Source organism: Camelus ferus, chromosome 3, assembly GCF_009834535.1.
Source record: "Camelus ferus isolate YT-003-E chromosome 3, BCGSAC_Cfer_1.0, whole genome shotgun sequence".
NCBI classification, from domain to species: domain Eukaryota; kingdom Metazoa; phylum Chordata; class Mammalia; order Artiodactyla; family Camelidae; genus Camelus; species Camelus ferus.
Genome location: NC_045698.1, coordinates 80,859,221 through 80,931,309, shown reverse-complemented (window position 1 = coordinate 80,931,309; position 72,089 = coordinate 80,859,221). Strand labels below are relative to the sequence as shown.

General features: G+C 35.0%; 1 long non-coding RNA gene across 1 annotated transcript; it reads left to right on the top strand.

The window, feature by feature from the left end:
* Nucleotides 1-27,944: 27,944 nt before the first annotated feature.
* On the top strand, nt 27,945-53,996 carry LOC116662673. The gene is made up of 4 exons (XR_004318657.1): nt 27,945-27,957; nt 39,414-39,477; nt 46,674-46,679; nt 53,985-53,996. It is a non-coding gene; the product is annotated as an uncharacterized LOC116662673 (long non-coding RNA).
* Nucleotides 53,997-72,089: the final 18,093 nt, after the last annotated feature.

The window sequence follows — 72,089 nt, the reverse complement described above, 5'->3', positions numbered from 1 at the left end:
TCCATGCTTTTTGCCATTTCTGTGCTAGTATTAAAAAGCACAGTTAGAACCAAAAGCCTCCAGGTCATTAAAGACAGTCACCAATATTGACAACACTTTGTCCTCATATTCAAAGAGCACCCATGACAAGACTTGAAGTCGGGAAGAGTGAAGTTTGTCATTTCTTTAAACCCACTACTTATATTCAATATCCTCACTTCTTTCCCTATGCATATGCCACTTTACCCTGCCCTGCCACCCATGAGTAACAATGCACACAATTCTTTTTTGGGGAGCTGAGGTAAGGGGAAAAAATGGAGAGATAGGAGTGGACAATCTGTGAGACACACTGTAGAATAGTTTCAAAACTTAAAACACATCATGGGACAAAAATGGTCTAGAAATACAAGATAATGTCAGTTTATCCCTAACCCTACTACAGATGAATAGAAAATGTTCTTGAAAACAACAGTAAATGAATAAAACACTGTTTTTCAATACCCTGCAAGGGATTCAACACTCTTGGAAAAGTAGACAAGCTGCAAGGAATAATGGCAACAGTAAAACTTACAGGTGAAGAACATGGTCTTCTGCCCTGGGTTTGAAAACTGACTCATCGTGTTGCTGGCTGTTTCCTTGGACAAGTCACTTACAATCTCTATGTTATCATTACCATTCTTACCTCAAAGATGAAGAAACCGAAGCTTACAAAGTTTAAGTCCAGGCTAGCAAGAGATATAACCAAGACTTTAACTCAGGTACATCACAGTACAGTCCTCATGCTCTTTTTCATTATTATGACATGACCACTTCTCCACGATTATACAGAATATTCTTTGTGCATGTAAAGCCCTCCGTCTAGGGTCACAGGCATGTCAAACACTGAGTAAATGTTGTCTCTTAAGACAATGGTCAACGAACTTGGCTGAACAAGGCAGTTTGTTTTGAGGTGTGAAACAGTTGGAGATGAGAAGAAAAGGTTGGCACTGGTTAACATGGACAGACCTCCTTGTGCAAAATTTGAAAGATTAATTCGCTGGATGTAATAATTTTTGAAAACTTTTAGTCAAGCTGCCATAAGTATGTCCAAGATTGTGCCTCCTCTGTATGTTTATATAATTTTACCCGAAAGATGAGCAATCATTATTCATGTATGTAGACTGTATTGAGGTGCAAATGAGGTTTCCATGATTTCATAAGTGTCCAAGATAATCATTGTTTTGGTGAACACAGGCCTGAGAGGCAGAGTCTTGGCAGCTGCATCTGAAGTGAAGGAGGTAATTTCAATCTCCCACGGTGACTTGTCCCAGCAGGCGCTGGCCCCAGGACAATAAAAGAGAAATGCACAAAGCACTCCGTGGACCAGGATTCAAATCACATTATGTTAAATTAGAGGCTTCATGTAAATAAGCAGGCTTTCTCTTGAGAAGGACATAATCTTTAAATGAGGCTGAAATTTCTTTCTTTATCACTCTGTTACAAAGTCTTTTGTCAGTGACATCCCTAACTTCATCTTGGTGTATCTGCTACAACCTATGACAACTTCCACTTTTCACAGTTTATTTTCTTATTTTGTAGCTCTTAAATGGTATCAATCACTTTAATATTGTTGCCAGAAGGATAACAAATCATGATGAGTATATCAATATTTTTAAAACCATAATTTATAATCCATTTCACAATGAATAATTACATGGGAGACAATCTGGTTAAACAGAAAAGGATAAAGTAACTCAAGGGGTCAATTAGGAATTGTATGCAACTGGATCATTTAAATGTTATGTATTTTGCCTTGCTTTTTCCAAGTAGAAAAATGGCCTGATTCTTTTTTATTCCCATTACCTCCACTATTTAAATTGAGAGAATTCATACACAATTTCCATGGAGTAAAGAAAAATGGCAAACCTGTAATTTTTGTCCATTTATTGTGACTACAACTGCATCCTCAAATAAATGTTTGTTGACTGGTAAATAGCTTCTGAAAAAGTTGAACACATTGCGAAATTTGTGCAGAATGCAACCCCTCACCATCTTGACACAAAGAGCACAGATGAAATGATGACTTTTAAGTAACTCTAGATTACCATGAATGATTTCAGATATCTAAGTTTAAAGTTGTGGGCATTTTTAGTTAATTGAATGAGTAAGTCAACCAGAGCAGGATAAAATAAAGTAGTAGACTGCACCACTATTATTTATGATAGTTTTGTGATAAGACTCTCTTTTTCTAGGAACATATATAAAATGCAGACAAATGTTGACATTGGGAATCTGCTTGTATTTTATTTTGACAGCATTTTGTCACCTCTAGTTTAATAGATGTAGGAAATCTCCTGAGACTTATTGATTCTGAATGCACTAGTAGGAAAAAATTCATTTGCAAGGGAAATGCTTGACACAGTGAATAAGGTAGCATTTATGCAAAATTCAGAAAAACTAAATTGTGTCGACTGTAGTCGTTTATAAATATTTATGATACTAATTACAGAAAAATTTGTCCTAGTTTGCTAGCGAATGGGCTAACCAAATCTCATTAGAAAAACAAAAAATTCAGTATGCAGAATCTTATTACATCTAAAAACTAAAACTGGGATAACGTTCGGATGTCTTACCATAAACATCCTTATATACATTATCTGAGAGTATTAGCTGAAAAGAAACAAAAATCCTAATGCATAAAAGCAGATACAAACCTCATTCAGAATATTTTAGAATACCAAGCCATTCATTTCAATGGTCCTTGACCAAGCCATAGCCGTCAAATTCTATGTTCTCTACCCACTTCTGATTTACAATAAATAATCCTAGGATTAGTATCACTATTTCTTCCTCAGTTAATTAACTACTTAATTTAATTTTGAGTCATGTCAGTATTTAAAGAAATTGATGGATTTTTAAAAAATCAGAAATATATCCTTAGTTTTGAACATCATCAAAAAAGTAAAACGAATACCCACAAAATGGGAGAAAATGTGCAAATCATGTCTGATAAAGGACTTGTATTCAGAACACACATGGAACTCTTACAACTCAGTAATAAAAAAGGCAATTCACACAATTTAAAAATGTAAAAGGATTTGAGTACATATTTCTTACAAGAAACAGTTTTGCGGTTTCACAACATGTCAAACATAGATGACCCATAATTCCACTCCTAGGTATATACGCTAAATAAAATTAAAAGACACATTCACACAAAAACGTATGCATGAATATTCAGAGAAGCATTATTCAGAGTAGCCCTGAAGTGGAAATACACCAAATGCTTATCAACCGTTGAACAGATATCAACATACAGTATATCAAGAAAATGGAAAATTACCCTCAATTAAAAGGAATGCAGTGCGAGATATGCTAGAACATGGATAAACCTACTACACTAATTGAAAGAAGCCACTCACAAAAGGCCATGCACTATTTAACTCTACTAATGTAAAATATCCAGAATGGACAAACATAGACAAAGAAAGTAGATGAGTACTTCATGCTAGGCAGAGAGGTGAATGGGGAGGGCTGCTAATGGGTTCATAATTTCTTTCTGAGGTGATGAATATGTTATAAAACTAGATTATGTTAATGGTTACATAACTCTAAATATATTGAAAACCAAAGAATTATATACTTTCAACAGGTGAAATTTTATGATACGTAAATTATTATCCCAAAGCTGTTAAAAAGCTGTGTCCTTTTCTTTCTGCATTTGCATAACCATATCCTAGGTTGCTTAACTACATTTATTTTGTGTTTATCACTTTGTCTTACTTTTTTAAATACAATTTTATTTTTCATGTGGAAATAATCCTTCCAATAACTGTTGATGAAAATTAATTTGTATTAGGAAAATTTAATAGAATCATATCTACAGGAAAAACTCCAACTTTATAAGGAATATCAGTTTGAGGATTCCATGTCATGCTAGAAAATAGTAAATTTAAATAATAAAATTCATATTAAATGCCAATTCTTTTGCATCTCTTATGTCTAAAGATTTTAAATATGTGTGATTTAGGAAAGAATATTAAATTAAGATTATAGGCTTCAGGTATTTAGAAAGGGTAGCAATTGTAAGGTTGAAAATCTGCTGGTTTATATTTAGGAATCCTAGTGAAGGTAAAGAGAGGATCCCAGAGTATTTGAAAAACCTTGTCACTAAAACCTACCTGATGAAGTCCCAGACAGAAAGAGAGAAGAAATGGTAGATAATAAATGGGAACAAATCATACACAGCAATACATTTCAGGTATTTTTCTTGGGATAGAAAGAATAGAATTAGAAGGGAAAAAAAAGAAATGGAACTAAAGAAACAAAGCATTTGATGATTGATTTCCATAACTACCATGTGGTAAAAGTAATTTGGGATGATTTTTCCATGATAAATACAAGACTCCTGGAAAAAACATTACTTTACCATTAGTCACAAGATGCCTATTCTAGTCTGAGGTAGGTAGCAGAACACAGAGATTAAAAACGTGGTATCTGAAATCAGGCCACCGGCATTGAATTCTCTCTCTCTTACTAACGGGAACCTGAGGAACTTATTTCACTTCTCTTTTCCTTGGTTTCCACATGTAAATATCATAAAGTTGTGTTCTTAAATCTCACATATGATACGATATAATATGATAAGGCCATGAGATATGACTCTTACTACTAGCTAGCACTTTGACAATGGAAAAAGCACTTAAGCTCACTGATGATGTATGAGGAAGTACAGTGATATCTAAGATTCTTTTCAGCTCAAATTTTACACCATCCTTTTTTATTTCTTTTTAAGAGTCTAGTTTTCACAGCTGGATCTACAGGCTAGCCTGCAAGTGGTCACGATCAGACCTCTGATTTCTGTTTTCACAACTGCAGTAGCCAGAGCAACCTGAGGACCCTGAAGGAGGAAGACGTCCGGTGGAAAAATCCAGAAAGACACAGATCTGTCTGTGATGGCTTTTTTGATGCGTCCAATTGATTACTACAAGGATGGAAGGGGGCATAGCAGCCATTTTGTAACATACAAAATAGAAAACATACGTTTTCTTCTAGTTGTTCAAAGAAACTCTAACACGGGTACTGCTGTGAGGGGAATACGCAGAAGTGATTATAGTTTGAAGCAGTCGTTGGCTGTAAGACTATAGTGGTGCACCAGACTTAGTCAGTGGAAGCCCTTTAGAAGAAGGCTCAGGCTTCCCCCCAAAACTGTTGTATCACGATTTGTTTTCCCTTTACAGAGTCTTCCTTTCCTGATGACTTACGAAAAAGGCTTCATCCAGCGCTCATGAGGGTTTAAGTCTGTTCATAACTCTCTCCTCCCGACTTTCTGCCCTCTGGATTTCAGACTTCACTAGTCCTCACAACCAACCATTCCTTTTCATCTCTCTCTCTTTCTCCATAGACAGATATACTGACAATTTTTTCATCAGACAAGGCACTTCTCAGAGGTCTAGAAAATGCTTCTCTCTCTCTTCTCTACCCAGTTTCTTAACACATCTGTTCACATCAAGTGTTTCCTTCATAGCAATACAAAAGTCTAGCTAATGAGATTCTGAGACAATAAGAGAAAATATACTATATACTGATAAAAAAAAAAGACCAAAGAACAGACATTACTTTAAAGCCAACACATACAAATTCAAATCTCCTTATAAATCTAAATTTTCACCCTTAGCTACATACCCTTGACCTCTGCACATATTATCACTGCTCTTGGAGAAGCCGTGAACAGTGGGAAAAGGAGGCCTTCTATTTTCCATGCAATTTGGAGTACACCATTAAAGAAGGAGCTACTTCTTAGGATACCAGTGTTCTGTCAAGAATAAAGGAAGAATATAAAAAATCCAAGCAGCTGCCACCTCGGGAACACTGCGATTTCTAAAACATCACTGTTATTCCAACACCTCTTGAGTGATAGTGAACTGGGATGAGTGTCTACCACTTATCCGCCTTTGAAGATCTCCAGCAGAGTGTGTAGAAAGAAAAAGTTAAAACTGAAATGATCACACTTTTGTATCTAAAGGGGGATTTCTAAGGGTTATGATCCCCAGTCCTATTGGAGGCCCTGAAACTTCCTTCCATGTGGATAGTTACAATCTCTTCGTGGCCAAAGATCACAATGGAGCCACAGCTGTCTGCTTATAGATGTCTGGTTACCAGGCACAGCTGATGAGAAAACAGGATTAATGTGTTTGTATCCACATTATTCCACCACCTTTCTTAATGTAGTGATCTATTCAAGGCCAGTTTGTACTCTTTTTACACCAAGTTTCTATGGATTTGTAAATTTAAGTTGATTACAGAACCAACTTGAACTGTTTAAATTCCATTTAAACTCAGTAGATCTAGACTTTAATTATTTGCGGTTGTTGGAGTTGGCACAGTGATCCATTTACAAAAAGTTCCTTCAAGTAAAATTAATTAACTACATTTACACCCTCAAAATTATTACAAAAGTATCCATAGGATATGCTCTCATACACTTTTGTAATTTAGTAAGACAATTTAACAGGAAATAAATCTACCTAACACATTTTTACATATTCAAAACAGTATTGTTAACCACAGGCACAACATTATACATCAGAGCTCTAAAGCTTGCTTCTGCATAACTAAAATTTTGTATCTGTTGAATAGTAACTCCTCATTTCCCCACCTTCAGCCCCTGAAAACCACCATTCTACTCTCTGCTTCTACGAGCTTGACTATTTTTGATATCTCATATAAGCTACTTTCTGTGACTGGCTTATTTCACTTAGCATGATGTCCTCAAGTCTCCTCCATGTTGGCTCAGATGGTAGGATTTCCTTCCTTTTTAAGGCTGAATAGTATTTCATTATATGTAAGTGTTTAAGTATGTATGTGTGTGTGTATTTATCTCTTTATCTGTCAGTCGACATTTAGGTTGTTTCCCAGTCTTGGTTACTACGAATGCTGCTGTAGTGAAGATAAGGATACTAATAGCTCTTTCACATCCTGATTTTAGTTATTTCAGATAAATATCTAGGAGACTGTTAGATCATACATCAATTCTTCTTTAAATTTTTTGAGGAAACTTCATACTGTTTTCCATAGCATCTGCACGATTTTATATTCCTGCCAACTATATACAGGGGTTCCAATTTCTGTACATACTTGCCAACACTTGGTACCCTTTTTTTAAAAAATAATGACCATCCTAACAGGTAAGAGGTGATATTTCATTGTGGTTCTGATTTGTATTTCCCTAATAATTAGTCATACTGAGCATCTTTTCACATACCAGTTAGCCATTTGTATTGCTTCTTTGGAGAATTATCTATTCAAACACTTTGCTCATGTTTAATCAGTTATTTGAGGGGGTTTTTTTGTTTTTGTTTTATTTTTTGCTACTGAAGGGCATGAGTTCCTCACACATTTTAGATACTAACTTTTTATCATATATTTAGTTTGCTAATATTTCCTCTCTTTCTACAGGTTGCCTTTTCACACTGTTGCTTCCTTTGCTATGCAGCTTTTTAGTTTGGTGTAGTGCCACTTGTCTATTTTTGCTTTTGATGCTTCTGCTTCTAACATCATATCCAAGAAATCACTGCTGAAATCAATGCAATAAAACTTTTCCCCTGTGTTTTCTTCTAGGACTTTTACAGTTTCAGATCTTCCATTTAAGTCTTTACTCCATTTTGAGTTGATTTTTTGCCTATGATATAAGAAAAGGGTTCAATTACTTTTTTTTTTTTCTTTTGGACGTGGATATCCAGTTTTCCCAGCACCATTTATCCTTTCCCTATTGTGTATTCTTGGCACCCTTTTCAAAGATTAGTTGAATATATATGCCTATGCTTATTTCTGGGTTCTTTATTCTGTTTCATTTGTCTGTCTTTTTAGGCCAGTACCATACTGTTTTACCATATGGTATTTCTCAAAATTGCTTTGGCTATTTGAGGTCCTTTGTATTTCCATACGAATTTTAGAATTATTTTTACTCTTTTTGTAAAAAAAATGACAATGGGATTTTGATGAGAAATGCAATGAATCTGTAGATTGGATAATATGGGTTTTTTTCAAAATAATATTAAGTCTTCTAATCTATAAAAATGGAATGCCTTTCCATTATTTGTGTCTTCCTTAATTCTTCCTCAATGTTTTACAGTTCTGTCTATAGATATTTTATGCTCTTACTCTTTTTTATTGTTTTATAAATGGGAAAAAGAAAAAAGTCATCCAAATCAGAGAGGAAGAAATAAAATTATCTCTGTTTGCATATGACATATCATAAGTACAAAATCCTCAAGATTCCACATACCAAAAAAAAAAAAAAGTTAGAATAAACAAACTCAGTAAAATTGCAGGATAAAAATCTACATGTAAAAACAGTTGCATTTCTCTGCACTAGCAAGGGACTACCAAAAAAGGAAATAAAACAACCTCTTTCACTTTTAATTATTTACATTAATCACCTTTGAGGCACATGGAAGAGTTTTTAGTGAAAAGTGTTCTGCAACATATGTGATTCTAAAGTGCTACTACATTGCCCATAGAAAAATGCAGTTTTGTTTGTAAGCATTCCAAAAGAAGTACTGAATTACCTAGAAATGTATTATGAAATCCACAAGTTACTGCAGTCAGGATAGTGTTGAGAGATGAGCTACATAGATGTTTAACAGTTGGAATATAGGAGCTATTGCAGAGGCTAAAGAAACAGAGATTGTTAAGTCTGGAGATTGTTAAGGAGAGAATGGTCACTTCCTGTTCTCCATCTTTTCTGAGAATAGGACCAAAGAAAATCAACTTACACTGAAACGGTTATATTAAAAATATACAAAGGTATCTGGGTAGTGAGCATTGTTCAACAGTGAAATGATTCAGGGTACAGACTTCTTATTTGCAAGCTTATATAAAGTAAATGGTTTTGGTTCAACGTGGAGAAGTGGTGATGAAAGTTGATCTCTGATGGTTCATTAAAAGAAGACAACAGCTTACATCAGCTTTTGAAGAAATTATGTATCTCTTCAAAATAATTTGCAAATTGAATCTGAGTGATAACAAGAGACTGACAGGTATCTCAGACTGACAGGTATCTCAAGACTACAAAGGGATATTTTTTGTCCAACATACTTTAATGAATAAAGGTGAAATTTATGAACTCATGATTTGCTAAGTGTGAATTTTGGAAAGCTCTAAAAATGTACTCTAAATTAAAAGATACATTTAAGGGAGTAAATTTGCAAATGTCACATTACATATTATGGAAAGCATCTATATTTCATATAATATTTGAAGTACTTTCAAAGTTTGAGTGTGGCAGACTGTTACAAATAGAATAAATGCTATTAAAAAATATATTCAGTAATTAGAAGGATTTAAAAAAGAGAAATGATTCTTGTCCTCGAGAATTCAAAACCCAACAGTGAATCAGATTAGCAAATACCTAATTGCTGCCTAATGTACAAAAATGTGATGCTAGAAATACAAAGAGCTGTAGGTGCATAGAAGATCAGATTTATAGACTCAGAAATAGAATATTTGAAATGGGTTTTAGAGAATGAACATGAGTTTTTCAAACACAGAAGCCGATGAGCAGGCTAGGCAGAGAAAACCACATAGGCATGGAGGAAACAAAGAGGATGGCATTTCAAAGAATGTGCAAAGTTTAGTGAGTCTGGAAGGTAAAGTAATCCAACAGGAGCAATAGAGTATCAGTTAGAACCAGACTGTAAAGATGTCAGGTAAGGTGTTTGGACTTTAAACTGCCAATGAAAATTGATGCGCCAAATAGTTTCCTTGGCCTCAACCCCAGAATTCTAATTGGGAGGATGATTCTGCTGCAGCTTTTCAAGGATCAGAGTTTGAAAACCAAGAGTACAAGGCAATGGGGAGCCAACAAAGTTCTCTGTGTATTTGTGTGTTCCTGAACAATCTAACAAACCCTTCCAAAATTTTTGTAAAAAAATAGCCAATTACAGCACTTTTCTCTATCCATAGACGGCTCCACAAAGTGCTCAACAAGACAATAATATCAACTGTCCTGTTAGACTGGAGAAAACAGACAAATCTACAAAAGTCTCCCAGGTCTAAATTCACCGCACAGTGCACTGGAAAATGGCTGGATTTTTTTCAGTCCCAACGAAACAGAAGATGTTCTTGGGCAGATAAAGTAAGGTTGGTTAATTTACATGCACAGCTGCCTTCCGGGCTAACTGTCATCTACTTGACAGGATGAAGCAGCCTGACATTCCAAACATGAATATTTCATAGCAAAACCGTGACTCTTACCAATAAATGGGGTAGGGAGTTGGCAAGGAGGGCAGTGAGAGATGTATACAGTCATGTTGCTACTGGATAAATACCCCCACACCTAAAGCCAGCTTTGGGTGACAATGCTTTTCAGAGGAAATATAGGAGATTTAAGGTTTTCAACAAGTCAAAGATATTTAAGCCCTTGATTTTCAAGTAGTCAAGTGTTCTTTTTAACTTTTAAAAAGTGATGTGAAAAACTGTTAGAGATAATGTGAATGATCTTCTAATGCTTAACGTGAAAAAAGAAGTAAAGATCGCCCATTTTAGGAGGTAATTCGATTTTACGCATTTGGGAAACAATGAACCTCAGGATTGGAGATCACTGATTTGCTATACTTGTATGCAGAACATGAACAAATGAAAGACTAGGAATAAATAATATAGGGTTATATATGAGGGTAGAGATATGAAGTATTTGCTTCTAGGATAAAATTTCAATCATATGCTTTAAAAGTAAATATGATAACTTTTTTTGGAGCCATATCTAATTGATATGAACAGTCTAATAAAAATATTTTTAAATTCCATCAAAGTTTTAAAATATATTATACATCAACAAACTTAAAGAGGAAGCAGAGACCAGTTTAGGGTAGGTCTATGGTACTAATCTGAGAGGAAACACACCTTGACAGAAATTCCAGGGTGCCTGAACTGAATTTTAGAGTGCGTAGTTTAAATTTTTCCACCTTTTAATTGCAGTTTTAATGCTTCTTAAAGAATGATGAATTCCTAGAATATCATGAATTCATACTTAAGAGTAAATATCAAGTCACTGATTATCTAAGTATTGTATAATAGAAAATATTCTAGTATTTATTGTGAAAAATATGGGAACACTAGAAAAATGCATAATTCTCAAGTGATAAAGAACATATGACTAAAATTATTATATTATATATATACATAATAACTTAATTTTTAGTGTGATTATTAGCACACTAAGTCTAGAACATTCAATTAGAATACATGTACACAATTAAAATCACTTATTTTCTAACTCTCTGCTGATTTCAAAGCATGGAACACTCACTTATTATCCTAGGCACAAAGTGTTCTGTTTTCAAATTTCATTCTTAGTCAGTGATGGTGTGTTGTTCTGAATTTTCAGAATGATTATTTTAATTAATTGATTTCCTAGGTTGTGTGTACAATAAATTTAGATGTAGTGCATATTTCTCAGATATAGAAAAAATCATTTTCAGTAGTATCATGCAAAATAAAGTTTTTTATTGATCATTATTCAGTACATGACCATCTACTTTTGGGGAGTGTAATACCATTGAAAACACTAACGCCTACATTTAAGAGACAGAGAGCACAGTAGGTAATCAAATTTTGCCCATTAGAATCATAAAGATGTTTTATGTTATTTCATTACCTGGGTGTCAGTGTCCCACTGATTTAACTTAATTCTCAAAAACATTTATTTGGCTATAGAGATAAAGAGTTTGGACCATTAGTAAATTCTGTTAGTACTGTAGTGAAGACCAGAGGATGCTATCCTTTGGTAAAATACCTTTAATATTAAGAAAAAGGATATGCAATTGAAAAGACATTACTCATTGTTAGGTTTAGAGATGACAGTCAGTTCCATAAACTTAAAACTATGTCATGTATTATTTTAGTTACACTATTTTCTACTAAAGGCTTTTCTAAAGAATAATCAAACAAACAAACAAACAAACCCAGTTTACATTTACTGAATTTAGGATTTCTGGACCTCAGATAGCAGAGATAAGTTGTGCACTTTTATGTCCATCACCTCACAGTGAAAACCTACAGCCTGACAAACCGGCAAATGCCAACAGGGTTTCTTTTTCTTGCAAGCCTTACTCTGCTAGTATCAAGTAAAGACAGCACTGTCTAATTCTCTTATTACTGAGGGCACTAGATTAAGTGGAATCTCACATTTCAGAACTCTATCCATGAGGTCCCCATTTTACAAAGGTAGAAAACAAATTCACTTTCACTTTTTGTTTGAATAAATGGATTATAAAATCAAAAATGTATTAAAAATGTATAGAAAGTAGAGCTAGGTGGACTTTAGTAGGTTAAAACTAAAGCTCTCAAGGTATCAACCATATGAGTCCTAACTCAGTTCCCCTCTTGTCTTCATCAACTGTACTGAGGACCACCAGCCTTCCAGTCAGAGGAGAGCAATGACCCACTCTAGAAGGCTACTGCCAGACCCTAAAGTAAGGCTGGCTGAGAAAGAGACCATCCTACTTACTTTTTGTTTTTGAACCACCACTATGTGTAAACTGGTGGACATGCCCCTCAAAAGTCAAATGTTGACTGTATTCATTTCATCATGAGGAGGAAATACCAGTCAGAATGCGCCCTCAGTTAGATGGAAGAATAGTGATCTAAACCTTTCCTCTTCATTTTCATCACTAATTCTCTCAACCTGCCTAGGTAAATATGCTACACAAAATAGGGAGTGTCAAGATCTAACGCCTCTCCCAAATAGTTCTCAAACAAAAAAATCAATTAAGAAACAGAAACTTCACTTTACTTTTTTCCAAGCCATAGCTAAATATTATATTTAATCATTATCAATGCTGTAAAGTTCATGTGATTCTCATTTCTACTGAAGGTATAAGCATCTTAAAAATCTTTATATCTTTACTCTTGTTCGTGAAGATACTAGAGAGGTATCTTAAATAGAATTACATTGTCTTAGAACTCAGAATTTCTCTAACATTTTGTACTTTGCAATTCTGTGTCTTATCCCCCCTAGGTAATTTTATGACAGGAGAATTCACTTTCAATATCAGTGCCCTTGAAGAATGAATCTTCCCTTCATGAATCCTCTTATCCAGCCTCTGTGGGAGCAGCCAAAATTGTGTTTTTCTGGCTTTTATAACCATGGCAATTTAGGGGTGTATAATTACATCTATCTTATAAAAATAAATAAATGTATAGAGACTTCTGGTATGAATGTGGCTGTCTATCAGCTCCCCACTCCTACACCTATTCCTCCTGGAAATTATATAAAAGCAATAAAGGTCTCTCCTACACACTCCATGTTCAATGAAACTAGGCGAGAGATATACTATACATTTAACAAATACATATGTACTGACAGCATAAGTAGGTGAGATTTGGCAGAAGGTGCACAAGAGGAAGAACAGAGGAGAGAGTGAAAAGAGACCTTACAGCGGCAGTTCTTTGAAGGCAACAAAAATACTTCCTGAAGGTGAGAGGATCTCATTCAGTAGTGCAAAAGTTATATACTTTGTATGCAAGCTGGTACAGAAATTTCTTTGATAAAGTTAAGAAATAAAAATTAAATTACATACTAAAACCTATCCATGGACAAAAGGGAAATAAAACATAAGTCAAAACAAAAAACCTAAGTATTTCTGCAATATATATCATCTATATAAATACACTTGCTGTATCCTAAACATATGGAACACTGCAAGTCACACAGTAAGTATCTGCAGAATGAATGCATGAACTAAATAGAAAAATTTTGGCTAAGACTATAGTTTGTAGAAAAGAGAATAAAAATAGCTTTTACACATATTTTAAAATGTTCAGCCACTAATCATAATAAGATAAATTATCTCATTTTCATCTATTAAATTGGCAAAAATCCAAACACTTGATAAAACTTTCTGTTGGCAAAGCTGTGAAAAAACAGTTGTTATCATACATAGCTGATAGGCATGTAATTTGGATGGAGAGCAAGTTGGTAATAGCTATCAAAAGTACAAAGGCAGATACCTTTTGACAGCAATTCCAGTTTGCGTAGTGAACTAGAGACCTGTTTATGTGCATAAGGAGGTATGGATAAGGCGGCTTATGGTATTGTCATTATTAAAGGTGAAAGAATGGGAAAAAAATCAAGTTTCCACTGATAGGGGACTAGGACTGGTTAAACTGATTATAATGTATTTACTCAATGGGAATATGATACATCTATAGAAAGAATCAGAACTCCCCGAACATCTTCAGGATATATGATTAAATGAAGAAAGTACAAGTCAAGACAGTATTTATATTATGCCACCTTTTGTATCTTAAAAAAGGTAGATAAAAAAAGAATACTTACTTGTAATTATTTGAAAGAACTCCAGAAGCACTCACAAGAAGCTAAAAACAACATAGTATTGTAAGTCCTAGCCACAGCAACCAGGTAAGAAAAAGAAGTAAAAAGGATCCAGATTGGAAGTAACAACATAAAACTGTCAATATTTGCAGATGAAAGGATACTGTATATAGAAAAGCCGGAAGTCACCACCAAAAAACGATTAGAACTAGGAAATTAATTTAGAAAAGTTGCAGGAAACAAAATTAATATACAGAATCTGTTGCTTTTCTACACACTAATAATGAAGTAACAAGAAATAAAAGCAGGAAAACAATCCCATTTAAAAATCACATAAAAATAATAAAATACCTAGGAATAATCTTAAACAAGAATGTGAAAGATCTAAACTCTGAAAACTATAATAAACTGATGATGGAAGTTGAAGATGAGACCAAAAAATAGAAATATATCCAGGGTTTACAGACTGGAAGAATTAATATTGTTGAAACATCCATACTGCCCAAAGCAATCTATAGATTTAATGCATTCCCTATCAAAATACTCATGACATTTTTCACATAACTAGAACAAATAGTCCTAAAATTTATATGGAAGCACAGAAGACCCCCAAATTGCCAAAGCAATCTTGAGAAACAAAGAACAAAGTTGGAGGTATCACACTCCCTGACATCAGGCTATACTACAAAGCTACTGTCATCAAAACAGCTTGATACTGGCACAAAAACAGACACATAGATCAACAGAACAGAACAGAGAGCCCAGAAATAAGTCCACACATTATGATCAATTAATATATGACAATAGAGGCAAGAATGTAAGAGTGAAGAAAAGTCAATCTCTTCGATAAGTTGTGCTGAGGAAATTGGGCAGCTACATGGAATACAATCAGATAATATTACTCATACCATATAGAAATATAAACTCAAAATAGACTAAACAACTAAGTTGTTTGACCTGAGCTCCTAGAACAGAACATAGGCAGAACAAGCTTTGACTTAAATCACAGCAATCTTTTTTTTGGATCTGCATCCTGTGGCAAAAGAAACAAAAGCAAAATTAAACAAATGGGTCTAACTAGACTTAGAAGCTTTTGCACAGCAAAGGAAACCATTCACAAAACGAAAAGGCAACCTAAGGAATGAGAGAATATTTGCAAATGATATGAATAATAATGGGTTAAAATTCAAGATACATACACAGCTCATACAACTCAGTATAAAAAATAATTTAAAAATGAGCACAAGACCTGAATAGATATTTTTCCAAAGAAGACATTCAGATGGCCAATAGGTACATGAAAATATGCTCACCATCAGTAATCATCAGGGAATGCAAGTTCAAATCACAGTAAGATATCATCTCCCACTGGTCAGCATGGCTATCATCAGAAAGTCTATAAATAACAAATGTTGGCAAGAACATAGAGAAAAGGGAATCCTTGTACTCTGTTGGTGGGAATATAATTGGAGCAGCCACTTTGGAAAATAGTATGGAAGTTCCTCAAGAAATTAAAAATAGAATTACTACATGATGCAACAATTCTACTCTCGGGTATATATCTGAAGAAAATGAAAACACTAACTTGAAAAGATAAATGCACCTCAATGTTTACAGTAGCACTATTTAAAATAACCAGGATAGGGAAGCAGCCTAAGTGTCCGCCAAAAGATGAACATATAAAGAAAATGTATATACATATACAATGGAATATTACTCCACCATAAAAATGAAACTCTGACATTTGCAACAACATAGATAGGCCCAGAGAGTATTATGCTTAGTGTGATAAGTCAGAGAAAGACAAACACTCTATATGATCACTGATACGTGGAATCCAAAAATAAAACAAATGGATATAGCAAAGTTGAAACAGCCTCACAGATGGAACAAACTAGTGGCTACCAGTAGGGAGAGGGAAGGGACAAGGGTCAAGAAAGGGGTATGGGATTAAGAGATACAAACTACTATGTAAAAAATAGATAAGCAACAAGGATATATTATGCAGAATGTGGAAATATGGCCATTATGGCCATTGTTTTGAAATAATCTTACATTGATTAAAATCTATAAAACTACTGAGTCACTATGTTGTACTCCTGAAACTAACATAATATTGTAAATCAACTGTACCTCAAAAAACAAGCAAACATTTCATCCAGAGGCCAGCAGGAGAAAAAACAACCTTAGCTTGTTTGAGGATAGAATAATGTGTAATGTCAATACAGAAAAACCAGTGAGAACTATAGTGGTATGAACAAAGAGGTAAACGTGGACCTGTAATGCAGAGCCATCTACAGCCTTGATGGTGGGGGCAAGAAGTTTGGATTACAGTCTGTGCGGGATAAGAAGACAATGGAAGGTTTTACATAGGTGCATCATGTAATCTGACCTATGCCAAGAAAAGGCTTGACTCTGCCATCTGGCTGCATATTTTAGGGGTCAAGAGTTGAAGGATGGATGGGTATTAAACCCAGTTGAACATGTATATGAAACTCAGGGAGAGAGTTGAACTAGGGCAAAAAGATTTAGAAATCACCTACATGTAAATGCTATTTAAAACCAAAGGAATATGAGGCAAATGACATCATTTGTGAATGAGAATAGACAGAGAAGAGACAATGAACACAGAATTCATCCCATGGTAAGCCAACGTCTAGAAATGGGAAAGGAAAAAGACACAAAAAATTAGTAGGTTAATATATACAAGATAATAAAAAACTCTGTACACATGAAAGCAATTAGTGTAGAAGTAGTATTTTTGGAAAATATTTGCATCAAACATGATTTTCAAAGTGCTTATATGTGTTTATTAAAAATAATAGGATCTTGTTCTTTGTTTTAAATAAGGCAAAAATTATGAACAAATAATTTATATAAACAAAAAGTATAAAGACAAGGGAAATGTACACTTTTGTCAGTTATGAAAGTGGTAGAAAATATACATTTCTCAGGAAATCATTATATTCTTCATCTATGGGGAAAACAATTTTTGCTTAAACAAAACCATTCAAAGCTTGTGAGACTGTGGTGAAGGAAATAAAACTGAACACAGATGTTTGCTTTGTAATAAACAATACATGGCTTAAGACAATATGTTAATTCAATTTGATTCAGCAATTCTACCTTCGGGACTATGTATCCTAGACAATAATTACAAGAAGACTACTTTATGCAGAACCAGATTTAGCTTTAAGAAACTGGAGAAAATCAAGAGAGCCACATATAGAGACTGACTTAAAACAAGTACAGTATATGTAAATTGCATGAATACTTTAAAAATTATTATTAAAAGTGATCTATGGAAACTCATGGAAATGTGTATATAATACAGTAGGATTTCTTAAAAAGACAGAATATGTGGCATTTGTATTGTTTTAGTCTGTCCTATTCGCACAGTCAACTGATGGGTTTTTCTCTTTTGTATCCCTTCCCATTTCTAAGATATAAAATCCCAAAGACTTGCTCCCTACACACTCCCCTTTCCCATACACAGCTCTATCAGTTACTCAATTACCCACTTTGTTTGCATGAACTTTAGGGATATGGCTGTGAGTTAGTGAGGACATCATTACTGACTGATCATCATTTGGAGTAAGTCTTTTTCATAAATCTGTGCAGAGATCTGATGAGGATCTGATAAGTCAGAGATGGAGGGTTAACTAGAGATAAGTTGTAGGATGCAGCTGGAATTGACAACAGAGAAATGCTCATTGCAGAACAGGTAGTTGTCTGAAAGGAGAGAGAGGGTGGGGTTGAGGCCATGAACACTGAATTATGAGACAGACTAAGAAAGCAAGAAAAATACTTCAATGCACGTGCCAATACACCATACTGGCCTAGGTATAGAGGCCTCAGAGAACATACATTGAGCTAAATAGTTTTTGGGTGGTTTCAATGGGAAAAAACTGACAAAAAAAAAAAAAGCCTTTTTGAATATTCAGAGAAAGTCATTTAAAACATTTTTCTCTTCTTCCTCTCTTTCCAGATTTATCTAACCTTAGGTCTTGAGTATCTATTAATTTATAAGCAAAATAATAATATAGTTGCATTGTTCTTCCTAAGTATAATGAGAATTTTAATACTCCAGGAAACCAAAGTTTGTGTTGAAGAAAGGAGCAACTATTCTTATGCCCTATTAGTGAAAATGAAAATTGGTTACAGCCACTAAAGGAAAACAGCATGGAGATTCCATATGATCCTGCAATCACACTTTTGGGTGGTTATCCAATGGAAATAAAAACAGGATCTAAAGACACATCTGTACAAGCATGTTTATTGCAGCGTTATTCACAACAGCCAGGATGTGGAATCTGCTTAAGTATCTATCAATGTCTGAATGAATAAAGATGCTGTGGTGTATACATATGCGATGGGATACTATAAAATCATGTGAAAGAAAAAAGTCCTTGCATTTGTGACATCTAAGTAAAGTATGTCAGGAAGAAAAAGAGCAAGGCTGTATGGTATCGCTTTTATATGTGATCTAAAAAAGCAAAACTCATGGAAATGGAGCCTAGAATGGTGGTTCCCTGGGGCCCAGGAGATGGAGAAGATGTAGGTCAAAGAACACAAACTATCAGCTCTAAGATGAAAAATTTAGGGGATCTAATGTACATCATAGAGATGATAGTTAATACTATATTATTACTTGAAAGTTGTTAAGAGAAGATAAATGTTCTCACCACTGAAAAGAAATGGTAATTATGTGACCTGACTGAAGGTGTTACCTACGGTGGTAATCATTTTGCAATACATAAGTGTATCAAATCAACATATTATATACCTTAAACTTACACAATGTTGTATGTCAATTATATCTCAAAAAATTATTTAAAAATTATAAAGTTAAAAAAAAAAGAATTTCTAATAGGAAATTTAATACTTTGGCAAAGCAAGTTAAGGATGTATGTCACTTCAGAGACGTTTTCAAATCATCTTCCAAGTTGTAATACAAAAGATGACCTGGTGTCAGAAATACTTTCTCAGAGCTGGGCCATTCCCTTATAGAGATGCAGGCACTTAAGGAAGCCCAGTGGCTTTTTCAGACAACAAAGAAGTGACTGAGCATCCCTGCTCCTTACTTAGGTGGATCTCCATAATTATTACACGTCTCTCTATGAGCATCTCTGCCTCGTGGGGCACTGGGTCACAATGGAACTTAACTTCTATCAAGATTTACTAAGTCCCAAGAGGAAATGGAAATGTATACTCTGATTACCTTGTCTACAATGTGAGTAACTCTTAACAAAAGAAATCCAAAAGAAAAAAGAAAAGCATAAAAATCAGGCTGCTTAAAAGGGTAAATCCAATGCAGAAGAAATATATTCTTTAATCCTGAATGCTCTACAGAAGCTTACAATTCTATTAAAGAATTCATAGCCCTGTTTAGTTTTGTGGGGGTGAAAAGCCAAAGGAGATAATAACATGTTAACATCTCATTGAGTATTTGCTAGAATAGTCTAACAGTAAGAAATAGGAAATTAAGTGCATATATTTGATATTATTTTTCTGTCAGGCATTTGCTTTATCCTTGACTATGTTTAATGTAATAAAAATGTTACAATACTTTATTATAGAAACACTAACTTTGCATATCATTTTATATATAGCAAGTATACATCAGACCTGCAGCAATGATACGACAGTGAGTCTCAGGTCCTGGGTGACTTCTGTCTTAGCCTGGTTCCCCCAGAAATTAGTGCCTGGAGCAAAGGCTTCCGTGCTATAGCTATTTTAGGAAAACACAATCCCAGAGCACTGACCTGAGGGACAAGGGAGTGAGGAAAGAAGCAGGGTACCTTACAAGAACATGTTATCAAGTTGATGGCTACTGATTGCTTCATCTCATAGAACACGTCTCGAAGACACCACACAAACTTCATCTCACAGAGTCTATCCAGAGGGAGGAAGTGAGAATAATATATCCCAGGATCTATCTCCCATTTGTCAAAAATGTGTCCTTGGTGAAGCTGGAAATTCCCCATGCTCTCAGATTGCATATGCAAAATCACTAAGATGAATTCCACACTTTTGCACCTTTGGGATCCAAAAGTTAGCCTTAGCCCTGGGACAGGAGGCAAGAGTTGCAGGACACAGGCATAGGGCAAGGCACTGTCAGGATGTAGTCATGGGAAGCCTGCTCGAGTCCAGGCAGAGCAGCTGCGGATGGGACTGGTACAGTGAGGCTAAAAGGATGTGACGTGATACAGAGTAAGAGTGGTTCTCACGTTTTTGCTGGCATCAGAAGTACCTGGAGGGCTTGTTAGAACACAGATTGTGAGGTGCCACTCCCAGAGTTTCTGATGCATAGGTCTGGGGTAGGGCCAGTAACTTTCACTTCTAACAACTTTGTAGGTGATTCCAATGCTACTGGTCCCCGACTAGTCATGAGAAGCACTGCATACATCTACATTCCATTGCACCCCTCCTACACACGTCCCCTCAGGTGCTGTTGGTGTCTGGTTACCAACTCCTGCGATTCCTTCTGTGTGTAATCTATTTCCTCCAGGCCACGGGCTATACTTTACTGGTGATTCACCTAGAGGCAATGAAGAAGGTAGGGGAGGGCCCTGAGGAGATGCCACTTCCCGATCAAAATGCCCCAGGGGCAGTGAGGTTCATCTCCAGCGAGGGGAGAGAGCTGCTTGTGGTCAGTCCAGAGGGTTCTACAGAATCTGGAAGACCAACATACTTCTCTCTTGAATCCTAAACCAGAAAAACTTCCTTTTCGTGGTTATCTTTCTTTTCTGTTCACCTACAGAATCTACTACGTTTTACGAGAAGATGGGAAAAATAAGGTAAATGAACAAGAAGATTTAAGTTTACTTTCAGTTTAATAAGGTCCACTTTAAATTCTTGTATATTTATAATTTAGACTTTTAAGAACAGTAGGGAAATATTTTATGAAGGTACTACTTGAGCAGTAAGTGTATCTAGTTAAATTGATATAAAAACAGGACCCCACAACACAGATAAATTGTAAAACAACAGGTGATGGATGCAGAGATGATTTGTTGCTTTTTATAAGGAGTATCTGTTAAACATTCTTTGAGCTCCCTTAAAGCGACTAAGATAAGTATCACAAAAATCACAACAGATCATCCATTTAGGTACATGTCTGCTAGATAAAAAATGAGGTCCAGAGGTACAGAGGAACGTTCCATCACAGTGACTTCACAAGCGATGGCTCTTGCTGACCTCGCCACTGCAGAGTAGCCCCTGCCAGTAGCCCCAAGGGAGCTCCTGTGTAACTGAATTAATGATTTAATCATCACTAATCAAGAATCTGCAAAGCCAAAAGTAAGGGATGAAAATACTCTAAAGAAAGCAGAACATTTGGACAATTTCCGTTCAGTCATTCAGTATTTATTGAACATCTGTCTTACATTAAGAATTTCACTAAGCACTGCAAAGTCCAAGGATAACAGAAAATATTTCTGTCCTCCAGAAATACATGGTCCACTATGGGAGATGATAAAGAAATAATTACCGTAGTTTGTGCAAAGGATTATTTTTTTTTTAATTTGGGGCAAGTATGCTGGCATTCCTTTAAGAAACATTGTTTCAGTATTATGTAAGCCAGAATGTTCATTTCTGGCATAAGTGAGCCCTATATACAAAGTAAGCTGAATGCTCAAATCAAATAAGATGCATTTATGATAATGCATTATGTATACATACACACATACAATATAACTCATGAGACCTGATTTATCATCACTGTACCCTCTCTGTCCACCTTTCTGGAAACTGACCTTTGTCCAGCCTGTGTCATGTCTGATGTAACATTGACATTACTGTGGAAATGTAAAATGGCAGACAAGAGGGAAGAAATAAATTTTTTAAAAGTCAAAAATGTGACTATGTTGATAAATGTAATTCTAGTCCCCTGTTCTCATCAACTGTCTGATAGTTCAGGGTAATTCAAGGAATGGGAATTCTGGAAAGCCTGTTAAGCCCAGACTATTTCTTAGCCCTTCTTCCATAAAATAGAAATTAAGCCACAGATACTGTCTGTAAGAAAAGAGGTAAATAGTATGCAAAGTATGAAAGGAACAGGATCCTTGAGATTTTCTTTTAGGGAACTGTTTTGTTTCTTTATCTAATCAAAGATATGTATAGACTGGTGGGAATGTAGTTTGGTGCAGCCATTACTGAAAACAGTATAAATATTCCTTAAAAAACTAAAAATAGAATTACCATGTGATCTAGCAATCCCACTCCTGGGCATACATCCAGAGGGAATGCTAATTCAAAAGACACATGCACCCCAATGTTCATAGCAGCAGTATATACAACAGCCAACCTAGGAGACAACCTAAATGTCCATCAACAGATGACTGGATAAGGAAGCAGGGGTATATATACACAATGGAATACTACTCAGCCATAAAAAAAATAATAAAATAATGCCATTTGTTGCAACTTGGATGGACCTGGAGATCATCATTCTAAGTGAAGTAAGCCAGAAAGAGAAAGAAAAATATCATATATCACTCATATGTGGAATCTAAAAAAAAAAAAAAGAAGACACAAATGAACTTATTTACAAAACAGAAACAGTGCACATAGAAAACAAACTTATAGTTACCAGTGAGGAAAGAGGGTGGGAAAGGATAAATTGATAGTTTGAGATTTGCAGATACTCACTACTATATATAAAATAGGTAAACAACAAGTTTCTACTGTATACCACAGGGAACTATACTCAATACCTTGTAGTAACCTATAGCAAGAAAGAGAATATGAAAAGGAATATATGTATGTATATGTATGATTGAAACATGCTGTACACCAGAAATTGATACAACATTGTAAACTGACTATACTTTGATTAATAAAAAAAAAAAACCTCTATAACAATCCAAATGTGTATCAAAAAGTGGATGGATAAACAAATTGTGGTACAGCCACACAGTGGAATACTACATACCAATTAAAAGGTATGATTCAAATGTAAATGCAACATAGTAGATCAATCTTAAAATATTATGCTCAGAGAATAAGCCAGACACAAAATAGTACAAACTACATGATTCTATTTTTATGAAATTCTAGAAAAAAAGCATTAATTACAGTGACAGCAGATCCATGGTTGCCTGAGGCCAGGAGTTTGGGAGGGGTGGGGCCACTGAGTGCAAAGGACACAAGGGAACATTTTTGGGTGATGGAAACATTCTAAATCTTGATTGTGGTGGTTACAGGGGCGTATGCTTTCACCAAAACTGATTGAACTTTGTACTTAAAATGAGATCAGTTTATTCTTTGTAAATTATGTCTCAATAAGGTTGACAAAAAAGAAATTCTAAAAATATGCACAGGTTGAAGTTAATATTTAAAACTCTGTACTCTAAATGTTAAATCTAGTTATTTTTTTAAAAGGCTAAATTCATTATAAGTAATCACCAAATATTAATATTATTAGATATGAATTTGTGCTCATGGGTGCAAAACCAGAGAGCAAAGGAGAAAACTTTTTTCTTTTTCTTTTCTTTTCCTCTCATCTTTCCCCTCTGTCTCTCCTTCCTCATCCTTTCTCTCCTCCACCTCGTCCCTTTCCTTTCTCCTCATCCTCCTGTTTAATATAGAGTTCTGGTTTAATCAAAATACAGCCAAGTCCTTAGGGTGCTCAGAGGCTGTGATGTTGTGCTAGATGACATGACATTTGAACTTCACCCTCAAGGAGGAGGAGGGTTTATCAGGGAGAAAAATCACTCAAGTAAGAAGTAACTGGATTTGACCTGGGGACTGATGTGGCCTGTCTGTCACACATGGTGATCAGCACAGTGCCTGATGCAGGGTCTGCCTTCACCGACAGAACGTCTGCACTTCTGTTATTACACTTCTCTCAGTCACAGATCTTTGGACTAATACGTATTCCTTTTTAATCCTTTGAGAAAATTAAAGATGTAACAGAGCAGTCAAAACCAGTTACACAGAATTAGATGGTTTCCTTCTTAAAAACTATTTGAAGGCCTTGTGGGACCTGAGGAGATGCCACAGAGGGAAACCAGACCATGAGCATGGAGTGGAGAAGTCATGAGAGTTTTATCTTTATTTCAAATTTCTTACTTCAACATTTCCCCATGATTAACAATGAACCCCTAATAAGGAGAACTGCTCTTTCTCTGTTTTCTGCTGGACTCCATGTCTCTCCACATGCCATTGCCAAAGCCAACTCAAAACTCAGTAAGACAGTCTCCAAATAATATTCTGTGTATGCTACACCTACACAGATACACTTTGATGGGTCCACCTTGGACTCTTTTAGTTCATGATACTGTGCCAGTAAGGAAATGCATTCCTGATTTTCAAAGGAGTAACCTAGAAATACTTTGGGTTGGAAAAGATCATTTGGATGTTGGACACTTACATGTGTAAGAAGTCTAAGGACATGGAATTCAACCATGAAAGTGTCAACCCTCTGAGGTGGATTTTTTTGTATCCTGTGAGCCTGGGCAAGGACAGTGAGAGGCAGGCACTGGTTGAATCTTTTATTGCTTTGAATTTCACACTAGATAATGCCAAAAGGTGCATGGCTATTTAAATGTCAGCTTTACCTTTTGTTGATTAGTTCATTGCGTAATCTTTTCATAAAGGTCTAACAAAAAGTAATGAAATGATATTTGACTTCATATTGAGAGCAAACTGTGTAAATAATTATGAAAGAAAGAAAAAATGTTTATAGCAATATAAGGGCTATGAGACACATAAAACTCTATTAAAAGGACACTGCATTTACTATTTTTTAATATTCTGAATTAGAAGTTTCAAGTATTTAAAATCCTGAGTCAGAACTTGGAATTGTAATGATTTTTCTTTTACTATTCAAAATGTACTTGATGTTTTCACCAAGATTCTTCCATTTTTCTGAGTTCTATGACCCTAATCTAACCTCTCAGCTGGCTTCCTCCACCTTTTCCTTTCACTGTTTTACCTCCAATCCCCTCATAATCACCCACTGACATCTCTTTTATTGGTGCCAAAGATATTACTTTTCTCTTAAAAGTTTGTCCTTAAACCTTCTTTGGTTGAAGATTACATTGTATTATCCTTTCTAAATGACCTTTCTTGTTTCACTTTTCTACACACACCAAAATAAATAAAACATTAATTTTAAGAAGCACATTGGTGGAAACTTCAGTCTTTTTCTTTCCTTGCATCAATTTACCTTTCACCTGGAGGTGGAAAGTATTTTTGACAACTAAAATAGTATTGACAAGAGATATTACTGCAGAGGAAATAAATGTTTTTACTGCTTTGCTTTGCTTTTGTGTTGTGAGGTGGAAACAATTCAACTCTAATTTAAAAATCTTTATTATGAATAGTCGAAAACCAATACACTGAGTTTCTACTATTAGGATAATGTGGCTTTGGGTTTATTGGAATGTTGAGAAATCAAGCTTTAATGACACAACTCCAGCACTTGGAAAGCTATTCAAAGGCACAGAAAACCTCTGCCAACAAACTGAGGATAGCAAAGGAAACAGCAGGGGAAAGTCATTTTTCAAGTCATTTTGGGAGAATGGTTACATAGATTATTGCCAGTGGAGCTTTTAGTTAATCTTCCTGTTCTAAGCACCATGTCTCATTCTTGCCTCTCCTTTCACTGGATGATTACAACTTTTTATGAGTTTACCAGGACAGATGGCTTCCTTCTCACCGGCAGCCTCTTCCTCACATTATTGCAGGGAGGCACGAATAAAAATATTGTTTCTTATTTCAAAGAGTGCTTACCTCCAAGAATCATTGGTGCCCTAGCTAAACACCACACTTAAAATTATATTAGTTCTTCCATGAAACAGAAATATGTTAGAAAAATGTCCCATCTCAACACCCCCAAACAGAACCTTGAACACTGAAAGATTAGGAGGACTTGGCCAATGGGTCTGAAACTCAACTGCAGAGTCTTTGAGTCTGGCCAGGAGAAAGTAAGATGTAAATTCCCCTACACATCACACAGGAGGGCTGTCTGTCTCTCAAGTCCCAGATGGAGGGAATTCAACCACCTACTTGCACTGCCAAAGCTTCCGGAGGCCAGAGAGTGTGTCAGACCTACTGGGTCTCTACCCTGCATCCTATCAGGGCCACCTGATTCTGTGGATAGGTTCCTGCAGGATTTGATTTAGGTTTTGTTGACAGTGCCTTGTCTCTAACATGCCTCATGTAACTTTTCCAATACCGCGACATGGGGCAGTGGTAAGAGACAGAGGGGCATGGGTACATGCACAGCTGAGAAATATGAGACACAACTTACTCATCCATCCAGGGAAGCTCTCAAAAAAAGAAAGAGGCAACTAGCACTTTTTCTTGGAAATCTCTTGTGGACAATTTCAGAAATATTCTGTTTACTCCTCAGAAGGTCTCCATGGGATCAAATTTCAACAGCCACACCCAGTGAGCAATCTGATCATATGTTCCTGAGTAGACTCTATCTTTCCCTGTTTACTCTCACGTGTGCATCCACTATACTCTCTAGATTCATCTCCCTACACTTTCCAAATAAACCACCCAAATACAGATCCATAGTTAAGCCTCTACTTTCAGTAGAAATCCAAGCTAAGCTAGAGGGGAATCGAAATCCTATTCAGAATACTCATTGTGATTCTGTGGTAGATCTCAGTTCTCTAAATCTGCAGCATCAACAAGAGTCATACAGAGGAATACATCCAGGCACAAGAGAGTGGAATTCAGATTTTATTCAATGCTATCAAAGCTTTATCTGTAGAAGCCATCAGTGAATGTTTCTCCTGATTCTCTTAATAGCCTTTGCTTTGGATTCTTTGAACCACCTCAGTGAATCTCAGTCTACAGATGTTTCTTTTCCCCTTACCAAAGTGTCCTGTCTTAAGCTGTACTTTTCTAGTATCTTAATCAAACTGCTTCAAATCCAGCCAGTCATTCTCCTTCTAGGTCTTCATATTGTATTATTTAGGAATGACCTGAAAATCTAATCACTTCATGAGTCTAATGAAAAAAACTAAGGTTCATAATTGGCAAAACAGCTGACCCAACACACTCCAGATGGTTCATAGCCTAGAGAAATCACTTTGTCTACTGCCTTTATCGCAAATGGACAAACAGCTAAAATGTTTCTAGAAAATCATTTATCATTATATCAACAAAAACAGTATTTCCTCCATGATGATTGTTTTACTCTTTTCCTCCCAATATAATTCTTGTGTTCTATTTTGTTCATTAGACATTGTACTTTGTCTCCCAGTGAGATACATATATTCAGAAATTCTACAAAAATCTTTTCAGTAATTCAATGAATCAAATTTTACACTTAACAAGATATTTAATAAAATTAAATGAACAAGTAGCACATTCTGGGCAGCATACTCTCACTTGTACACATGCACTGTAGCACCTTATTACAAGAGAACTAGAATAAGACACTGAGAAATTACCTGATTTGTTTTATGTTTATTAATACCTTTTGGGTCTCAGCTACATGGGGCTGAGTTTAGGAAATTCCTCAGTCTATTGCACATAATCAACCTTGTTTAATGAAATTGTCCTTTCTTGCTCTATGCATTCAGTCTCTAATTCATTCACTTATATCACTGTATCCTAACTCTCCTTCTTTCATCCCCAGGCAACAGTTTTAATGTACTCAATGTGTTCCTGTTTATTTGAATATGTTTTTACAAAATGTGATTTGTGTAATGTGCAAATATTTCAATTTACTTAAATGACATTATATTATGTATCTCATTATACTTTCCATTTTTTTAATTGAAGAATTAGGCTTAAAGACCCATCCAGAGTTTTGCCTCTGCTTGGAATGCAGAAAACCACATGAGACCCTTGCTCTCACCCAACAATAAGAACTAAAAAACATACACAAAACAAGAAGGTTTTTTTTTTTTTGAGTCCATCAATGAGCTGAGGTCTCAAGGCAATGAGGTAAATTGAATTTCAAGTAGAACATACAAACAGCTCTGCCCTGACAAAGCACAAGATAGAGAAGTAGTACTCATTAAAACGGGTAAGAAAAAAGAACCAAAACATTAACAAAAACAGAGCATGAACTGGTATGATACATTAAAACTCCTGGGATTCCCACAAACAGAAGTAGTCCCCAGCCAGTTGTCCAGTTTTTCCCACAAGCCCTCACCTGTGTCCATGAGAAAGGGAGGAGGCAAGAAAGGATACCTGAGAAAGCCTTCCTTAGCAACAAAAGTCTGCAGGGGATGATTTACCAGCTGCTGCAATGGAATAGGTATGAAACCCTCAAGTGACTCGCATTCTTCTCTCATATTAAGCAAAAGCTCTCTTCCTCTAAGTATAGGACAGGACACCTTCCCAGAAATAGGTGAGCTGTCACTGGAGAAAGGATCAAACAGGATAGAACTATGTGCCTTCTAGGGAAGAAGAGAGAAACAACCCTTCCTCCTGTCCCAGGCGAAGGCTGGCTACTGCTGGTCGGGGGAGAGAGTCTCTTGAGCATTCTACACAAATACAAAACAAGGTGCTACTGCCAGCAGAAGAGAAGCAAGAAACTTGCTTTTGTTCAAGACCCCCTGAGCAAGACTCCCCATCTATAAAGGCAGTTTGACTGTTGGGTGGGGAGGGACAAAAATGCTGAAAATGAAGCCCCTTGGTATTCCCTAGGGTTCAAGGTCACAGGAACGAATGACTATATTGTCGCAGTTCCCTGCAAAACCAGCCAGAAGTAGGGGCATACTGCTTTCTAAGAGTGAATATTATGTACCTTAGTCTAAATCCTTCTTATGCACGTAATGTCCAAAACCTAATGGAAAAAATAATTACAGGAAACAAATTTTTTTTTAAATTTTAAAGTGTAACTATTAGCTATTAGGGCAATAAAATGGAAAAATGAAAACATTTAATTCCAAGAAGGCATGAAAAGAGAAAGTAAGAATAGGTGGGATAAATGGAAAACAAAAAGAAGATAGACATAAATATATCAATATTTGCTATAATATCAACATGACATATAAATCCCAACATACCAGTAACTGCTTTAAATGCAATTTGCCTCAACACTCTTAATAGGTAGAGATCATCAGTTTTGATAACAAAGCCAGTTTCATGCTATTTAAACGTAAAACAATGGAAAATGACACATCAAGAATAATGAAAAGAAAACTGTACTGGCTATATAAACATCAGAGAAAAAGTATACTTCAAAACAAGGAATTTCACCAGAGAGTATAATCAACTAATTGACATTTTAAAAATATTCAACTCAACAATAGCAAAATGCACAATATTTTCAAGTGGACATGAAACATTCAACAAAAAGGACTGTAATCTTATAGACCAAACCCTAACAAACTTAAAGTAATTGAAATCATACAAAATAAACTGACTATAAAAAATTGAACTCTATGTATAAATAAAAATATGTATGGAAAATCTTTAAGTAATCACAAAGTAAACACATTTCTATGTGGCCTATGGTTAAAAGAAACTGCAAAAGCAAATTAGACAACATTTTGCATTGAATGGAAATGAAAACAATGTCAAAATTCATGGAACACAGCTAAAGCAATGTTTAAAATCAAGTCTGTGGCAGTAAATGCTTATAATTATAAAAGAAGGGTCTCAAAAAATGACACTGGCTTTACTATAATAAACCAGAAAGAAAAATAAGTAATGTGAAAGTAATCAGAAGAAAGGAAATGATAAACAAAAATGAACAAAAAAGGAAAGATAAAACTAAAGAAAGTCAATGAAACCAACACTTTTTAAAGATTAACAAAATTGATCAAATACTAGGCAGACAGATAAAGAAAAACGTATCTTACCAATTTTATGAAGGAAAGAGTGTATAGAACTACATCTCCAGGCATTAGGAGAATAATAAGAAAATAATACAAGTAACTTTTTGACAATACAATTGTTAACAAGACGAAATGGACAATTCCTTGAAAGATAAAAATTGCCAAAACTCATTAAAAAAATTATAACCTGAATCGCCTAGCCAAAAAATAAAATATCTATTTCTCAAAAATAAACTTCCAAGCTCAGATACTTTTATGGTAAATCCTATGACACAACTGAGGAATAAATACTATCAATTATATGCAAACTCTTCTATAAAACAGAAGACTAAGTAATGCTTTCCACCACGTTTTTTCAGAGACCAGACTATTCCTGATAATGAAAAGTAAAGACAGTGTAAGAAAACCACAGACCAATATCCCTTATGAATGATGGCTCAAAACCTTTAACAAAACATTATCAAATCAAGTCCAACAATACATAAAACAACAGCACATTAGTGGCTTCACCCAGGAATGCAAACTCGTCAACAGCTGAAAATTAATCAGCATGATTAACCAACGTCTACAGACTATAACAAACTATAAAATCACACGATAATGTTAAAAGATGCAGAAAACAGCAGTTGCAAAAACTAAAATTAAAATTCTATTCTATTCATGATAAAAATTCTCAGCAAATATGGAGCTACCTCAAACTAACAAAGATCACCAACAATACATCAAAAGTAAACATTTTACTTATTGGTGAAAGATGGAAATTTTATCATTAAAAAACAGAGCGAGGGAGACAAGGATATTCAATCTTACTGCTTCTCAGTGAAATTGTACCAGAGGCTCTAAAAAATTCAAACTTTTGAGGAGGGGGTGGAAATCGATGAAGGTGGCCAAAATGTACAAATTTCCAATTATACAAAAAAATGTCATGGGAAAGTAATGCATAGCACAATGACTATAGCTAACAATACTATATTGTGTATTTGAAAGTTCTATGAAAAGTGATCTTAAAAGTCCTCATCACAAGAAAAAAATACCATAACTGTGCGATGATGCATCTTAACTAGACCTTGTGGTGATCATTTTACAATGTACACATATATCAAATCATTATGTTTTATACCTGAAACTAATGTACTTTATCAATTATATTTCAATTTCAAAAAAAGAACTCTAGAAACCCAACAGTAAAAAACAAAACAAAAACAATCCAGTTAGAAAACTGGCAAAAAACATGAAAAGATGTTTTACCAAAAAGGATATACAGACAGCAAATAAGCATGTGAAACGATTTCCAACCATTAAGAAATGCAAATAAGTAACACAGTGAAATACCATTACACGCCCAATAGAATCACTACAATGAAAAAGGCAGACAATAATCAAGTATTGCCGTGTACATGAAGCAACTAAATCTCTCATATACACCGTGTTAAATGGGACAACCACTTAGGAAAAGTTTGGTGGTTGGTTAAAAAGTTAAGTACTCACCTTCCATATGATCACGCCGCTTCACTCCTAGGTGTTTACCTAAAGTAAAAAGAAATACATGTCCATTCAAAGACTTTTACATGAATGTTTATAGCAGCTTTATTTTTAACAGCCCCAAACTGGAAATGACCCAAATGTTCATCATCAGGTAAATGAATAAACAATTTGGTATATCCATACACGGGAATACTAATTAGCAACCAAACTGAAAGGGATATTGATAGATGCAACAGCAAAAATTCACCTCAAGACAATTACGAATGAAAGAAAAAAGATAAAAATAGTATATGCTACAATTTTATTTATATAAATCTCTAGAAAATGCCAAACAAGCTACAGTGACTGAAGTTAATAAAGCCATTATAAGATATTTTATATATAAACATATTTATAAAGGTATAATTGAGACACAATAAACTGCACGGGTTTGAATGGATATATATTTTATTTAAATTTTAATTATGTTAAAATTGCCTAGATTTCCAAAGAAAACCAATTTAGAGCAACATTCCCTATTATTAAAAAAGGAAAAAGAAAGAAAATTCAACTGGAAAAGAAAATAAATGTACAGTAAACATTGGAAAGGAAAAATACCACAGTTCTTATTTGTCGATAAAATATCTGCTACAAAGAAAAATCCCAAGAAATCTAGAAAAAATTCACTTGAACTACTAAGTGAGTTTATCAAAAACATAGGATACAAGTCAAGACATAAAAATCAATTGCAATTCTACTCCTGGGCTTATACCCAGAGAAAAATATAATTCAAAAAGACACATGCACCCCAATGTTCATAAGAGCACTATTTACAATAGCCAAAAATGGAAACTATTCAAAAGCCCATCAAAAGATGACTGGATAAAGATGTGGCATTTATATACAATGGAATACTACTCAGCCATAAAAAGAGTAACATAATGCCATTTGCAGCAACATGGATGGAAACTGGAGACCATCATTCTAAGTGAAGTTAAGCCAGAAAGAGAAAGAAAAATGCAGTATGATATTGCTTATATGTGGAATCTAAAAAAAAAAAGGACACAAATGAACATATCTACAAAACAGAAATAGACTCACAGACATAGAGAACAAATTTATGGTTACCAGCAGGTAAAGGGAGTGGGAAGGAATAAGTTGGGAATTCGAAAATCACACCTCTCAAGGAGTGACAGAAATGTTAGCTATCTTGATCGTAGTAGTGATTTCATTGGTGTCTACATCTATCAAAATTCATTAAATTGTACATTTGAAACGTGTAGTTTATAGTACAGGAACCATATCTCAATAAAGAAGTTAAAAAAAGAAATACAACTTAATACAAAAAGGGAAAAAACTGGTTATGAGACTTCAACACAGACAAACAAATGGCTCATAAAGCACATGAAACTGATGCTCAAATGCATTAGCTACCAAGAAAATGTAAATTGAATCCATGAAACATATCAGTAAACATCTACTAGAATGGCTAAAACCAAAAAGCTTGATGTTAGAAAACAATGTAAATGTGGAACTGGAACTCATATACTGCTAGTAGGAATGCAAAATGGTGTGATCAGTTGGAAACCCGTTTAGCAATTTCTTATAAAGTTAAATATACATTTTTCATATGACCCAACTATTCAATTTCTGGATATTTACTCAAGAGAAATAAAAACATATGTTCACACAAATATCTGTATGCAAATGTTCATAGCAGCTAATTCAAAATTGCCCAGACCTGGAAACAACCCAAATATCCATCAGTTGTGAAAGGATAAACACATTTGGGTTACAGCCCAATAAGAGAATATTACTCGTCAGTACAAAGAACTGCTATTTTCATACCAGAAGAATCTCAAAAACATGTTAAATGAAAGAATTCAGGCAAAAAAAAAAAACCCTACATACAGTATGAATCCATTTTCCTAATATTCTAGAGTAGGCAAAACTATAAGGACAGAAAATAAATCTTTGGTTGCTTAGGAATAAGCGTGATAGAGGGAATTAACTGCAAAGGAGCATAAGGAAACTTTTGGGTGGATGGATATTTGTGTATCTTGATTATGGTTTTATTTACCTGACCACAGAGCTTTATCAAAACTCATCAAATTGTATACTTAAAAAGGTAAAATTCAATGTATGTGAATTATTCCTCAATAAACTTGACTAAACAAAGATTTATCCATGTGGCTATATATACCCCTAACTCATTATTTTGAATTGCTGACAGATTCACCAGGTTACACATTTACTTACTTTACCAGTGATGATCCCTAAATTGCCTCTAATTTCTGACCACCATAAAAACTGCAGTAATTATCACCTTCATACATGTGTATGAAAACTTCTATGGAACATAAAAGGAATAAATGCCTGGCAACAGAATTACTGAGTCATAAGATGAATGCAATTAGTGTGCCTTAATAAGATCAGTTTGCCCCCTCAAAGGACTATACCAATGTGTCTTTAGTGCTTCTATCTATGAGGGAGATTAAAAAGACTCATGGAAGACCATCAGCCTCTGTCCCAGGTTACATCCATGACCTTAGCCTCACAAGCTACCCAAGTGTCTTTACAAATGACTTTTTTCACTTCTGATTATTCTGATTTCACTTGCCTGTCCATTTGGCCCATAATCATTGTGTTTGTTTTGTTTTTATCATCTTCCCATAGCTACATTATGCTTTCTGAAACCGGCCTTCTGCAATAAATTGTACCTCATAGCAGTCTAACTTCTTCTTCAAATTATTTTATTTCTTCTCTCTTATTCCATTCAGTCTTGCTGCCTGAGAAATGATCTCTTTTCAAATTCCAGTTTCTTTCAACATTTTTCACATATACTCTGATCCATGATTCTTATTTCCAGAGGGGGAAAATAACAAAACAAAACCCAGCCTAACTGCTCAGAATTTCAACAATCAGTTATCTTGAAAAACTCATACACTCAACTTCCAACCTAAACCTCTTCTTTGTCACATTTGGAAAGATTAATCGGAGGATTAACACGTACAGTGTACATATATCTGAATATGCAGTTGGGAGTTTCAGGCTCAAATTATTCTACGAGCAAAACTAAAGACACTGAATTTTTAAAATTAACAGTTACATAAGCACTTAGATTATCTACAACATGCCACAATCCTTACATTTATGGCAATTCTTTGGTGACTTTCTCAAAGTTGTTTATCAAATGAATCATGATCTTTTTCTCCCAGCTGCTTAATCTATATTTATTTTGAGCTCAGTTTCTTGCATTGCATAACACAAATATAGAATTAAATTCTTCTGCTTTTCTGTAATTAAACACAAGAGTAATTTCAGTATTTATATTTGCCATACAATCTTAGGCATATTTAGGAATGCTTATGGAGAAGATGCTATACAACAGCTACTTTTATGATTAAAAGGGAAGACAGTTTCAGCACTCTCCATTCCACCGTAATGAAGTAAATACAGAGAAACCTAGCTTAATTCATTTTACGAACTTTGTTTTACATGGTTTTGTGTGAATTAGACTCTTATGATTATTCTATTTCCAATAATTAATATTAAGAGTAATCATCAAAATCTGAAGTACTGGAGTATAAGGAGTTAACACAATAACCTATTTTCAGGCACTTGAGAGGAATTTATTTACTTCCAAATACCTAATAATGTCTTATTAATAAAAGCACCTTCAGTAATTTGTGTATCTTTTAACTTACATTATCCTTTTTAAGTATTATAAATTTAATAAAATTTTACTTTTTTTGGCTTGATTTTATATTAGTGTATTTCTGAGCAAGTATCATAGAATAACTTGAGCTGAGTTCCCTCCCTCTGACCCTGGGACAACACAAGAGTCCTACTTTCCCTAGAGTTGATTAGGTGCAGAAGACATTAAACAATCAAGTATTTGGCTAGCACGCATAAGCATTTCTGTTTCTTTCAGCTTTGGTTAAAGCCCATGTGTTCTTTAACCTGCTTGTCTAAACTTGTCCCCAATAATCCCAAATCTGCAAAAAGCAGAAGAAAAGCAATCCATAGAATAGCCACCCAGCGCATATTCAACAAAAAGAAACCAAGCCGGCAGACAAGCTTTACTGTGCGGAGATTCCTGATAGATTGTTCAAAATCTGCCTTCTAGGCACACGTGTGACTCGGACACCTCCTCCTCCTCACAACTGCTGGACGCTCCTCCACTCCAGCATTATTTTTTTTAAAAGGCCCTAAGTTTTAAAGACACTCAGTTTGTTATGCAGCAATCCATAACTGAGATCAGAAAGTATCAGGTCAAACAGGGAATCACTTAATCAAACATAAAATAACAAGCTCTATAATTTGGGGAGTTTTATTTTCTGAGAGTAGCAACGACAAAATCCAATAGAGAAGAGAGAAAAACAAACTGTAAAATCCTAAGAATCGGATTCAACATTTCATCCTTCTAAAGTCACTAACTCTAACAACTCATTTGAAATGTGTCCTTTAATTTCACATTCACAAATCTAATCACAACAACAATATACTATGATGAATTTTGTTAGGTATTTTATCTTTTGTACGTGACAGGCTATGTACCTCCCTACACCAACCTAATTCTTTGGTCTGTCCAACAGAAACCATTTTTTGAGATCGTTGTTAAAATGTTGTGGTCTTTCCCAACCTAACTGTAGCTGGGTTCAGGGGTAACCTGATAGCAGTGTGTTCAGAGGTGTCCCTTATCTCCTCCTCAATCCTGGAGGTTCCCTGCCATACCTCATGGGACACCCTAAATGCCTGTTCAGTCGTTCCAATGCAAGCAGAAGCTTGACAGTACTTGCCAAGACAATAAAGCAAAACTATAAGAGCGTAAAATAGTCTATCAAAAGGTGATACGTACAACATAACACTGAAAGCCCATAGGATTTTAAGGTTAATTGGATAATTTACAGTATTTTCTTGGCATAAAACAATGAGCAGAAAACAATTTTTCTCAGACACGATTAAATCCCTTTTGATCTAAAAATTTGGCATTTACCTCGCTACATTTTATGTCTCGCAAGTGGTTGTCAAAGGGAAAAAAAAAAAAAGGTGCAACCTGTCATCGATTGTACCAAGTATGCCACACAGATGAGGGATGTCGAGGGTAGGGGAGTATATATGTGTGGGTGGGGAGGGCCTTGTGCGAACTCTATATTTTCTGCTCAGTTTTGTGGTGAACCTGAAACTGCTCCAAAAATTAAAGTCTATTAATAAAATAAAAATTTTAAAGTGCAACCTAATTGGAAGAATGAAATGCTACCTGTGTATTTCCAACAAGAACTTGCCCTCTCATTTTAATGTAGATACATACATATGAGTAAAAGTAGTTTTAATGCTTGCTAGTTTACTGTGACATCAATGCAACAAAAACCTCTTTCTCATAGCATCAGAGATGTTTTACTAGTGGAAATTAGCATCTGGGTCTTGACATTCCCACAACATTATATCCAGTGGATAAAAAATTTCAGGCTCTTTTTTTAAATACTTGAATAGTCCCCAAAGAAGTTCATCAACTTTAGTTCTCCAAAGTAACATACACAGTTATTTGTCTAAGTCAAACACGTGTACACAAACACACTCCCCAACGTACACACACACAGCTGTAATGCTGGTCTGCTGATTATGCTGTCTATTTAGTTAAGGAAGGGCATTATTCAGTCAGCAGAAGTGAAGGAGCCATGAGGTAAACACCATGTGCCTGGACTTCAGTTTCTGACAGTGAAGGAGGTAGTACACTAGCTACTCGAAAAGCCTTCCTATTATAAAATGACTAAAACCTGAACAAAACATGGTTTGAAAGGTATTAATGGGTTCATGACAATTAAGGAAAATCATCAAGATTAAAAATTAAGCCAAAACAACAGCTATGAACTTTAACCAGAGAAGGCAGCTGCGAAGGGTGTATGATTGCTCTGAATGGTATGTGATTGGATCTGAACTGTTTGAATTATGATGGAAACCCTGAGGAGGTTTAATTGGCCCCACCAGGGTAACCGCAGGTTCTGGGCCACAGTAGAAGCAAATTAAATCCTCCCTGGAGGAAAACATCCCTACATCAGAGCCACAGCGTTCTCACAAATTAAATTCAACATAATACAACCATTTTTTTTTAAATTACAAAAAACACATCTATAGAGTAACATGAGAGACAGTAGAAAGTAAAAGACAACAACTTATATCTCCAAGGACAGTGGATAATGGAATAAGAAAAACTATAAAATAATGTAAAATATTCAAGAAAAATGTGTTTTTTTAATGAATAATCAATAATAACTACCACAGTGAAGAGATTGATCTGGAAAATAACCAAGTAAAATTCTAGAATAAAAATGTACAATTAATGAATAGGTAACAAAATAATCAAAAGGTTATTAGAGAATTAGAAGAAAGATCCGAAGGAAGGATCCACATCACAGTTCAGAGATATCAGCTAACAGAAAATATGAAAAAAACATTAATAGAAGTAAGGAATAAATGACAAGGTCTGTCTTCCAACTGTAACTCTGGACGGAAGGATAGAGAGACTGGATGAGGCTAATGGTGTCCGTGGAGAGAAGTATCAATTTTATAAAAAGATATGTAAAAGACAAATAAGTGAAGAAACATACTATATTCATGGACTTAGAAGGCTCCTTATTTTAAATATCTACCAGCCATGATCTAAAATTTATCCTCTAATATGACTCAAATAAAAAGTCTGAATTTTAGAGAAATTCTTGCCTATGTACATCAGGAAAGATGTTCAGAACAGTATTGTTCACGGTACCAAAAAAACTAAAAACAATGCACTGACAAGAGTATGCGTAACTTTCTGCAATAGTCACAGCAGAATGTTAGGGAAGAATGCGAAAAATTACAATTACATAAAACAACATGGATGAGTCCGAGAAATATAATGAGGGAAAAATTCAGTTCATAATGGATAACATAATGTTTGCTACTTTTATAAATGTAAAAAATAACAAAACTAAGCAACATATTGTCTACCTCTTAAATATGTAGTACTAGTATTTAAAAAAAGACAACAAAGGAATGATATGCATACAATTCAGAGCAGTAGTTCTGGTAAGGAAATCAGAATATGAAACTGGGAAAGAACAAATAGTACCAATCTTACTAGTATTTAATAGCTCGTAACCTTGATAGCTTATAGTTAATATTTATAATTAAATGTTTAAATTTACCTATATGTAGCATATACTACTTAACCACAGATCAAATATTACATTAATATAAAATGTACATTGCACTTTAAAAATAGTTCTGTTAGCTTGCTTAAATCTATTTTTAGATTTTATGCAAAATGTTATGCCAAGTTCCAAAAAAACCATTTATTCAGAGTCCTCGGCCACAACCAATCAGAAGAAGCAGACTGAAAGAAGAAAAAGTGACCAAGAGGCTGATACGAACCAGTATCTACATGGTAAATGACAAATTAAATAATTTATACACTACAGACTCAAGAGCCTCAAAGTTATTGCCATTTAACATTGGAGTTTTTTTAATATTGCAAAGAAACTGGCCAGCACCCTCCCAGTTTTAGCACTGCTGCGCAGTATAATAATTGACTCTCCTTTGGCAACCGGGAGTCACGATGCTCAAGAAGCACTGTTAAATTGGCAAAGGAGAATGCAGCACATTTCAGAATAAATCTTTTTTTAATTAATCAATCAATTCATTAATTTTTAATTTTTTCCCCAGTTTTACTATGTGAGATTATTAGAGTTTGACTGCATATACACATTATATTGCATATAAATACATCTAAACAGTATACTACACATTTTTTTAGTTTATATATATGTACTAATCATTGTTTCTAAGAACAGATAAGAGCTTTAGCTTTTGAACTTACATAGTTATCAAAGGAATAAAGCCAACTACAAAGTAAGAAACAACAGAATGCAGCAATCCAATCATAGAGGACAGTCAAATGGGCTTACACATATTCAAGAAGTCAAAATAATAATTAGTTCATTTGTGAATAAATAAAACTCAATTCAAGTTGTTACAGTAGATGTTGAACATTCAGTGTCTGGAGTGGCGCCCCCTTTCAGTCTTCATAGAGTAATACTGTCTGCTTAACTTTCCAGGTTACCTGCCTGCTTCCTGAAGGTATTTGCATTTTTGAACCCACAAATTAGTTGCCTTTGGAAAGTTTGGTGCCAGGCTGACAACCCTGTTTTTCTGGTGAGGGCTGGCTGTGGGGAGTGGGATTTGACAGATAGAAGTAAGATGGAAGGATGTCCCAGGAAGAGAAAAAAGCGTGAGAAAGGCAACGTTGTAATTTCTGTTCCTCATTCACTATTCCTCAGGGTCCCAATGGTTTGTAATTTATTAGGGATGCTCCCCATCTGTCCCTCGTACCACATGGAATGCAGTGCCAGGTCCCTTGGAAAAATGAACACGTAGCTGAAAAAAAACACAGTGTCTTTTCCATTCCTTTTAGAAGGTTTTGTAGTTTCTGATGGTGCATTTACCCCGTCTCCTTGAGCTTGGGGTATCATCCTACATTTTTTTTTCCAGAAGCTCATGCAGATTTATTCTATACAAATTGCCTCGAGTATTAAAATCAAGTCTTTCTCTTCCTAAGTCACTCCACTACACCATCCAAAAATTAATTGATTCCACAATTAATAGTGGCCGATACATTTCTATGCTTTCCACGCAATTAAACCTAGCTAGATATTAAAAGGAGAATAATTGAATTATCCTGCTAAAATAAACCATCCTAAGTTGCAGATGACTCATTTATCACTGAGTAATTCTCTCAAGGGCTTGCCATAGATTTTTGGTAGAATATGTGGGAGAAATGTTTATGAGTGCCCTTTTCAGCAACAGTGGGCAAAATTACAAAGTAGATCACTGAAATAATAAAACTTTATTTTTTTATTGTTTCTATATAATGATATCAACTATGTGAGAGCTACAAATATACTATTCATGTGATAAGATGGTATAACATATCTTATTCAGACAAATAAATTTAATATTTTTTTCATGTAGTAAAAATGTATCAATGATTGAGTTAGGGGATTCTAGTCTCAGTTCTTGCTTGGTCATTAGGCAGATCAGTGACCTTAGCATGCTTGGATGTGACTCTGACTCTTTAACATTGACTTCTTTGTTTTCCATCACTCAGTAGAAATGCAGTATAATCATGTTGAAGAGGCAGACGTACAGTGGGATCTAACTCCCTGTTCTACCATTTACAAGCTGTGGGTTATTTTCCTAACTTATTTAGGTGTCAGTTTTCTCATTCACAAAACTGGTGTTGGGTTAATCGACTCAAATCTGAAGGATTCTTAAGATGGTTGAAATAATTATAAAACCCTTAGCATGGTATTTACCTAGGACATGGTGAGTCCTCAAAAAATTGTCTTGCGTTAACTGAGAAGACACTTCTGTTTTTTTAAATCCCCAATGTTTCAGTTTGATTATCCTATAGTCTTGATTTCCCCTATTTTTCACAATTGTTTCTCAATCATTTCTACGACATATAAGTATAAAATACTAAATTGTATAAAATGTATCATGCGTCTCTAGGAACATGATGCTAGAGTTGATAACATTTCAATACTCATATTTTAAAATAGAGATGTCTCTGTCTAAATCCCCTCAGATCTAGCCTGGTTTATTTTGGGCTGAGTTAGATTTCTAATGGCCAGGATAAATGCCTGCTCTAAGATGAGTAGGATGAGCTTTGTTCCTAAAAATGCTTGAGTGACTTGGGAACAGAATTAAGAAACATAAATGACAGGTTTAGCTTTAAAGCTTATTGAGCGGTTTTGAGTACTTTAGTCTCGAAAGTTTTTCTAGAATTTTCATGCCATGAAGAACTAAATGAGATGTTTCACGTAATTAATATTCTAACAGATGTCCTTATAGACCACAGGAGCTGCTTTATGTGGACGTTCTCAGTTTTCTTTTATATTTATATTCTATGAGGATCATATAAATATAATTTTATGACAAGTATGTTTTTGGTTACCAAGAGGAATGATAAAAGTTCCTTATTTGCCCTGGGAAAAGAGGCAACTGGGCCAAAGGGATACATCTGAGAAGGGAAAGCTTCCAGGGACCTATTAGGGAGTTTCCATCAAGATTCCAAAATTCCTAGGGGAAGCCAGAGTGACACAATGATGTTCAGCAGGAACATTTTCTTGTTTGGGTTTAGTGGGTGTGCTTGGAGATCATTCAGAGGCATGGAGAGTAGGAGTGGATAAGAATTTCAGGAGGTGAAAACATATCTCATTCACCGTGCAAACAAAAAGGAGGAGAGCTGGGGTTAATGGGCCAGAATTGGCCACAGCCAAAATATTCACAACTTTGCTGAAATACCCATTTCCTTCATGCAGATTATGTCTATTCCACAGTTCCCTCTGCTACTCTGGACTCTTTAACATTAACAAAATTTACATCCATATACTGGAATCGAAACAGGGTTCTGTACATTTTTCTAAATGCTGCTCAACGTAATCCCTTTTTGTTTGCGCATAGTCCATAAAGATGTCAATACAGCTCTGTAATTTATTGAGATGTCAGCTCCACAAACTTAGCTGGAGCCTAGAAAGACAGGCTACAGCTTCTTTCCCTCTTCTGAAAGATGCACTGACCTCATGCAGGGAACACTTCAAGGAGTTTTGTTTGGATGATCAATACACTTCTATATTTATAAGCCTAATCAGAGCCCATCTGCTTTTCTGCTAAAGCCCTGCTCAATGAGAGAGTCACATAATCAAAACTATAAACTTTATTGCATTGATTTTTTTTTTGTTCTACTTGGTACTCGGACCACAAAAATAATTAAATATTTTCATTTTAATAACAGCAACTTGACACAAAATCATTTATTTGGGAAATATTTCCCTAATGTCAGGACTATGGCATCTTCTACCCCCAGTCCTGCCATTTTTATTCTGATTACTAGACTTTAAGAAGTCTAAGACTTGTTTTAAATGTTCTAGTCTCAAAACTGAACAGCTGTTCCCCAGGCCATATATAGAAAACCCGTCAGCTGCCTTGCACTGCCCTCAACGGCGCAGTCGCCCAGAGCCAGATCTCCACTGGAGACTCCAGACTCGCAGTATAAATTCTGCAGGGTCATCTATAAATATATGCATTTCACCACGTCTCACCTGCTCTTGTTTTGCTGAGACAAGGGCCTGCTGTCCTTATTCATGTAGCAGCAAGCACCTTTGGAACTTAAACCATGTTTTTTTCATTCTGAGGGGATAAAAGAGCCAGTAATTACTTAACTGGTTCCATCAAAGTGCGAGGAGAGCTTTCAAAGGCAAGAAATGAGGGCTATCTTTGAGGAAATGTAACCAAATGGAAAGGACACCTCACAGTGAAGATGGTGGGCTGACCTTTAATTTTCTGTGTGTTAAGACCATAAGCTAATGCATCTTTCTTCAGTATATGGCTTATCTTTTCACTTCGCACTGGCATATGCACGTTTATTACATGGTTTGTAGCGAGGGTGTATATGGGGATGGAATCAGATCACTTCTGCCTGTCACATCCAAGCCACTGCCTCTGACGCCCAGGATTTTCTCCAGGGCTCCTCCATTTAGGGAGATGAAATATACCTGAAGGCACCTATGCGATTAGCATCTTCACTGTGCATTTGAATATGCTCTTGGGTCAACTTCAGCCATATGGTGTCTTCACTTGGCAATAAATATGCCCTTTCTGACTTTTGAGCTTTCTCAGCTGTGGGATTTCTGAATCAAAAACTGTAGGTCTACCTGGCTTTCTTAAATTCTTCAAAGGTAAAAATCAGCCTTTGTTTTCTCATGACTAAATTAGTCGGCAGAAAATCAAAAGAGGTGGTGAACATCAGTAGCTTAATTTTGATTTTCAAAAGGTAAAGTTAATCATAAGTGTTTTATAACTTGTTAAGCACCTTTATCATTTTAGCAGATACTTAAAATAGCCACCTATTTTGGACAATATCAAAATTTACAAAGACTTTTCTGTGTATTTTTCTAGTCAACATTCTTTGCATCTTTTGTTATATACCGACATGTAAAATGTATATTTTAAAAACATAAAACACACTTGCTATTATAAGTAAACTTATAAATGGTGACCAACTCTATAAAGCTAGAAATGTACTGTCAACTTTCCAGATGCCAAAAACTATCTTATTTGTCTTTCTTTATGGAATGTGTGTGGGTTTTGCAAAATCTTCCCACCAAGTCAGTCTTTGACGCCCTAACAGTGAAACAAAACGAATGCCAATAACAGCACACCACACTGGTGAGTTTCCAGTAAACAGAGCTTAAATTTTGATTATGAAGACATGCCTAAAGATAGCTAGCATAGACCTGGAGGCTTAATATGCAATATTATTTTCAAAAATGAGGTAAATTATCAGTTTACAGAAAAGTCTTCTTGTACCAAGCATTCAAGATATGATATATTGTCTAGACACACAGGGTGACAAAGAAAGCAGTGACCTCTGAAGGAATCAAGAGTCTGAATGGTCATTTAGGCCAAAATATACATTTTATTACTTTGATATCGTCTTCACTATCTACAGCGCTCGACTAGCCTGCAATAGGATGGCTCCAGTATCTCCTAAGATAGCTTACTTCTTAATGAAATAGCCTTCACTGTTCAATATACAACATCAATCTGGGATCTGCCTTTGTGGCACATGGTTATCGGTCATAGGCACTGAACAGATTCCTTGAAGCCAAGTCTAATCCATTTCCTCATGAACAGACAAAACATTTGCCTCAACATGTATGTCCCTTAGGTGTTAGACTCAGAGAAAAGGTTGGGCTTAGAGAAGCAGACCTGGGACTATCACATACAGTAGTGGGACTTGAAGTCCTATGAATTAATGAGTTCCTGAAGACAAAGCATTAAACGGGAATGGAACATACCACCTTGCCATGCTATAGAATGTTATGTGGGGCATAAATAAATATCTTAGCATCATTTAATTACCCTGCACATAATATATTTGTACCTTAGAAACCCCAAATATCATCACTAGGCAAATGATTTCCACGCATTGTCAATTTTTAGTCCTGTTACAACTTGGTGTGTTAACTGCTAGAAAATGACATTATATACTGTTAACTGTGGAATAATACTGTTTTTTCCATCTGGAAATACAGAATATGCAATTCCCCATGCCCTAAACCCTTAAACGTTCAAGTCTAATATGTAATTAATGTTATATATTACTCAATTGCCATATATACATATGTATCACTTAATGGTATCACGTAACATTATTTTATTTGATCTCTTCTATATTAGAAGGTGCTAATATAAGCTGCCATAAGGAGGACCAAGACTGTAACAGTTCAAATACACTTTAAATATATTTCTCTTTTACACTAACAGTCTGGCCAGTCCCGGCTGCAAGAGGTCATTCAGGGCCCAGGCTCCTTCTATCTTGTTACTCTGCCATAACCCACAGCACAGTGCCCTCATCAACATGATTTAAACTGGCTCACAAATATCACATCTACACTCTCACTCTCAGGATAGAAAAGAGGGAAGTGGAGTGCCAGCAATTTCATTTTAAGTGCGAAGTCCCAAAAATGGAACACGTCCATTTTAGTCACATACCACTGGCCACGATTTCATCACATGGGCACATCTTGCTGTGAGGTGAGCTAGGAAAAGCAATTTCTCTCTTTGTGGCTACACAGTCAGCTAAAAGTAGTGGTATGCGGGAGGGAGAATAAGGGGTCGTATCGTTTGAATTAAAAAGACGACAGTTGACAATGGAAGGGTGTTAAACTCTTCCATCATTCCCTTGGAACATTAAGGTGAATCCTAATTTCTTTTACTATTGATACTCATCCTAAAACCAGAATTTCTATCTTTGGTTAAAGCACTAATTACATGCAAACACGAATGGATATTTTAAATGATTACAAGTAAACAATTTTTTTGTTTTCAACAACCAAAAAATCTATGCTGAAATGGAACTATTTTGCTAAATTATTGTGTGTATCAATTTCTTAATTATTTTCTGATGACAAAATTTCAGAAATGCAATTGATGTGTCATACAGAATGTAATCTTCCAGCTGTGATACATACTACCAACGTTTCCTACAAAACCCTGTATGAATTTACACTCCAATTGAAAATGCACTCGGATAGATGTGTTTGTTTCAATCTTGTTGTAAAGAGCTTTACTGAGGTGTAATTTATATACTATAAAAGTCACCCATTGACATTTATATTTCAATGACTTTTAGTAGATTTATACATTTGTGCAACCATCACCACAATAGTAGAGCATTTCTATCACCCTAAAAGATTCATTTCTGGCCATTTGCAGTCAATCCCTGCTCCCAGCCCTAATCTCAGACAAACATTGCTTTCTGTCTCTTAGAGATTTGTTTTTTGTTTTGGTTTTTGGTTTTTTTTTGGTTTCTTTTTTAGCAATGTCATATAAATGGAATCATCTACTATGTAGTCTTTTGTGTCTGGTCTCTTTCATAATTTTGTAACAGTTTTTAGATTTATCTGTGTCATAGCATGTCTCCGTAGTCTTTTCATTATTACTGCTGAATAATATTCCACTGTGTAAACATGATGCATTTTCTTTCCTGTTCCATCAGCTGATGGGTATTTTGATTGTCAGCAGCTTTTTTGCAATTATGAATAAATACCTATGTACATTTTCATTTAAGTCTGTGCATGGGACATAGGTTTTTGCTGGTTCTCTCAGTCTTACCAGAACCATTTTAAGTGGGAGATGATGTAAATTCCCTTGTGATATGAAAAATCAACAATTCCATCATTTCTAAGAGTAGTAGAGTTTTTCCAAAAGTGGTATTCACTAAAAGTGACAGTTCACACTATGAAGTCATTTCTGTACCATTTTTTTTTCCTAATTGTGTTCTATTAGAAGGAGGGATGCTCTATCATTCAGATTGAGAAGAGGTGGGATTGTCTTTCCTAAGTTCTCGGCACACACTCTGTTACTCAACAATGATGTACTAGAAAACATTGCACTCTGATTCTTACATGCAACTTGCATTTTATTTTTATATTTTAAATTCACTTATCCATTCAACTAATGTTTACTGACCACCTGCAATGTACCAGGGACTGTGTTCAGAACTAAGGAAACAAAGAGTAGAGCTTTACAAACTAAGGAGGCCATCATAGTTCAATGTACTTATGAAAAGGGAGATACTATCTACCAAAAACAAAACATCTAATTTAAAAAACCTAGATCTACAAAAGAAAACCTAGTTCAACTTCAGGAGGTCTAGGAAGCATTGCCAGAAGAAGAAATATGCAAGCTGGGTCCTGAAGAAAGGGGGAGTTATCTAAGAAAGAGAATGAGAAAAATTAGTCCAAGGGGAGAGAATAATATATGCAAAGGCAATGGGTCAAAAGAATCTGGTATCTTTGGGAAAATATAGATAATTTTTATGGCCTAAGCAAAGCTTTTGAAAGGGCAACAATAGAAGGAGCTGGAGAGGTCAACTTGGGAAAATCATGAAAGGATTCGTAAGCCGCATTAAAGACCTGATAGTCAAATCTCCTTTCACTGAAGACACCCAAGTCCTTCTTGCTAATTACTATTCATACTATGAGGCTCAGCTGAAACTTAACTTCCCTAAGGAATCTAGTTCTGGGCCTTGAAACCATGAGGGTCTAAGGTACAGTTTTCACTGTTCCACAGCACCCTAGGATCCTCCCTTAGAATTTAAGGGAGTCAGACATGAATGACAGGTCTGTCTCCCCTAACAGAATGTAAACTCTTTAAGGTAGTGTACTGCATGTGTTTAATTCACTGCAATCTTAGCATTATTCCACACGGTAACTTGCTTATAAAAGGCTCTCAACAAGTAAGTGCTGAATGCAGAAAGAAAGGTATATGCTCTTTATTAGATAGATACTGAATAAACCTTGGTGATATTTACACATATTTTTACTTTGAAGAGCTCACTGTTTTGTAGAAAATTGCCTGAAGAAAGGGGTCACGACTGAACCTAAGAGGACAAATTAATATGAACCATGTATTTACAGCCAGACAATGTCCAACGAGTTTCATGTATGTTTTACCTCCTTAATTATCACAACTCTATAAAGAAGTAGATCCTATCACTCTTTTCATTTAAGTAAGGAACTGAGACTCAGATTACTTAAGAAATTGCCTAAGATCACACAGTGTGTGACCTGGATACCTTGGGAGCCCACAAAGTGTAACTAGGATTAGAGCCAGATCAGGCTGGCAAGGTAGATGAGCCAGAATGCACAGGCTCCTTCTTGTAAGCCAGAGCCAGGAGTCTGACCTTCATTCCAAAAGCAATGGGAACCAAACAAAGAATTTTTAGCAAGACAGTGTAACAATCAAATATGCAGTTGAACAAGAACACTGTAAATGAAAATTGGTCAATGGATTTGGGGAGAGTTAGGGAAACTGACACAAAAAGAGACATGCAGATTGGTGAGAAAGTTGATCCAAATATTCCTGGACAAAGGATGTCAATATTCTATACAATAATGATGGTAGTGTAGGATATGTCTGAAAATACATAGAGAAAATATTTAGCTATTCAAGGCAATGGACAGTTCACTCTGAAGAGCAAGAATAGATGGATGCAGATAACAAATAATGTATACCTCAGGAGAAAAGAACCTTTTGTTTGTTTTTTGTTTGTTTTCTGAAAGAAAGGGGCAAAATCTGGCCAAGATTCAAGTAAGTATGAATACTATTGAACACTGAAAGAAATTTCATTGGGTTTGATTTACTCTGTGAAGTAGAGAGACAGGTCATCTGCTCAGAGTGAAGGGCAGATGAAGTTCATTGTAAATCACAAGGGTCAAGAATAGGAGTACAAGGATGTGAGGGCGATTTGGCTGCGACATCTGTCACCCCACTGATCTCCAGGGTTGATTCGGCTGATCTGGCTGGCTACGCTGGTGTCTCCTTCCTTCCTCACCGCTCCATGTGCATCCCTCCCAAACCTGCACACTTGGTCAAGGAGGACAACCTTCCCCGACAGAGCAGTACCATTCTTCTCGGTCAAGAGTATACGAGTAGCTACGCTCCCCTGCTAGAACCTCCAAAAAGCTCTCAAGAATAGGAGTACAACTGTCACACAACAGATTATGTATGTGTTAAACAGTCAACTTCATTATGATGAAGTAAAAAAATATATACTAAAGAACAAGCTAAGTCACTTGATAGGCCATTCTTGAAGGAACAGTCAGTATCATAAATACGCCAACTCTTACACCACATTTTACTTAATAAAGTCACAATAAAAATGCTAATAGGACTTTGATCTTTGATGCAGAAAAAGAGATCTAAATTCATATGAAAAGCTAGATGTCAAAAATAGAAGAAAGCACTTTATTGGATTTAAAACCTAAAGCAATATTTACTAACGCATGGATAGAATATAATAGAAAAAGAGTACAAAAGAGGTTATCTGTGTATATGCATATACATGTGTATATGAATGTAGTATCTATTTAAAAGCAATTTTGCAAATAAATGGTAAAAATTGATTTTTCAATACATCATTTTACAATAGCTGCAAGGACAACTGTCACTTTGGAAAATAAATGCATCAAACCACTATTTAATTCCCAACACTGAAATAAATTAAAAATGGTGTTTATATGTATACAAAATTATATATGAACTAAAAATTTAAAAAAATACTTATTGGAGAATGGACAATCTTCTAAATCTGATATAAAACCTAGAAACCATAAAAGTTTAATTACTTTAACTATGTTAAACTAATGTGAGTTGATACAATGGAGGTCAAAGGGCAATGGAGTGGTATCTCTAACATACTGAAAGAAAAATTAATAAAAGTGTTTACCAAAATTCCATGGTAGGTAAAATCATTTTTCAAAAGTGAAACCAAAATAAAGACATACTTAAACAAATAAAAGCTGATATAATTTGTAAAAAGAAAACGTTTTATAAGAAAAGGATATTCTTTAAGCCAAAAATAAATTAAACTGGACAAAAACTAAGATTTAAAAGAGGAAATATAGAATATGAGAAATAGTAAATAAGTGGATATTATGATCTTAACTACTTTGTAAAGTACTTAATCTCTAAAACGAGAATTCTATTGTGTGGCTTGGGATTTACAAGATCCCATGAGGGAAAACATGAGGGGAAAATGCCTTATATTTTCACACCTTCCTTACATTTTAAATGAAATGCAACAATATTTATTCTAAGTAACGAGTTACAAGATACTAATGTGTACTGTTAATCCTAGAGGATCATTAAATGTAGAGTGATAACTAAAAATCCTAAGAGGAATTAAAATGAAATACTAGAAAGTATTCAAGCAAAACAAATGGCGGTTGGAAAGAAGCAACACAGGAAAAAGACCAGAACGGACAATTATGAAACAATCTCAAAATAGTAGACCCCCAGAAACTATGTCAATAACAATATTAAACACTACAGGAAAAAAGTAATCCAAATAGAAGAGAGATATTGTCAGACTGGACATAAGAATGAGACCTAACTATTTGTTTTAAAAAATATACACTTTCAATTTAAAGACACAGCAAATAAAATGATAGGGAAAGATACTCACTAAACAAAAGAAATCCCATGTGAAGAGACTTTCCATTAGAGAAAAATTAAGGTTCAAACCAAACAATATTACGAGAGATAAACAGTGAATTTTTGGAATGACCAAAAGGTAAATTTATCATGAAGCTCATAATCATTCATGTACACACACTGAATAATAGAGCTTCAGTGTACATAAAATAAAATTTGGTAATACTAAAATGAGAGAGAGACAAATCACCATCACACTGCAAATTTCAGTAATGGAATAAGGGTATATACAATTTGAATCACATCATCAATCACTTTGATCTAACAGATCAAAACGCAATATTCAACACCCACAGAATACTTTTTAAGTGTACATGAAACATAACACCAACTTAGACCACTCTGGATCTCCAGATCGGAAAGGTAAGACTTCTCTTGGAGTTCCTTCTGTCTGTACTCAGTGCACAGTTCCAGGACTCAGGTTGCTTTTGAGTCCAGGATGGGAGATATGGTAAAAAAACAAAAACAAAAGCAAACAGAACAGAAAACAAGAGATTCACCACCAGATGAAGCTCACTTCAAATTCTGGTTTTCTTTCCCAATTTTCCTGTTATCATTTATTTTTTCAAAATTCAACAAGCTGCCCCATGAATTCTCTATAGGGAGACATGTAAATACTGTCAAATGTTATTATTCCACCTTAACCAAAAGCAGAAGTCACTGAATTATTTTTTTAAATACCTTTCAAAATTTCAGATGTTTAAAAAAAAAAAACTGTACTGGGATTTTAAATTTTCATGTGTGAGGGGAGGAAACAGCTCAAGTGGTAGAGAGCATGATTAGCATGTAGGAGGTTTAAAAATAAGGTCTAAAAATAAGTAAGTGAATAAACCTAGTTACCTACCCCCCTCAAAAAAAATAAAATAAAATGTTCATGTGTTGTCTTGTTTTCCATTATAGTTAACTTTCAAGATTTATTCATTTTTTCTTATTAAAATGATGGTGTTTGACTATTAATAAAGTATCCAATTATGATAAATAATCTCTTTTCCTTTTGGATAAGGAAGCTCTGTAGTAGACTTTGCTCAGGACTCATTAATTTTGCTATGATAATTTAGCCAATTAATAATTTATATTTATTGTTAAATTCTAGAGATAACTAGCAAAGTTATTTGGTCCTTTCAGAGTAGCTTCTTTTGCAGCAGGCAAAATTCTATTAAATGCCATTGGACATATGTCGGATTACAAAAGTAAACATGAACTCTGAGACAGGGAGTTTAAGAACCTCAAGATTTTCTAACTTTCCCTGGCTGTCATCTTCACCTTGCCTTTCTTTTACCATAATGATCAGCAGTGAAAAACTTTAAAGGAAAATCTTGGATTAACTGTCTTCAGGAGCAGCTATGTTGGTGGGGCTGGAGGGTGGGTTTCTGGGTAGATTTTGTCTGTCGTTGCGGCAAAACTTAACAGAAAAATCCCTGAAAGGCAATTGTGAGTGACAGCAATTCCTGAAGAAGCAGAAATCAAACTGAGTGTCTGTGGCAAAGGAAGAAAGAAAAATACAGACAGTAGGCAGGGTTTGGAAAGAAGACCTGGGGCTTACCCATCGGAAAGCTCTCCATGAGTTTCTCTCACTAGTCACTAGTCCGGAAATACATGTTTCATTCTTAGCATATTCAACTGCACGGTATTGAAAAAGAAGAAACTTTAGACCGCAAAAGGAGAAAGAAAAAAGGAGGGAAAGCACTTCGCTGATTTGAAAAGTATTAGTTTATTCTAAAACTTACTACTAGCTTTCTTCTGCCTTAATATTTTAGATTATGCATGGCTTATACCAATAAAAGCCAAAACAATACAAAATCAAGGGTGGTTTGACTTTTATAAAATTACTGATACATTTTACTTGCAAAGACAGTACTTAAAGTGACACCTAAAACCATTGGCTCAGCTTATTTGTTAATATTAAAGAAAGAGAAAGACTTCAAGATACTTTTTTGAAAAAGCCTCCAGTCTAGAGAGTAAAGTTAAAGTTGCATGTACTTTTAGAAGGTCTTCTTTCTTTCTGCACAATGAACAGAAAACAGTTCCTTGCAAGGCTCTATGATGTTTATCCAGCCTCTCAAATCTGCTCAAGGAATCTGACTGAAACTTTGTGATATGACTGGAGAACTATGCTTATTCAAATGTATTAAGTATTCTTCTTGCTTTATGTTTTGAAAAGAAAAATACTTAACTTGCCATTGCCTTTTTGCTTTCTTTTTTGCCATTCATGCTAAATTTTATTTAATGATTTCTTAAATTATTTAAAGAACTTAATTTCAATGGTGAATAATTTTAGTTTTCTTCGAAAATTTTCATTTTAGTTTCGTCAAGTTACTGATGTCAACATCAAACCCATTTTGATCAAATTTCATTAGTGATGAGCAGGCCTCTCAAATTCTCCAAACTGTCCTTTAATTGCTCAGTGGAAGGGAAAGCATGAGTGACATCCTTCCTGCCTTAACAAGTAGGCGGGGAAGTCTGGGCAATAGCCATTGTGAGCCCAGAAAGAAGCCCCTTCAGAACCCCCAAACAACCACGTATCAAGAAATACAAAGGCTGGATTACCCCAGTTCCGTGCACAGAATAAAGCTAATTCATTTTGGGTAAAAAAAAAAAAAATTCAAAAATGACAAATATTATACTATTATCCAACACGGGCTTTTCTCACTATTATCTAGTGTGACTTTGTATTTACTGAAACGAATATAACTAGAATCAACTTAATATTGCCCTAGAAAACAATAGGCAAACTGCTTGCAACCATTTTCATCCAGTGTCGATCACAGTGACATATCTGCCTAAAGGGGCTATGTTTTTAATCCTGTGGTTTAATTGTCTATAAAGTTATCATAGACATTGTTCATGGAAACTGATGATTTTACTAACCATTTGAGGCTTGATAATCAATGAAGCCTATGAAACCAAGGATAAACTGAAATTAATTAGACAAGAAAAGTATTTTCCTTGACGATTTCAAGAATGGGTTATGGAATTTTGAAATTATTTATCACATCAAAATTGAATTAAAATTAGTCAAGTGTACATTGTTTTCTTATTTAGTGTTGATGGGCTTGGAGTAGAAATGGGGAGTTACTTGGCAATAACAGAATCAGAATATGCTAGGATTGGAAGAAATACTAAATTCATTCAGTCTGAAAATCCACAGGATCATACACCATATGAGAATGCCATGTGCTTGCCCAGATGCCAAAAGTTAATAACCATGTTTTTTAAAAGAAACTTCTTACATACATGCATTCCTCTGGTTGATCTATATACTGAGAATTCTTTCATTTTTAAAAGGCTATGCGCATTGGATTTCTGAGTTTTAGAAGGCCACAATATACTTGGAAGTTTAGATATCTGATCCTGTTAATGTGATTTTAATTAGCCAGTTGACTCCAGCCTAAATATTAGTTTTCTAACCTTTGTTGGATTGCTATCATTAAACATCCTCTGACTGTTGTATTGATGTAAAAATGACATGGGCTGATTGAATTGTTTTCCAGGACATTTATTTTAAGATGTGAAGGCTAATTCCTGTGCAGTTCCTGTTCGATAAAAATTTCTCTCTAAAACTAAAATTAGCATATGTGCCCACATAAATAAGAAGATGATTTGTTTTAACAAAATTAGATTTGGATTTGAGGGACAGAATTTTTTGTTTCATTGATAATAATTAGCAATAAGCTAATAACTATTTGAAAGAGACAACTTGTGCAAATCAAAATAATATTTAACAAATGGAGCTATGAATGAGATTACTTCACTGCTGCAAATATTTGGCAAATAAAAAAAAATGTTTAATATACACTGAGGAATGAATGGATGATGACCTTTGAACATTTTTCAATCTAGTATGTACTGCTCTTTCATTTGAGCATCTAAGTTATCATAGTGGAACTTAAATCACATTAAATCATATACTAATCAATGATCACATTTGTTATTCTTTTCTTTATTCATTCACATATGCCATAAATGCATTACCATATACACTGATTTAAAGTATTTTATGAAATGACTTTATGCATGGCATGTGTGTTAATTAAAAGAAGAGAAAGTAGCTTCAAAGCCTATTGCTCATTTAATCTTCTAGTTCCAGACCTATTTTAATGGATGTGTGAAAAAATAGCACATGTGCTGAATTCAATTGTAGATGTCTAATCTGGTGAGGCAGAAATGCACAACTGCCCTCGCTGAATTTCTAAGAAAATTCATGTCCAAACAGACGAAGCTCAGCCAGATCTCCTTCCTGCCTGCCCTCTTTGCAAATGAAGCTACAGGTGGTGCATCTCTCCCCGAAGGGCTTGCTTTAGCCCTTCTGCAAGACCCACTGAACCGCTGACTCAGTTTTAAATTACTATCTCAATAGAATTTATCTATTACTACCAAAGTAGCTTTTGATTAGCAACAAGTATGTGTATTTTAATCTTTCACCATCAGATAAACTTTTGGAATAAAAGTCAACATGTAAACAAATAATTTAAACTGCTATCTTCAGATTTGTTCTGTTTTTTGAGCAAAATATTGAGACTGTTACTCTGTAAATGATTACTTCAAGGCCACAAAATAGGTGTTTGTTTATAGATTTTAGAAACATTCATATAGGTAAGATCCCAGGGTTCCTGTGAACTAATGCACATGGAAGTGCCTCGCCCACATATGCTGTATTACTGCTACAAGGCTTTTATGATTTTAGTTAAGAACTGTCCGTATTTTATCAGATTATTTTCTGTACTTTTTTTTTTGGAAAACAAAAAACTACTTAGAAATGAAGAGGAAAAATCTACTTAAATTATTAATCTTTTAAATGATGTCCTAGTTCTATGCTCTACCAAAATAGCTCTTACTGAAATCAACAGAAATCTCAATTTTCCAAAATCTCATGGTCCTCATTTTACTTAAACTTTTATCACCATGAATATTATGGAACAAATCTTCAGACTCTTTCCTTGGCTTTTAGTATGCAATACTGCCTTAATTTTACTTCTATACGTCTTCTCTATTACTCCTTCAGTATCTACTTTGTAAGCATTTTATTTGTACAATAAACATTACTATTTTTAAACTTTTTACCTTAAAGCCTATCCTCCACCATCTTTCTTTCTCTCTCCAATTCATTCATGCACATGACTTCAATTATCGCACATACAGGTAATTCACAAATGTATATGCAAATCCAGACCTCAGCACTGAAGTCCAGACTTTTCTATGGAATTAGTATCTTGGTATTTGCTCTTTGATGTCTCAGAGGTGATTCTGAGTGAACATGTCCAAACATGAACTTAACAGTTTTTATTCAAAACATTGGTTCCCTGTCAATGTTTCTTTTCTCAGTGGCCAATGTTCTGGACTTAACTCCGTTAAGAACACTTAAATTTATAAATGGGCTGTTTAACACAGAGGTTCCACCCAACTTTGAAATTCTTACATAGTTTACTGATTTTGGACCACAGTGTCTTTATCTGTAATTAAAAACAAACAACAAAAACTGTTCTTTTACGCATTTCAGGATAGCCTAGGTTTTGATTGGTCAAAAAACTCCAAAATCTCAGTGATGCCAAATGATACGGTTTACTTTCAATTTCTGCTGCATGTCTATCTTAGGTGGCTGAGGATTCCATTGTGCGTCACTCATATTCTAGAGTCAAACAGATGACTCAGTCATGATTAAGTATGATGTGAGAAAGGAAAGAAACTCTGAATCGAAAGTTAAAAGAAACCTCTGTATCAGTCATCAAATATTGTGGCCCAGAAGGAACATATATCATTCCTGCTCACAAACTCATTGGCCACATGTCCCTCCCCGTCATGAAAGACCCAAGAAGTACATGCCTAGAAGGCAAAGAACTGGGAATATTTTTGCTAAATAGTACTAATGACTTCCATATTACTCAAAAAATTGTTGTTTTAAAACATGATTAATAAGCACAAGCTGAAAATTCAAACTCTTTGGATGTACTATTTACGAACCTACCGATGATCAAATCATTTTCACACCTGAAATACCGTATATGGAAACCAGTATTTTCTTTTTTCACAATTTTAATCAAATTATAATTGTTAAAGATACTTCTATTTTCTTAGCTCTTAAAATGTAAGCCTTCAATCAATTACCAACTCATCAACCATTTAGACCTAATTACCTGAGTTCTCAATTTCCATGGACAACTCCTTAGGGACATCTCATAAAAAGTAGTGCTTATCCACAAAGAGAAACATCTTCCTTGGGCTCTGATCATTAACTCTTTCCTCCAGAACAGAGAAAGTCCTACTTCTTTGGAACTATGGTCCCATGAAATATCCTAAATCCTCACAACTCTCTGGTAGCATATCCTCACCTGAAGGTGTTGGACAGATATTATAACTTAGAGTTTCTCTTTAAGTTCTTTAGTTCTAACTATTCTGCTTTTCATTCACTCTGTTTTGTTTTTGGTTACACTGGGAGATTCTTCTGCCCTTTTTAGTGAGTGGCAGGAGGCAGAAGAACTATTTCCTCAACAAAGTATTATTTTCTTAAAAATCCAACAAGCTTGAAAGAAGAAATGATGCACAGGATTTCAAAAGTACTTTAGTTTCAGTCACAGTTCCCATCTTCTCCTTCTCAGGATAACAAGGAGCAACTATGCCAAGTATACACTGCTCCTACCCAGCACTTTTACTGAGACTGTGGTTGCACAGTCATTTCTAACTTGGTTTTCAAACTGTGTCAGAAAAAATTTCCTTCCATTCAACATCCAGGACCCTCCTTCCCAGCCATGTGAGTTTCCTGACAAGAAGATTTTTAATGCTGTCTGCAAGTGGAACACTGAGTAACTGCAGTCCCATGATCAGAGTACAGTATGCCTGACTGGCCAAGATGACGGGTACTTTAGTTAAATTCTTCACCAAGGAAAAACAGGCACTTACATTCTTTTTCCACAGCTGGAGCTAAATCAAATATGACTTGGCAAGTGTAGATGACATCCCATTGTGGTATGTCTGGGCTGCAAGTTCTGTAAAAAATTGTCATGAGCATCTTATGCCAATCGCAGGAATTTATACACAGAATTCATTGTAATGGAAGGAATTAATTCTAATTCAAAGTGAAAAATAGTAGTTCTCCAACTTTGTGAACTAAGCTATGTTTAGCCTTATAAAAAGCACCCATTTTCCATGCCTATTAACTATCACTGAAGTTTTCAGAAGATTTTATAGAATAAACCCACGTTTTTCTTGAGGTGTACACCCTCAAGATGTTTTATACACATAATTACTAAGACCTGACTGATATTCATAAAAAAAATTGGTAACATTTTCTCCAGGAAATATTCCAGAATAAAATATTTTGGAAAGTAAGATGGTAGCCAGGAGCAACGAGTTAATAGCTGAGACCTAAGTCTGCAGTCCATTCCTAAATCATTAATCGCTAACTGGTGTATAGAGAATTTATATATAGTGTCTGGGTTTTTATCCTCTTCCTGTTTTTCATGGGTTTAAAAAGAAACAGCTTGGAAGTTAGCTGACAAAGGGACTGGGCTCTCAAGTAGTGAAAACAGGCGGAGGAAAAACATCAGGAAAGCGTGTCTGTTGTGCAATAGTAATTCCTCAACTGCACGTCTGCCACTGGTCTTTGACAGAACCCCGTGATGGTGGTCTTGTTTCTGTAGGTCATCTAGATCGTTCTGATTTGAAAGATTTCACCTCTCACTCTGATAAAACGTTAAAAAGCAGAGTGGGGAAAATCATTTCTTTGAAATCCCACGTTTTCTCGTTGTGTTTATAAAGTATTACAAGTCTGTCAACACTCTGATTACTGACTGTTACTATCTGTCTAATCACAGGATAAAGGCAGAGTGAGCTCTGCCTGTAGGCAAAATCCTCCTTAGGCGCACTATCTGCTTCCGTGTGCATCAGTTTAGTGCACTGCCCTGGTTTCTGATTTCTTGAAGCCTGACAATCTCAGGCTGAAACTCATCTTTTCTGGGCCTCTGTCAGCACTGTGTAGACCTACTGTGCCGTCTCACTAGTACTCGGGAGCCTTCAGGGAGAAGCTTTGCCATACAGCATGTCCCGTCACCTCCCTGAGCCCTGGCCGCCCTCACAGCTGCTCACACCACAGCCAGCCACTGAATGAACCTTGCAGGTGCTGCGTGGGATGTAAAAACAGATCATCGTTGGTTTTTTCTTATGAAAATACTACTAGCTCTACAGTTTGAAAATATTTACCAAAGCAAATTGGTGAAGCTGGATGTAACTTTGAAAGGTCATCCAGTCTTCAAGGAGTGTTGTACTATTGAGGGTGTTCTTTGTTTCTTTACAGTTGGGATTGCTTAGAACGGACCATTATTGCTCAAGTTCTCTACAAACATAACTATCGTTTACTAACAATGATAACATTTAAAACACTGATTCTAATGTGGGATTCCGTATGTTCAAGGAACTTGTGAATATTACAGAAGGGAACCGGAGGCTGAAATGATAAGAGGGAATGAAAAGAGATATGTATCTATTAGCAATGAAATAATTATTTGGGTTTACATACTGCCCCCCTAAATGATTAAATGTTGAATTCAGTCATGCCTATAAAAATGTTATCTAACGGTGAGCAACAGCTTTCCATTTGCACTGGAATGACACTTTTAGCAAAAGCTGGTTTATTACCTGAGTTATCTCAATAATTGCCAGAACACTGTAATTTGTGGAACACACGTCAAAACAAGAAAATAAACAGTCATTAAAGTGACTGTTAGGCTGAAGGACATCAACCTTCTGTAAGTACTGAGGCTTTCTGCCTATTGCTAACAAAGGAATGTAAGGACTAACAACTTATGAAGAGGATCCAGCCCACTCTTTGGAAATGACTATTTATAGTTCTGTCCAAAGGCAGGAAGATGAGCAGAGGAATCTGCATTTGCTTCTGGCTTCATTCTTTCATTTATTCACTTAGGCATTTAGCAGTGTCCTGTCCCGCATGTCAGGCTTAGTACAAGGCCTGAGTACCTGAGTTACTAAGGTAACTGAGTACTAGTGATGTGCAGAGCAGAGATACAGATTCTGCCTTCACAGTGTTTCCAGGGATTTCAGTAAGGAGATGTGATGCCAGTAGATGGAAGGATTTACTCAGAAACATGGAACATTTTGAGCAAAAGCAGGGCTGGGGTTTATGATGCAACATAATCATAATCAAAGGGCTAGTGCAAGAGTTTACTGTGAGCAAGTGAGCATCAGGGATTTCTGCTCTATTCCTCTGCCTACCTCTGACCACTACCTCTTCTTATTCCAAGTAACATTATAGAAATAATTTAGGAATTGAAAGAATGAATAGAGAGTAGCTTTCTGAAAAAAAAAAAAAAAGTCTCTCAAATAGAATATCCTTTTATAAGTGAAAAGATATTTGAACCACAGTCATTCAAAAAAACTTGGATTTTGGGGGGTTGATGTTTTTTCAGAAGGCACAGTCTCAGACTTTAAAGATGCATTATTTTGTAGAGAAAGCTCTAAGAAAGCTCTTTGCAAGTTAACATTTCCTACTCGTTAGCTAGGAGTCAAATTAAAGTAAGTCTTAATGAATTGTTTTTATCTTTAAAACTAAACTATAAATTCTGCATTTAATAATATGCTATTAGGTTAGGCAGAAAAAGGAGAAAGTCATAGCAGTATTGCTAATTTCAGTGAAAATTTTCAATTGATATATCATAGTCAACATATATAGTCAAATTATAAGTCTGTAACTGATGATTATATATTTGAATACAATTTTTTTTCTACTTAACAAATGTTTAGTGAACATCTACTATACGCTAGTAGTCTAAATGCTTAGGACGAAAAGTAAGAAAACCAGAAAAAAAATCACTTCTTTCATGAAGCACACATTCTAGAGGTAAGGGGAGATATATTTTACATTATGTATCCATTTGCATTTTATATCACATACTTGATTATCAGAAAAAATGAGTAACTATTACAAAGTTTAGTCAGTTTCATGGATTCCTGAGGGTGAGCAAGAAGATCTTAAAACATAGCATTATCATACAAAATATACGATAATGGTAAAGTAAAGACAGTGTATTTCCCCACCATGAAGATGTTACAGTGCTCTATAGTATATTAAAATAAGACAATAGTAAAGACAAAAAACGAATTTAAATGATTTCCAATGAGTTTCACAGTCACATGGAATCTTGAAAATCATGCAGCCCAAACTTCTATTTTGCATAATGTAAAAGCAAATATAAAAGCAAAAAAAACCCTAAACCTAAAAGATCCAAAAAAGCATCAGGTCAAGTAGGCATTAAGATGTAATTAAAAATTAGGGATTATAAAAAGAATTACACACCCTAAACAAGTGAAATTTATGCAAGACTGGTACAACATCAGAAAATTGATTAATGCAATCCATCATATCAATAGGTTGAAAAATCAAAATCACGTGATTTCAAACATAAATGCAAGAAAATCATTTGACAAAATCCAACACCCATTCATGATAAAAACTCTCAATAAACTAGGAACAGAGCGGAACCACCTCAACTTAATAATGAATCTCTAGAGAAACTTAAAACTGACATCATAATTAATAATGAGGAACTAAAAATTTCCTAAGATCAGGTAAAAGGCAAGGATGTCCTTTCTCACCACTCCTTTTCAACATTTTACTGGAAGTATAAGCTAATGCAATAAGAAAGGGAAATAAAAATACACAGATTGGGAAGGAAAAACTAATACTGTCTTTGTTCACAGATGACATGATCATCTGTATAGAAGCCTCCTGCAAAAAAATCAACCAAAAAACTCCCAGAATGAATAAGTGATTATAGAAAGCTTGAAAGATACAAGGTTAACATACAGAGGTCAAACCTTTTCTATGTAACTTCAATGACCAAGTGGAATTTGAAATTAAAGATACCACATTTACAATAACAATCAAAAAATAAAATACTTGGGTATAATTCTAACACAATGTATAAGATATACACGAGGAGAACTGCAAAAATCTAATGAATGAAATCAAAAAACTAAGTACAAGGACAGGTATTCTGTGTTCACGTTTAGGAAGACTCAGTATTGTCAAGATGTCAGTTCTTCCCAACTTGATCTACAGATTCAAAATAATTCCAAACAAATTTCCTGCAATTTATTTCATGGACATTGAAATATTGATTCTAAAGTTTATATGAAGAGATAAAGATGCAGAATAGCTAATGCAATATTGAAGGAGAATAAGAAGCCAGAAGGCTGCTGTTACTCAACTTTAAGAATTACTGGGGAAAGAGGGTAGGAGGGAATAAATTTGGGAGTTTGATACTTACAAATGTTAGCCACTATACATAAAAACAGATTTTTTTTAAAAAGTTTCTTTTGTATAGCACAGGAAACTATGCTCAGTATCTTGTAATAACCTTTAATGGAAAAATATGAAAACAAATATATGTATGTATATGCAAGACTGGGACATTGTGCTGTAACACTAGAAATTGACACATTGCAATTGACTCTTATTTAAAAAAAAAAAAGCAAAAAAAAAAAGAAGAATTACTACAGACTTAGAGTAATCAGTACAGTGTGGTACCGGCAAAAGGACAGATGCATAGATCAATAGTTCCAAATAAAGAATCCAGAAATAGACCTACAAGAGTACAATTGATCTCTGACAAAGGAGCAAAGGCCATACAACGGAACAAAGACAGTCCCTTCAACAAATAGTGATGCAACAACTGGACATCTACATGCAAAACCATGAATTAGACACAGACCTTACACCCTTCACGTCAATTAACTCAAAATGGATCATTGGCCTAAACGTAAAACACAAACATACAAAGATAGATAACATAGAACACAGAAGATAACATAGGCGAAAACCTAGATGACCAATAGTATAGTTATGACTTCTTAAATACAGCACACCCAAAGTCATGACTCATGACAAAAATAACTGAAAATCTACACTTCATTAAAATTTAAAAATCCTGCTCTGTAGAAGACACCATCAAGAGAATGAGAAGACAAGCCACACTGGAAAAAAATAAAATACTTGCAGAAGGCAGATATGATAAAGAACTGTTATCCAAAATATACAAAGATCTTTTTAAATGCAACAATAAAACAACCTGATTAAAAGAGGGAAAATGATCTTCAAAGACATCTCACCAAAGAAGATAGACTAATGGCAAATAAGCATTTTGAAAAGATGGTCCACATCTTATGTCATCAGGAAAATGGAAATTAAAACAATAATGAGGCAGCACTACACACTTACTGGAATGACCACAATCTGGAACACTGATGACACCAAATTTGAGGAGGACTTGAAACAGGAATTTTCATTCATTGCTGGTGGCAATGCAAAATGGTACAGCTATTTTGGAAGACAGTTTGGTGGTTTCTTACAAAACTAAACACGCTCCTTAAGAATAAAAAGGGAATCTAAGACCTAAATCTAACAATTAATTCATCAAGTTAATATCTATCTCAATGCTGAATCTGTGAAGTGCAACTATGAAAAACCATCAAAACATAATGGTTACAATTTATTGGGCACCTACTATATGCCAGTTAACATGCAGGACTTTGCTACAGTCATATGATCCACATATTTTATCCTCATTTTTTACAGATGAGAAGAGTGAAACTAAGAGATGTTACACAGCCCACAGTCTAACACCTAGTAAGCAGACCATCCATACCCAAACCAAGGTCTGTCTAAAACCACCACCCATGTTCTCAATAGTTCTAGGTCAAAAGTCAGGTAAGTGAGCTCTAGCACCCTCTCTTCTTCTGTCACCAATTGTTTTCTGACTCAAATTTGTAAATTACACATAAGAAAAATCAAACAAATAATCAATGTATAAGGACATTAAGTAAAAGGCTATATAATTTAAATTAGGAAGTTTAAAGCCAGAGAAAGAGAGGAGACAGAGAGAGAGAGAGAGAAGATACAGTATGCAAGAAAAAAAAAATATATATATATATATAAATGTGAGCAGAGAAGCATAATGAGATTAACCAGAAATGGAAACAGACAAAAAAGGTAATTGAGAAGTAAAAAGGGAAATCAACTCTTACATAAGCATTTCTTGAAAGTAAAAAGCAAAATAAAAGCTCAAGCCTACTGAAATGAAAAGGGAAAATGGTAAGGGTTGGGAAAAAATAGAATGGCAAGCCAAGAGAGTTAATGTTTTAAGAGATACATAAAATAAGAAATCTTGTCATTTGCAATAACGTATATGGACTTGGAGGGTATCAAGCTTAGTGAAGTAAGTCAGAAAGAGAAAAACAAATATTGTATGTTATCACTTGTATGTGGAATCTAAAAAATAAAACTAATTAGTGAATATAACAAAAAAGAAACAGGTTTGCACATATGGAGAATAAACTAGTGGTTACAGTTGGGAGAAGGAAGTGGGGAAGGGAAAGAGAGGTGTGGAATTAAGAGATACCAACTACTGTGCATAAAATAAATAAGCTACAGGGATATATTGTACAGCATAGAGAACACATCAATATTTTGTAATAACTATAAATGGAATATAATCTATAAAAGTTTTGAATCACTATGTTGTATACCTGAAATACTATAAATCAACTCTATTTCAATAAACATTCTTATAAATACATATATACATACATACATACATAGGAGGAGGAAGCCAAAAGGAAGGGAGAAAAGCAGCAATGGGAAACATTTGTAGGTGGACACTGGAAAGACAGAATAGATATAAAGTGAAATGCATTGAGTATAGTTGGCATTACCTTAGACATAATCAAAAAGAGAAAAACATGACAATAATGATTGAACATGTATATACAATTTTTTAAATAAAATAAGTTAAATATTGTAACTGGATCTAACGTAAGGTACAAAAAATGACAGTGGGGTTTCTACTTATATATTGGTGCTAGGATGATTTTGATAAGCCAAACATCTGCTGAAGGAGTTACTTCTTGACATTACTGAATTGTTAATACAGTAAAACACTGAATACCCTTATAAAACTGGCTTCTTTTGAGTTGGCCAAATTCAATTTCTGTGCATAATTGAGTATATAAAGTTATGAAAACAATATGAATCTTTACATGCTTCTTTGTTTTATATGCCTTTATATCCTCTACAACAGTCTTTTTTTTTTTTTTTTTGGCTGGTAAAATTGAAATTGAAAAAGGAAATAGTTTAAAAATGAAGTATTTATTATTGCTGTAAGAATAAAGATGCGTGGATGATACGTACATGAAGTCCACTAGCTCCTGAAACCTGCACAGATGAACTCTAAGCATTCCTGCTCTTAAGGGAGGACACCCAGGACGTTATCCTCTTTCAGGAGAGGCTTGGTTGTTACTGAGAGCAAACGTGCTGGGGCAACAGTGTGTCACAGTAAGTACTGGTATTATCCCTTCTGGAGAATGTCTGAGGTTTAATTTCAGATCTATAACTTTTTGCCATTGGTCTACTATCAAATATTTATGGAGAGATGGAGAGGAAAAATTACCTTTAAAAGCCACAGAGTATAGTCTAAACTATTTTTTTGTCTCAGAATTCTCAAGTGAGACCAAAATAACTGGAACATAAAAGGTATATGTTCTAAACTTGTCTTTTTAGTTCTAATATCACAAATCATCACTTAGGTTCACTCAACTTTCACAGCTGAATATCTTTAAGAAATATTAATATTTGCCATTAATACGCACACTCTCTGAGTTAAGTACTCTGCTAAGTAGCTCTCCAAAACTATTACAGATACTTGATTTATTTTAAAAAATGAAATGATGGTAATAAAGTAAGTCTCAGAGAAACTGAGTAACTTGCCTCCGTCTACCCAACTAGCAATTTTCATAGCTAGGAATCAATCTGGATATTAAAAACTGTAACTTTACGATTCAGTTTCCTGAATCAGACTGTTGGGAAGTGGAGCCCACCTTTTTAAGGATATCCTGATGCACAACCAGGATAAGCAATCACTACCTTATACCTACAGTGTCCACAAACATACCTGCAAACACCTTGGGAAGTTGAATCATCACCAAAATAAACATAGCTAAAAAAACAAAAATGAAGCCAAACAAAAATCCACCTCATTATCTGGGCCCTGAACCCAAATCAGTACTTCTGTAAACACTGTGAATGACCCTGGTTACATAACTCAGCAGGCTTATGCATATATGTCTATTCAAGCTCAGTCTGATACGCGTGGGACTCTAGCGAAGAGTCAGATAGTAGCCCTTTCTCTCCTTTGAGACTTCTGCATTTCTCCGCTATTTACTCATTTAAATGCTTGTGTCTCCAAGTCAGAGCCACTAAAACAACAGAAGAGCACAAAAGAAAATGCATTTGAAATCAGAATGTATTACAAACACACACAAAAAACTAAATATGAGGGAGAAATATAAGAGTAACAAAAGTAGGGAGAGGACCCATATTAAGTGCAGTTATCTTACAAAGGCTGTCTAAAAGTGGAACTTTCAACCTCCACCCATGTTGTCTTAATCTTTATTTTGTCCTCATGTACAGCACTGGTACTTTTCAAGAACACTTTTAAGCATACCTCTTATTTTTGGCAGTAATTCAGAGAGGAGCAACCGTTTAGCATGTAAGGAATTTTGCCTTATTGAAAAAAATCACAACAGTGATAGAAATAAAATTGTAGGAAATAATAAGAAGAGAAGATAAATTTGGGTTACAGAAGCAGGAACACATATGAATATATAATGAAAGACATACAAACTGAATTACCAGCGAAAATATGGAATTACAGAGTTAAAAGAAAATGGCATTTCCTCATTACTGAAAAGCAGTGGTTGAGCATTTTTACTGAGGAGATTTATTCTCATATCAAGTTTGTCAAATAATAACAAAAGTTAACAATCACTTACAGAGTGAGACACTGTGTTAGACATTTACATTCATTTACTTTTTAAAACAATTCTCTAAAATACGTATAACCCCCATTTAACTGAGGAGAACACTAAGACTCAAAAGTCATTTGTCTGAAATGGGCTGCCAAAAATAGCAAAAGCAAGAACAGACCAGATCAGGCATGTAGGGACAGAACCTTGTAAGACGGACCAAGAACTTCCTGGTAAGACCCATCAAGTAGGTATCATAAGGAAGGTAGTAGGTGGACTGAAGTACTTTGTTTAATATCCATAGCACACGCTCAGTATCTGCTTTGGCTCAGGCTCTCAGTAGAAATGGCCTCTTTCAGGTCCTTCATATTGATCTAGACTAGGCTGAGACACATGGATAAATCAAAGGATCACTGTAGCTGCATCTTTCAAAATGAGCTAAAAATATTTTAAATAACAAGTTACTTGAAAGAGCAAAATAAACCAGAAATGAAAAACAAAAAACCCTGTAATTAAAGAAATTAACAATTCATACACTAGAACTGAGGGAAGAATGAGAAAATATGTTCTAGAAATGAAGACAAAACTACAAAAAACACATATAGGCATATAAGCACAACAGATAATGTTCTAAAAAACAGAAGGTAAAAAGAAAGAAATGTTTAAAAATCAAAGAGAAGTAAAAAAGGACATACAAAAAATTTTTTAAAAAGGTAACAGATGTAGGACACGGACAAAAATGATCCAAAACACCTACCTTATGTGATTCTCTGAAAAAGAAATCTAAATTAGAGACAAAAAACTACTAAAAGTTAAAATACAAGAAGACTCTGAAATTAAAAAAAAAATTAAAAAAAGACTTGAAACTAAAAACTCAAGGAATAGAACACAGATCTAGACAAACAGACCAAAAATTGCCATTAGCGAGACATACTCTGGTAAAACTACTGAAATTAAAACAAAAAGTCCTCTAGACACTCAACAAAAATGACAACACAAGGGGAAGGAAATTAGACTGTCGGACTTTTCTTTAAAAGTCCTTTAGGTCAGAAGACAAGAGAGTAACATACCTAATACTTAAGTAAAGGTGAGCTTAGGAGCTGATCCAGCCAAACTTTCAACTATAAAGTCTTCAGATTAACTGTTATGACAACCAACTAGATAGGACATTCTGTTCCTAGTAGCACTTTATTAAAATATTACTAGAGAAAGAGCTTTAGACAACAAAATAAATGGAGAACTGTAACAAGAGACCTGGTGGCGAGCATTCAATATATACTTACCTGTAGGACTGTAGAAACTATGGTTTTTAGAGATGTATTATAACAGGTAGCAGCTGTGTGTTCTGACAATATAGGTAATTTATCAAAAAGGGGTGGGGGGATGAAAAGAATACATAAAAATTAGAATAAAAAGCTTTTACATATTAGCTGGGAGAAAAGGGTTATTACTACAAATCGTTTCCTGGGAGATTAATGACAGGGTCTACTCTCCAGGGGAAAAGATTTTGCCAGAGTCTAATCCCACCTGAGCAAACAAAACTCCCATGACACTGATACTGTTCTAACCTTTCTTTCTGTTGTAAAATAGCCAATGGGGGCCCGTTTGATTAAAGTAGACTGAGAATGCTGCAGTCAGGGAAGGAGGTAGGAAGTGGTGTGAAAAAAGAAAAACAGGAAAATCCCTTTGGAAAGCCACAGTGCTGGGACACCACTACCCTAACAGACTGAGACTGAACCCCAAAAATCATAGAATACTTCCCCCTGCCCCACACTTCAGACTCTAGTATAATAACACTGATAGACTTCAGAATAGTAACAGTGGATCACAGCTGGAAGAGCTCAAGACAGATTATCTCAGAGGAGGAATGCTTAGGGAAGAACACAGTCAAGAGAAATAAAAGCAAGAACCAGGTCATTTGGGAGTTTGAGATTTGAAGATACTAACTACTATATATAAAATAAACAGTAAGTTTATACTGTACAGCTTAGGGAACTATATTTATCAATACCTTATAGTAACTATAATGAAAAAGAATATGAAAACAAATACATGAATGTATATGTATGACAACTATTATGCTGTACACTAGAAATTGACACAACATTGAAAACTGACTATACTTCAATAAAAATAAATAAATTAAAAAAATAAATAAAAAGAATACTAGAGGAACTTGAAACCTCTGGCACCTGTAGCTACAACTCCTAGCTAGGCCACCATAAATGCTTACACTATAGGTCTATGTGCTTCAGTTCCTATTATCCTAAACATCATGTATGGACGACCAAAAAAACTAAAAGGCATGACAAAGGACAAGAAATACAGTCTAGCGACAAGCATCAAAACCAGAATCAGGTATGACACAAATGCTAAAGACAGCAGGTAAGGAATTTGAAATAACCATAATTAATATGTTAACAACTGTAATAAAAATGTAGGCAGCATGCAAAATCAAATGAGTAATATACACAAAAAGAAACTCTAAGAATAAAGCACAAGAAATTCTAGGGGGAAAAAAAAACTAGCAAAAAAATGAGGAATGCCTTCAATAAGCTCATGAGTAGATGTAACATGGCCAAGCAAAGAATTAGTGAGCTTAGAAATAGGCCAAGAGATAGCTCAGTGGTAGAGTGCATGCCTAGCATGCCTAAGGTCCTGGGTTCAATGCCCAGTACCTCCACTAAAAAAGAAAAAAAAAAAAAATAGGCCAAGAGAAATTTCACAATCTGAAATGCGTGAAACAAAGAATGAACGAAAACACAGTATCAAAGAACCAGGAAGCAATTTCAGTAGGTATAACAAGCATATCATTGTAATTCCAGAAGAAGAAGGAGAGAACAGAGCAGAATAAATATTGGACGTAATAATGACATTGTCGTATTCTGTAAGGGATTTGCAACAGGAAAAGAACAATAGATAAAACTAAGAAAATCTGAATAAAGTATACTCTTTGGTTAATAATATGTCATCAATATTGGGTCATTTATTTTTGACAAACTATCATACTAAAGTAAGATGTTAATCAATGGGGAAATGGCATATAAAGCATTTGAGCATTGTGTTAGTTTTCCAGAGAAATAGAAAACAAATTGTTCTGAGGAATTGGCTCACATGATTATGGGGGCTGAGAGGTCCCACTATCTGCCATCTACAAACTAGAGACCCAGGAAAGCTGGTGTTATAACTCAGTCTGAGTCCAAAGGATGGGGGCAGGGAGTGGAGGATGGTGTAAATCCCAGTCTAAGGGCAAGAGATGAGATATCCCAGCTTCACTAGCGAGAAAGGGAAAAAAAAAGTGAAATCCTCCTTCCTCTGCTTTTTATTCTATTCAAGGCACTCAAAGGACTAGATGGTTCCTACCCTCACTGGGCAGGGTCAGCTACTGAGTCCACTGATAGAAACACTAATCTCCTCTAGACACCCTCACAGACACACACAGAAATAACTTTTAACCTGGGCATCTCTTAGCCAGTCAAGTTGACACACAAATTTAACCATCACAGAAGCTCTCAGTAATTATCTTGGCAATTTTCAATAAATCTAAAACTATTCTAAAATTAAGTTTTTTTAGGAATTCAAAAATATATCAGCCAATTAAAATGTATGGATTTTAGTTTGATTCTGATCATTTTAAAACAGTAACATGTATGAGGCAATTAGAATTTTGAACATAGATTGGCTATTTAATGTTAATAAGTACTATGTTCATTTTTGGATAATATTTTATTTTAAAAAGTTTCTTTTGTATAGCACAGGGAACTATCTTCAGTATCTTGCAATGACCTCTAATGAAAAAGAATATGAAAATGAATATATGTATGTATATGCCTGACTGACATTGTGCTGTACACCAGAAATTGACACATTGTAGCTGACTACTTCAATTAAAGAAAAAAAAAATTTTCCTATAGCAATGCAAACTGAAATATCTATTGATGAGATAATGTATGTTAGGGACTTGCTATAGATTAAGAGTAAAAGAGGGGAAGTAGGTAAGTTATGGATGAAGCCAGACTGACAGAAGTTAAAGGCTGCTTGCAATGGGGTACAGATGCCCACGTCTCATTGTACTGTTCTGTCTGCTTTGTATATGGTAGACATTTATCTAATGAAGTATTTTAAGAAGTTTCATACGGAAACACGCACCACTTCTCAACTGCTGGTGCGGGCAATTAAGAGTAAACAAAATCAAAAAACAGACTAAATTTCTCTCAAAGCTAACCAAGAGCAGTTTAGCAAAAACATTTTAAAATACACAAACTTGGATTCTTTAAATACACTAATTTCATTTTCTTTAACAGCAACAACAAAATGCCCTTCAGTAACAGACCATCTGGGATCTATGTGTGCCACCATACCTCGCATTCCTATCTGTTTGACACACAGATACGGAGATAAAGAATAGCAATGCACACAGATAAAAAAAAAAAAAAAAAAAGGGCAAGGCTGCCTCTAAGCTAATATTGAATTAAACTAGTAGATGGCAAGCAGCTAGGAGAAGCCCAGGCTGAAAGACCAAGTGAGACGGCGCAAGGGCTGCACATGAGTGAAGCCATCATAGCATATTGGGCATAGGCTTTCTGTCTCTTCAGAAGCATTGTAAACAATTAGTAATGCGTTGCTTTAAAAAAAAAAAAATTAAGACTTGTAGTACAAATAAGATGAAAGTCTAAACTGGTTTGCAAAATAAATTCCATCTTACCTTTTTCCTCACTAGCAAAGCCACTCTTTAAAGATAATTATACTTATTTACCTATCTAGGAAATGACAAATAAATGCACGGTGTGCACACACACACACAATTTTGCATTCAAAATCAGTATGACATATCAGATGTAAATCTCCTTATTAAATAAGGGAAATGAAATTTTGGGAGGGAAAACAGAGCCTTTATGAAACAGTAAAGAAGGCTTTCAGAAGTAACTGAGACTCAAGTTGCATAATAAAAGAGGTTTAAAACTATTCTGGCTTAAGACTTTATACATGTCATTAACATCTACCACTTCAAGTCACTTCAAATTAGGCATCCCAGCAGATAAGTTCAAAGTTTCCTTGCTTCAAAAAAGGAAAAGGTTAAAATACAGCATTTCAGTGCTGAAATATGGTAATACGGGCAAGAAACCTAAGGGGATATAGAAACATACCGAATTGAATTTCTGTGCCTCACCAGATGTCATCTCACTTCTAGAATTTTCAGCCCTGTGAAAATTAGTAATGGTTGAAGAGGTGTAAAATTGTAAACCATGTTGAAAAAATGGGACAAGCTTCTATATGCTGGTGACAAGGACTCAAGAGAAACACAGCAGTCGCTAGCTGATTCTGAATTAGGGCTTTTGAAAGGAGGCATCTCCACGTCCAAATGAGCCGCTCTTACAATAATTTATTCTACTGAAACTTTGGGGGTAGTCTGTAATTTGAATTCATATGGGATATATGTTATATTTGGTTCTGCATTAGCTATATGCACACAGATTTCCATGCTATGTGTTGTTATTTATGAGTACGGAGAAATTTAAGCCCAAGTCCTGATAACCAAAATTGTTTCCAGCGTGAATTTTCCATCTCAAAAAATGTAAAATTATGTGGCCCAAAATTTGGCACTGGGTATAGATCATTTTGATCTGTGGAGGTTAAGGGAAGGAAAAGTTTTCAGAAACATTTGGAAGTCCAGGATACAATCACTATCATTACTGTGATATAAATTGTGGAAATTCATATTATCAGAAAGATACAGGAAGATTTGTTTGGGAACACCTGGAAGACAACTAAGCAACCAAGCAAAAAGAGAGAGAGAGGGAAATGGAGAAAGGAGAATTTATTTCCTCAATGTTGATTCTGTTGCCAAATGTCTCAATTAGGGAAGAAAATGCAACTAACAGATTTAGTGATTGAAGTTTTTAATACATTGCCTCAACCCATGTTACCGAATATTTAACTCAAATGGGCTTGAAAATGAACACTATCACCTCATAGAAACTGTAAGCTTGGCTGAGAGAAGACAAACTAAAAACGCCGATCAAATCAAGGTAAATGAAGTGACTAGAACTGTAGAAACACTGAAGTCAATATGTGGCTGAATGTTTTTTTTTCCACAAATGTAGTCTCTAAGTTGTCCACGTGGGTGATGTCCACCCCCCCTTTAATACGAAAGCCTCGGA